At 45.3% G+C, this 72,089-nt stretch overlaps 2 protein-coding genes and 4 pseudogenes across 2 annotated transcripts; all 6 read right to left on the bottom strand.

Moving 5' to 3' along the window:
* Positions 1 to 6,618: 6,618 nt before the first annotated feature.
* On the bottom strand, positions 6,619 to 10,152 carry LOC136451584 (probable LRR receptor-like serine/threonine-protein kinase At3g47570). The gene is made up of 2 exons (XM_066452282.1): positions 7,377 to 10,152; positions 6,619 to 7,281 (listed from the first exon to the last, which is right to left on the bottom strand). The coding sequence occupies exons 1-2, from the start codon at positions 10,150 to 10,152 to the stop codon at positions 6,884 to 6,886; spliced, it is 3,174 nt and encodes a 1,057-aa protein (XP_066308379.1). The 3' UTR covers positions 6,619 to 6,883.
* A 20,917-nt stretch (positions 10,153 to 31,069) lies between these two features.
* Positions 31,070 to 34,957, bottom strand: LOC136454277 (probable LRR receptor-like serine/threonine-protein kinase At3g47570; annotated as a pseudogene).
* A 291-nt stretch (positions 34,958 to 35,248) lies between these two features.
* Positions 35,249 to 37,217, bottom strand: LOC136451583 (putrescine hydroxycinnamoyltransferase 1-like; annotated as a pseudogene).
* Positions 37,218 to 40,894: 3,677 nt separating this feature from the next.
* LOC136454276 (putrescine hydroxycinnamoyltransferase 1-like) lies at positions 40,895 to 43,702 on the bottom strand (annotated as a pseudogene).
* Positions 43,703 to 46,138: 2,436 nt separating this feature from the next.
* LOC136451582 (putative 4-hydroxy-4-methyl-2-oxoglutarate aldolase 2) lies at positions 46,139 to 50,619 on the bottom strand. The gene is made up of 2 exons (XM_066452281.1): positions 50,531 to 50,619; positions 46,139 to 46,765 (listed from the first exon to the last, which is right to left on the bottom strand). The coding sequence occupies exon 2, from the start codon at positions 46,750 to 46,752 to the stop codon at positions 46,246 to 46,248; it is 507 nt and encodes a 168-aa protein (XP_066308378.1). The 5' UTR covers positions 46,753 to 46,765; positions 50,531 to 50,619; the 3' UTR covers positions 46,139 to 46,245.
* Positions 50,620 to 55,661: 5,042 nt separating this feature from the next.
* Positions 55,662 to 71,870, bottom strand: LOC136454275 (probable LRR receptor-like serine/threonine-protein kinase At3g47570; annotated as a pseudogene).
* Between the last annotated feature and the right edge of the window lie 219 nt (positions 71,871 to 72,089).

The raw sequence follows: 72,089 nt of genomic DNA, 5'->3' as shown, positions 1-72,089 counted from the left end.
CATAGAAGAAAAATGATCTTACGAGAAAATATTCCTTAAGCTCGAAGCAAGTATAGTATCATGTACTAAATCAAACAATAGTTTGACTAATGCTCTTGTGAAGCATGAAGCAGAGCATATACCAGATATTTTTGAAAATAAGAGCTGTAACTTGAAGTTATAGACCAGAAGTTGTGTTTACTAGTGGTAAACTAAAATGTTGTATACTATCAAGCTAAAATCCACGGGGATGCTTGTGGGTTCTAGTTTAGTGTATACTTGTTGAATAGAAATAAAATAAGAACAAACTTCTTCATTCTCATGAAGAGAACACCTCATGAAGAAGGCCAAGCACCTCATAAAGAGGATCATCATGAAGATGAAATCCAACACACTAAGCTCACGCATCATAGTGTTGGGTACGCAGAACAATAAATTATCTCTTGTTTGGGAAATAACAAAAATACGAAATTATCTCATGTTATGAGAATATTGGGAGAAAATAATAGTTATCGACAACACTATCTTTTATAATTGTAAATGTTTCTCTTATGAGAACCCGGATCTAGAAAATAAAGTCCATGGCAAAGTCGCTTGTAGCAATTATATCGAGTCAATGAAGAAAGCAATTGAGGGTGAATCTCCTATGAAGAAGAAATTAAATATTCTGCTATATCTCTGGCAAATGAATTGAATGATTATGGAATATGCAGTTAATAAGTGGATTATGAAAATCCATATAACTCCTGGAGAATATAAATTGCAACATACGAAAATTAAATCTCATACAAGTACTAAGAAGTCTAAGGTAGAATATATCAATGAATAAATATTGAAGTCTCAAGAAGAACATATACCCTAGAAGGAATAGTCATTGAATGGCTTGGTAGTAAATAACACTACCTTATTGTGTATATCACATAATAATCTCTCATGTTATAGAGAATATATCTCATAGAAGAGAAATATTATTCACCGAATATGAGAGCATCCTTGAAGGAGTTAACCCATGAAGAATTTACCAGTCAATTCTTGAATAAACATCATTAATCCCAGAAGTGAATATAGACCCAAGAGAAAGAAAATGAGGAATCCTAAACACCATGAAGGTGTCATACAAATACTCAGAAAGTGTGTATTATAAAGCTAGCAACAAATTGTTGATATCCTCTAAAATACCATAGAAGGTATAAGAATAATGATGATTTTAGTGATTGAATTATCCCCTAAATGACAAATGCAAGACTGGATTTATTATTTAGTGGTACAATCAAAATTCCAAAGATTTGTAGAACATATAGTTTGAAAATCCACTAAGAAAGAATTATAAGTATTCAAACTCTAGTATAAGTTTGATGCACTATCTAGAAGATATTGAATATTCTTATTTACCCCCATGATCCACTGAAAGGATTTATTATCCTGAAGGATAAAATTTATTTGTTTTGCACAACTAATAAGTGGTCATTATGCATGAAGCATATTGCTCTTGTTTACACCCATATTATAATTCATAGAAAAATTATGAGCCAACTTTTGAAAGATATAGTATTGTGGTACCACGTACCATTAATTAAGCACACAATTATGAAAAGTGTAATTTGAATAATAAAGTTCAAAGTATGGCAATATAAGGGGGAGTAATTTGATTGAATCTACCGAAGGTAATTAAAATCACTAGAATTACAAAGATCAAGTAGATCGTATATACTGAAACATTAAAGTTTATGCATAGACCATGAAGATTAATATCTATTCATGAAGATTAGAATATCCTAAAGAATGAATGACCAAAAATATTAAATGTTGTACTCTTTTTTTCCTATGTGAGTTTTTACTTGAAGGTTTCTCACACAAGATTTTTAATGAGACAACATGTGCAATGTAATTAACGAATGTAATGTACTCTTTTCTCCAAGAACTATTTTCCCCACTGAATTTTCGGATGGATTTTTTAATGAGGCATGTGCATATCATGGTAATCGCCCAAGAGGAGTGTTGTAAAACATACGGACTTAATCATAGAAGGAAAAGAGAAGAAGGAATCCTAATCCTAGTCTATTTGTATGTGGGCTCTTACCAAAACTCTTAGACCTTGGCAGGATTATATATATATGCGGGAGCTTTATGTTGTAATGTCTAATATTCAAAGCAATAAAGAATAGTCTCCTTATTTGGTGTCTATTTGTTCTTCTACTTTCATCTATTATGTTAATCATGAGAGACGAAGAGGAAAAGGTCCTAACCGCTGACAACATGTTTTATAACAATGTCCAAATGAATTTTTCCCCCCGGTGGCTAATGCTAGCCGCAGCGTCCTGAAAACACTCTTTTTTAGAATTAGAACACTCGTGCGCTAAGGCAGCAATGACTATATCGACCAACGACCATGACCGAAACACTAGACGCCTGTCTTACACGGGCTGACCTGTGATCTCATCCAAAGGACCAAAGGAGCTCGGGGGCCAGTAGCTCGACACAAGGAGTTGTGAATGCTAAATTGGGCCGGTCTTCCTAATGACCTGGGCCTTTCATGCATAAGGCCCACACCCATCATCCGACGCCTTCTTCCTAACGGCTGGTGCTAAAAAAAAGAGAGAGTTGCCAGGCACCCTCAGATCAGATCCCTGCCGACTGGATTTTTTTTTAATTTTAACATTTTTTGGAAACTAATTTTAAATCTAATAATGCTTATTTTTTATTTCCAAATCTAACACTTTTGGCCGCGCTTATTGCCATGGCGCGGCGAAACGCCTGTGCCGCGCCATATATGGTGACGCGACGGGAGGATGACGTGGCGAAGACCGAGAACGTTGACCAGTGACATGGTAGGGTCTATCGTGCCACTGATCTTGACGCAGCGGTAACGCGCCACGAAGCATGGCGCGGCAAGACCCGGGCGGGCAAGTGAGTGGACTGCCCTGCCAGGCCACCAGCGCCACCCTGCTGTGCTGTGCGTAGCTTGGCTGCTTAGTCCAGTCACGTATCAATCATGGTGTGGCAGCCTAGCCTACGGTCAAATCCCGCACATTTTAAATCCCCTGCGAGCACGCGTCAGCGGCCAACGGCCAACCACCACTGGTACCGGGTGCACCACACCGCGCGCGTAGGTGCAGTGCACAGTTAGGCTACGGCTATGAGCCTACTATGAACCTGGGAGGTTGGAGCAGAGCTCTACTAGTACGCTACGCCCCCGGCCGCCCGGATCACCGGCGATTGGTTCACGGTGCACCAGTCTACTAGCTAGTACCGCCCTGGCCTACTCGGCTTCGGCTTCCACCAAGAAGTACGGAGACTGGAGACGGAGACGGTGTATGGCACGCAAGCAGAAGGTGCCAAGCCAGGCCGTGGAAGGCCATGGCCGCGCCAAGCCAGTACGGAGTACCAGCTGTGTCTCTGACACTCTCAAGGAAACCAAACGGATCCTCCGTACCAGAGGACTTGCTGACTTCTCCTGTTAAAAATCTGATTTTTTCTCATGAAATCGAGTTACCCTCAACAACGTCTCAACTTCCGAATCGCCCGGAATCTTGAAGGCCTTTCGTTGCCTATTTCCCCTAGGGGGTGTTTAGTTCTCCCAAACTTCTGAATTTGGCACTATATAAAAAGAAGATTTTCCGTCACATCAAACTTACGGTACATGCATGAAGTATTAAATTTAGATGAAATCAAAAACTAATTGCACAGTTTGATTGTACTTTGCGAGACGAACGTTTTGAGCATAATTAGTCAATGATTAGACAATTATTACCAAACACAAACGAAATACTACAGTGTGCTACAGTGTCACGCAGTGAATTTGGCGGCGCCAATTCCGGCCAACTAAACAAGGGCCTAATTTTTTATAATTTGGCTTTTTTTAAAGAAAATTTACGTTTAGCCCTCTGAGAGACTTAAACTCATCTTAAGACCCTGGGGTCGGCGTCAGGACTCATAGCGCCGAGGTAACACGTCTCGGCACCACAGACTTGGCACTGAGGTGCCTGGCCGTGCACAGCATGGCATCCTAGGTGACGTTTACGTGGCTGGTACCTCGACGCCAGAATACATGGCGTCGAGCTCGGCGCCACAGATCTTGGCGCCGACCTCGGATTTAAAGCGTGCGGCCAAGTGAAGAGAGAGAGAGGTTGGGCCCCGGACAAGGCGACATTCTCGGGCCGGAGACCAGGCACGTGCGGCGCGCGCAACATGCGCGCACAGCCTCGGGCTGCGTTAAACTGTTCTTCAAACTGTTGATCAGGCTTTCAAATACAACTGTGTAAGCTTTCAAGTTTCATCGTTCGTCGGACTCAAGGGAAGTCTGTTCAGTGCATTTTGTAAATAAATGTCAATGTTACGCCAATCAGTCTACTCAAATTAATACTTTGACACGTGCTCTCAGGGGATTTAAATGCGCGGGATTTGACCGGCCGCGGGCTAGGCTGCCACACCATGATTGATTTTTATCCTTGACATGATTGGGCTCAAGCAGCCAAGCTACGCACAGCACAGCAGGGTGGCGCCGGTGGCCTGGCAGGGCGGTCCACTCACTTGCCCGCCCAGGTCTTGCCCATGCTCGCGCGTCAGCGCCGCGCCAAGATCGGTGGCGCGGCGGACTCTACCACTCACCGGTCAGCGCTCCTGGTCTTCGCCACGTCATCCTCTCGCCGCGCCACCATGCATGGCGCGGCATAGGCGTTTCGCCGCGCCATGGCAATAGGCGCGACCAAAAGTGTTAGATTTGGAAATAAAAAACAAACAGTGTTATATTTAAAATTAGTTTCCAAAAAATGTTAAAATTAAAAAAAAATCCGCCGACTGCCACCGCCTTCCGCCTGCTGCCTGCCGCCGCCTCTCGAGCTCCGCAATACCACCACCGACGTCATCGAGACGATTGCGCAAGATGCCGCCGCCCGCCTTGCCTCCATCACCTCCAGACAGGCCTCAGCTCGTCTCGTCGTAATCAGGGAAGCTCGTCGCCTCTGAGGGTACCAGGGCTGCCGACTAATCCACCTCCCCTTGGGCTCGGGCTCATACTAGTACAGCAATTACTAGTGTCGGCAGTTGTGACTCAGTAGCAGTAGCAGCAGCGGTAGCAGAGAGATGGGAGGGAGGGGTACGCTGATGGTTTGTGTGCTGTTTTGGTTGGTTGCGACAGGGATCATCAGTGCCACTTCTGGTTTTGGTGCAATGTCGCTTCGTCGATCTGGAATCCTAGTGGTTTCTGTTTACATGATCTGTATGATTGGATTGAGCTTTGTTGTCAATTTATTTTATTATGCGATGACACATATGATCAATATCTGGAACAGAATGTTGTGGTTGCTATTTGCTAATTGCATTGTCTGGTTGGAACCCTGAATTTTCTTGATATTATACACTACTTTGGGAATGCGGTGCTGGTCCATGTCTCTTTGCATTTGTTGATTCTGCACTAATTATAGTTACTCTGCCAACCATTTGTTGATTCTGTAAATTGCAATGGGTTCTTTATTTATCTGTTGATGATTCTGGTGGTGATCTGCCTGGAGAGGACAATTACTTATTTGTTGCAGTCGCACTACTTTCGCAATGCGAGAAGTAAGTCTGGGCAGCATTTGAATTCTGAATCTTCAAAATGTGTATGAAGCTGTTTAATAGTGCCATCGAGTATTTTACAGTGCCACAAATTTTGACATCTGTGGTATAACTTGCTTTGCATTTTATAATTTCTGACATTGTCCTACTGCCATGTTTGTTTGTTGCTGATCTGAACATCTGCTGCATGGAGGTTTCCTGACAATGTGCATGGGGTGCCACTAGAGCATGGCTACCAATAATGAAGACAATGTTTTCTGAATTTCAAGATTTTGTGATGCTCTGATATGCGTGCAGCCTGATTGCCATATAAACATAGTCAGTTTGAGCTATGGCCTACTTCTTTATTGATTAAATTTCAGTGGAAATTTCATCGTTCTTTTGTTCTGTGCGATTATTCTGAACCTGCTTCCGGTTCTGTGTGTGCTTCAAATGATTCATTTGAAATGCATGTCTACTTTTTTAAGCCAAGCATTTTTCATATTTTCATCCTTGATTGATATGAGGATGTGCTTTAATACAGGCAAAGCACCAGCCATTTTCCTCAAAATAATGTGAGGATGTGGAGTAAGCATATATGGATGATATGCCCACTTCTGTAGATGTTCAAGCATTACATATCTTAAGAAGGTAAATTTACATGGCCTTTTACTTTCCCTTTTACACTGTTATGATAAACCTTCAATCCTGACTGCATATACAGCTTAGTTGTTTTAGTTGACAACATATCCAAAATTTTAATCTACCTTCAGCTGTGATCATTGCTCTAGCAAATGTCTGCAATTGGTGTTTTCTCACGCCACGGTTACATAAAACACGACGTATGAATCTTTGATGTCGTGCATCTCTACTGTCTACTGCTACATCTCTCTTTGAGCAGGATATGGCAAGCCTGAAAACAGAAATTCGTAGAAAGAAATAAAATCCTTGGTTCTACTCTTCACAACGATATCCTTTGATTCCACATGTAGCCAAAATATTGTTGAGACAACAATGTTAAAGGTTCTTTGACCAAGTGGACTCATTGGACTTCATGTAAACATATCAAACAATAGCACCAGAACACCCCCATACTCTATAAAATGTCCAGTGATAACTGATTTTAGAGTTCAACTATACCATTGAGCAAACTACAGGCGAAAAAGTTTCTATTATTTGATTTATGTAGCAATTGTTGTATTTCACATAATAATCCATTTGCATTAAATTTGATATTAAGAAATGCAGATTTGTAAGGACAACAGAATAGAATTGAAGCATCATAGACACATTCAATTAATTTATTTAATTATCACCTGCAAACATCTTGCCCATCTTCAGCTCTACTTTATTCACTGTTGTTTAAAAATTATAGAAAAATCGTTCCTACTCCCTGCACCACAAGAGTTCTGGCAAACTTGAGGTATGAATCTCTGATAGCATGCATCTCATTGACCGCATCTTGTATCAGTGTCCTCTCTCTAGGTTGTTTTCTTGAGCAGGATACCCCAAGAGAAATGACATGAATCAAACATTTCTCAATTATGTTTCTTGTATTGCTGTCATAGGTGCCGGTGTGCAGCCACATTGTTGTATCGGCTATCTCCCAGATTTTATCTGGAAGAGCATCCTCTGAAAACTTATGTAGATCCATTGAACCTCTAAACATATCATCTGTTGGGCTCCTCCCTGTGAAAATCTCGAGCAGCAATATGCCAAGGCTATAAACATCGCCAAAAGTTGTGATGGAAGAACCTTCACCATACTCTATTATTGTGCAAAAGAAAAAGGAAGTATTGATTAGCATGCCATATTTATAGATGGATTTAGAATCGAGAAAAAATAAAAAACATAGAATTTACCAGGAGCGACATAGCCAATGGAGCCTCTTATGCCAATTGTGCTATTGGAATTTTGCAGAATCATACTTTCACTTTCTGAAATGATTCTAGATATGCCAAAATCTCCAACTCGGGCACTCATGTCTTCTGCAAGAAGGATGTTGCTTGGTTTGAGATCACAGTGGATGATTGGTGACTGGCAGTGATTATGAAGATAGTCCAATGCATCCATGATATCGACAGCGATATCGAGCCTTTGTGCGAGGCTAAGAGTATTGTTCAAAGTGGGCATGCCAGATTCCATATGGAGCCAACGATTCAAGCTACCATTTGGCATGAACTCAAAAACCAATGCCTTGAAATCCTGACCTTGTTCATTGATGCTTGAGCAGCATGTGATGATCTTCATGAGGCAGCGGTGGCGCACCCTTCTTAGTGCCTCACATTCAGCTACAAAACTTCTAGTAGAACCAGATTGTTCAAGGTCAAAAACCTTTACAGCTACAACAGTTCCCTCAGCTTGAAAAACACATTTATACACTGTCCCAAAGCTTCCCTTACCAAGCAAATTGGCTTCTGAGAATCCATTGGTTCCGTTTGATAAAGCATGATAAGAAACTCTTTCGTACCGTTCCTCAACCATTGATGGTTCGAGTGCACCCTTCTGCTTTCTTCTTTGCTTCCTGTAGATCAAGAGTGCAATGACAATAGCTAATAATAAGAGTGCAAAGGTTGCTGGTAGTGCTATTTTAAGATACTTCAATTTCCCTCTTATGTTCTTTTTCACAGAATCTGTCTTGCATGGAACTAAATGAAGCTGGGGTACTCCCCCACAAAGCTTGTTATTTCCGATGATCAACAGGTTAACCAGATTTCTGAAAATCCCTTCCTCTGGTACTTCCCCTTGCAGATCATTGAAGGACAGATCGAACTTTGACAATGATGTCAAGTTCTGTAGAACTGCAGGAATTGGTCCTGAAAAATTGTTGTATGCCAAACACAATTGCTCCAAGGCACTAATACTTCCAATGGCATCTGGAATAGTACCAGACAACTTATTCACTGATAGGTTGAGTATAATTAGACCCTTGTTTAGATATTGAGGTATGCTTCCGTTAAATAAGTTACTATCCAACTTAAGTACTTGCAGCACGATGCACTCCCCAATACTTTCAGGTATCTTGCCAGATAATTGGTTCCCTGATAGAGCCAGTGTGTCAAGGTTCACTAAGCTACCAACTTGAGAGGGGAGAGGTCCTGATAGTGAATTGTATGACAAGTCTAAGTAAATGAAAGAAAGAAGCGGCGGTTTGAAAATCTCCATAGGAATCGAACCGGAGAGGCGGTTCCTTGACAAATCAAGGGCAATTAGACTCTTCGACTTCCCTATACTCGATGGAATTGGTCCCTCTAGATTTGCATGATATGCATAAAGGATAGCCAACTTTGTGAGGTTTCCAACAGACGAAGGTATTTGTCCTGACAAGTTAGTATTGAACAAACCAAGCTTAGTCAAGTTTGCTAGTTTGCCGATGCTATCTGGAATTTCTCCAGATATAGAAGTATCAAAAATAACAAGGATTTCAAGGCCCACCAGATTGCCGATCGCGGAGGGGATGCTTCCCCAAATCCCAGTGTTGTCCAACCAGAGGCTTTGCAGGGATGTTGAGAGATTCACTAGTGAGTATGGTAGGTGCCCAGCGAAATCGGTGTTGCCGTTGAGAGCTAATTGCTGGAGCTGGCTGCAGTTTGACAAAGCAGTGATAAATTCCCACCCCTCCCAATCGTTAGCTTGTAGCATGTTGTTGTACAAGTCTAGCATCTGCAGAGCTCGTAGTCTCCCAATCGTGCGAGGCACATATCCACTAAGCATATTCATCGCGAGGTGGAGTTCCTGGAGCGATGTGAGGTTGGAGAGTGAAGCAGGGATGGTCCCAGTGAACTGGTTTGTAGAAAGGCTAAGGATTCGCATGCTGGGGAACCTGCTGCCAATATCGGTGGGAATGCTACCACTGAGCATGTTCGACTGAATCTGCAACATTTCCAAGGAAGACAAATTGTAAAGGGATATCGGGGGCTCGCCAGAGAGGTTGTTGAAGGCGAGAGCAAGAAAACTGAGGTCCTTGAGGACGCCAAGGCTATTCGGGATAGTACCCTCGAGCAGGTTGAACGCGAGATTAAGAATTCTCAGTGATGTCAAGTTGGCCAGCGATGCCGGAATCCTTCCAGTGAAGCTGTTGTTCGCAAGGCAGAGCACCTTGAGCTGCTTCAGCTTGTCACCGAGCTCAGAGGGCATGTTCCCGCTGAGCTTGTTAAAATCAAGGACTATCTTCATTAGACTAGTGCAAGAGCTCAAGTTGGCCGGGAGCAGGCCAGAGAAGGCATTGCGAGTCAAGTTGAGCGTATGGAGGTGGCGCAGACGACCAAGGCTCGCGGGGATGTTCCCGCTGAACCCATTGGAGCTCAGGTCAAGAGTCCTCAAGGACGATAGGTTTCCAATGGCAGGTGAGAGGACGCCGGTGAGCCCATAGGACGGGAGGCTCAACGCCACCACTCGGCGGTGGCGTGTGCCCCGACATCTGACCCCCTCCCAGCTGCAGTACCCACCGGTGGCACTGCGGTTCCACGAAGCAAGCGGGTCGTTGTGCCCGTTGCTGATCGCCGTGGCCTTGAAGGCCAGCAGCGCGGCCTCCTCCTCGTCGCCTTCTGCAGTCACCAGTGTTGAGACCAACATGGAGGCGGAGAGCAGCAGCAAGCACACCGAGGGCATTATCGCGCATATTGCTTTGGTACACATTGGGGGAGATAGATACTGATGGGTGGCGCCTTTGGTGTATGTAAGCGTGTGCAAACACATGAAGCCTGCAGATGCCACATTTATAGTCAAATAGTAACAACGAAGTCATCATTGCCGCGCGCCATGACTACACATGTGTGGTTGCACGCTACGTCAGCGTTCGTCGTTGACTCGAAGTCAATACTGAGTTGGTCAAGAACTGCCAAACCCCAACTGCCAAACGCAAAAGCCATGGATCTGTGCCCTCCGTGCCATAAGTGTCAAAACTTCCAGGGCCCAGATCTGTGATTTTTATATATATTCCGGTCTCGTGCTAGTCGCAGCGACGAGTCACTATACGCAGACCGCAGCCGGCAGCCGTCCTCAGCCGGCAGCCGGCCTCGATGGCAGCTTGTATATGGAAATTAATTTCTTAGCCTGATACTGATTGGTGACCGCAGCCGACCTCGATGGCACCTTGCACTACTGGAAACAGAGACTTTACTGAGTGCAAAATTTTTTGTCGAGTGTTAAAAATCGACCACTCGACAAAGATCTTCTTGGCCGAGTGCTGCACTCGGCAAAGAATTTCACTCGGCAAACAAGGGCACTCGGCAAAGGAAACTCGGCATAGGCTGCACGTGAAACGGCGTTCGGTCACGGCCTTCTTTGCCGAGTGCCTGCTGTTAGGCACGCGGCAAAGATTTGATTTTTTTAAAAAAATAATTTCTTTGCCGAGTGCTCCAGATCTGGCACTCGGCAAAGATTTATTTATTTTTTTAAAAAAATTCTTTGCCGAGTGTCTCAGATCTGGCACTCGGCAAAGATTTTTTTTTAAAAAAAATACTTTGCCGAGTGCCCCTGCAGGCACTCGGCAAAGATTTAATTTTTTTTATAATTTTATAATTTTTTTTATATCAGATCTCACATGTAGAGATGTCCTGGTTTGTAAGCATCGTACGTGACAACGTACAGGAAATCTTCTAAAATTTTTATCATAGCCTCCACATATGATATCACGACATCTCAACAAGTTTTATGATTTTCAGACTTCGTTTGCTTTTTATAGAATTTAAAAACACTTCACACGTAATTTCGCGGACATGTTTCGCGAACAAGATGTCTGAAATTTCGGATCCATTCGTGGATACGGCCTCTCACAATACTCACTAACATGACTATCAATTTTTGAATCATTAAACTCTATTATTCGTACTACGTGCAGTTCAAATTTCTATTTTTCGGAAAAATTCAAGTAAACGAAATAAAGTAACTAAATATATCAAAAAGCCAAAAAAAAAATCCCCAAATTGTAACTAGGAGTTCCTGGTGCTTTAAAAGGGCTGCACAAAAAAATTGGAGGAAAAAAAACAAAAAAAACTTTGCCGAGTGCCGGTGCATGGCACTCGGCAAAGGGTGTCTTTGCCGAGTGCCAGGCATAAGGCACTCGGCAAAGAGTGTTTTAATTTTTTTAAAAAACATTCCACTTTGCCGAGTGCATCCACAGGAGCACTCGGCAAAGAAATTATAAAAAAAATTAAATCTTTGCCGAGTGCCGTGCCAGGGGCACTCGGCAAAGTATTTTTTTTTAAAAAAAATTGTTTGCCGAGTGCCAGATCTGAGACACTCGGGAAAGAATTTTTTTAAAAAAAATAAATATTTGCCGAGTGCCAGATCTGAGGCACTCGGCAAAGAAATTTAAAAAAAATCAAATCTTTGCCGAGTGCCTAACTGATCCGGCACTCGGCAAAGCCGCGGGGACTTAGGCATTTTGGGCCGGCCGGGCAATCAGAGCCAGCCAGCCCCGCGCCCACGCCTGCCCGCCCCCGCCTCCACGCCGCGCGCCGCGCCCACGCAGTCCCGCTCGCCCGCGCAGCCACCGGCCACGCGCCCGCGTGCGCGTTGACTGCCGCGCGCGCCGTGCCCCCGGCCGGCCCTTGCCCCCGGCCGGCGCTTCCCCTCGCCCGCGCTGCCCGCGCGCCCTGCCGCCGGCCAGCCCCTTCCCCTGGCCGCGCCGCCCGCTGCCTGCTGCGCCCGGCCGCCAACGCCTGCCCGCGCGCCCTGCCGTCGGCCGCGCCGTGTCCTCGGCCAGCCCTTTCCCCGGCGTGTCGCCCGCTGCCCGCGCACCCTACCGTCGGCCGCGCCGTGCCCCCGACTGGCCCTTCCCCCGATCGCGCCGCCCTGACCCCGGCTGGCCCTACGCCCCGACCGTGCCCTTTTCCCGGCCGGCGCCCTTGCCCCCGGCCGCACCCGTGGACCGCCCGCCCCGACGCCGTCCGTGCCCGACCCTGTCCCCGACTCCGGCGACCCCGACTCCGCCCGATCCCGACGCCGCCCGCCCCTACCCCGGCGCCCGTCTGGTATGCCTTCTCTCTTATTGTTGTCGAGGTAGTGGTAGTTGTAGTACTATTAGTTGTACTAGTGGTAGTAGTAGTACAACTAGTGGTAGTATTAGTAGTAGAATTAGTGGTAGTAGTAGTAGTAGAAGTAGTGGTAGTAGTAGTAGTACAACTAATGGTAGTAGTTGTAGCAATAGTGGTAGTAGTAGCAATAGTGGAAGTAGTAGTACAAGTAGTGGTACTACTTGGATATATTCTTCTGCATGGATTGATATCCAAACTACATGGCTTTTCTTGAGACATATGTGCTTGTCGGCCATCGTGCCGTTGTTTTTTGCAGGTTTTGGAAACCTCACCGTGTAGGGGAGGTTCTGCCGAAATTTTTTGTAAATGACAGTATTTTGTTCCATTTTTGTAGAGAAGAGTCCGTCATAGTTGAGTCGGAGTTCTCGCCACCGTGCCGGTCTGCCTGCACCACGTCGTCTCGCCACTGCACCGACCCGCCATGGCCCCGCTAGCCTGACTCCGTCGCCACCCTAGGTATAACCCCTCTTTTCGTATCATGGTCGTAGATCACGTAACCCAGTTAGGCGTCTCCTGTTCGAAAGAGATACGGTTGGAGGTATGCAGATCTTTGCATATCTATGACCGTATCTATTTTGAATTGTCCACGCTTTTTGGACAGCCCGCGGATGCGTAGATGGGTTAGTCCCCATGTTCTGCTCTGGTCCAAGACAGAGTTTCGGCATCACCTCTCTGTTGTTCTCCGGATACGCACTCTTCTTTGGCAGGATGTGTATCTAGAGAATAGCGGGGAGGTGCTGCCAAAATTCTGTCTCGGATAGAAGTAGAGCATGGAAACTAACTTCATCTACGCATCTACGGGTGGGATTAGGACCTATCCTCACCTATTAGACAGTAGGAACACCATGTAGATGCAATTGATGGTTACATTACTCGCTGATACATATTTTAGAGGATGGATGACCGTCAGTGGATGTACACGGGCTGGAGAAGTCAGAGTGATTACACCACAGAATGGATGAACAAAACCGATGCTTTCTTGAATAGTGCATTTGGCAACGCTGCTAAAGGACATTGCCTAGTTTTGTGTCCCTGCAGCAAATGTGGAAACAGGAGAAGGGTAAACAAGGTGGAAATGGGTAAACATCTTGTGAAGAATGGATTTACGCCGGACTACACCCGGTGGGTCCACCGTGGTGAAGCCCATCGTATGAGAGAGGAGGTGGTGAGACCATGGGTGGAGGCTTTTGATGCTGATGCCAGGGGTAGCAGACATGTTAGATGACTTTCACCAAGGACAGTTCGATGAGGGACGTGAGAAGGAGGAGATGGAGGCAGCCGCACAAGCATTCTACGACATGATGGACTCGGCATAGAAACCCCTTCACGATCGGTCAACGGTGTCTGAACTGGATGCCATTGGACGCTTAATGGGGTTGAAGTCCTAGTTAAACTTGAGTCAACCTGGCTTCGATAAGATGTTGGCCATGATTGGCACCCTGCTTCCGGAGGGCCACATTCTGCCAAAGAGCATGTACGAGTCACAGAAACTCCTTCGAGCACTTAAGATGTCGTATGAGCACATACATACTTGTCCGAAAGGGTGCGTCCTATTTAGGAAAGAACACGAGCATGCAAAGTTCTGTCCAAAGTGTAAATCCTCCAGGTACCTAGAGGTAGACTCTGATGATGGCCAGAAGAGGCAACTTACGATCCCCATGAAAATCCTACGGTACCTTCCATTCCTACCGAGGATCCAACGGCTATACATGACCGAGGAATCCACGAAACAGATGACATGGCATAAAAATGGCAAACGGTACAATTCTGACAAGATGGTACATTCGTCCGATGGTGAAGCTTGGATCTGCTTTAATGACAAACATCGTGACAAAGCAGATGAGGCTCGTAATGTACATGTCGCGTTGGCAATAGATGGGTTCAATCCTTATGGAATGATGGCTGCCCCATACACATGTTGGCCCATCTTCGTTATCCCCCTTAATCTCCCCCCCGGTGTCTCCTTTCAACGACATAACGTATTCTTGTCGTTGATAATTCCTGGACACCCAAGGAGTAATATGGGTGTGTTTATGGAGCCCGTGTTTGATGAATTGGTCCGTGCTTGGGACGAAAGGGTATGGACATATGATCGAGCTACAAAGACAACCTTTAAAATGCACGTTTGGTACCACTACTCCCTGCATGACTTCCTGGCGTATGGGATATTCTGCGCCTGGTGTGTTCACAGGAAGTTCCCATGCCCAATATGCAAGGAAGGTGTGAGGTTTATTTGGTTGCAGAAGGGTGGTAAGTATTTGTCATTCGACAAACATCATCAATTCCTACCTCTTGACCATCCATTCAGGTAAGACATCAAGAACTTTACGAAAGGTGTCAAAGTGACAAACCCTGCACCGTGGATGATGTCTGATGCCGAGGTTCATGCTCAAATAGGTGCTCTCATGGCCAATGAAGAAGGTGGTTTTGTGGGATATGGTGAGCAGCATATGTGGACTCATATCTTGGGCATGACGAGGCTCCCCTATTTCGATGACCTTCTTCTACCACATAACATTGATGTAATGCACACTGAAAAGAATGTCGCCGAGGCACTTTGGGCAACACTCATGGACACTGAAAAGTCTAAGGACAACCCAAAGGCTAGAGTAGACCTGGCAATGTTGTGCGATAGACCAAATCAAGAGATGCAACCTCCTAGTCGTGGCAAGACCTGGAGAAGGCCTAAGGCCGATTTCGTCTTGAAAAAGGACCAAAGGAGGGAAGTACTTGAATGGATCAAGAAGCTAATGTTCCCTGATGGGTATGCAGTGAATCTAAAGAGGGGAGTTAACTAGGCACTCTGCGAGTCAACGGGATGAAGAGTCATGACTACCACATATGGATTGAGCGGCTTCTTCCGGTGATGGTTCGTGGCTATGTCTCGGAGCATGTCTGGCAAGTGCTGGCAGAGTTGAGCTACTTATTCTGCCAGCTTTGTGCTAAGGAGCTCTCTCAGACCGTCATTGATGACTTGGAAAAAGCGGCACTCATGTTGCTTTGCAAGTTGGAGAAGATCTTTCCACCCGCCTGCTTCTTATCGATGCAACATTTGATTGTGCACCTCTCGTATGAGGCACGGATGAGATGTCTGAAGACTCTTCACAAAAAATGTAGAAATAAAGCCAGAATTGAGGCTTCCATTGCAGAGGCATACATTCTAGAGGAGGTGTCGAACTTCATAGAGAAATACTACACTAAGAAACTTCCTAACGTTTATAATCCACCCCCTCGTTACAATGCTGGCAAAAATGAATCGAACCTCAGCCTTTTCCAAGGACAACTCGGAAGCACAAGTGCATCGACCACTAAGCAATTGAGAAATTAAGAGTGGTGCAGTATCATGCTATATGTGTTGACCAACCTTGTCGAGGTGCAACCGTTCATTGGGTAAGTTCTGAACGAACTTGTTTCATTTAGCCTTATGTCCTTGTTTCTTCGTCCAACCCCCTTGTTTCTCGTTGGTACAGGGAATTTCTTCATCAATCCTAGCATGGATCAAGGCAACCTACCCCGCAAGAAAATGATACCCTTCTTTCATGGGGTGCGGGACCAGGGAGCCCCGATTTCATTTGTTGGTTCAAACAGAAAGCCCAAACTGATGCGCCTATAAGTGATGAGTTGAGACAGGTTGCAAACGGCTGTGCTGTTAGGGTCAAGTCATTTACCGGTTATGACGTGAATGGATATCATTTTCACACAGCAAGCTACGAGCAGAGTCGGCCCAATCAACAAACCACAAACAACAGAGTTGTTACGCCCGGCACTGATGGACTCGACTATTATGGAAGAATTGAAGAAATCTATGAACTATCATTTTATGGTTCCAAACCTCTTACTCCTGTCATATTCAAATGCCACTAGTTTTATCCTGGTGTAACAAGACGGACCCCTAAGCTTGGGCTAGTCGAGATTCGACAGGATTCCGTCTATCTAGGAAAAGATGTCTACATTGTGGCTCAACAGGCCGTCTAGGTTTATTATACGTCATACGCGTGCAAAGACGCCGAGCATCTTAAGGGTTGGTCTATTGTGCACAAGGTATCACGACACGGTAAACTACCTGTCCCAAACGATAAAGATTACAACTTCAACCCAAACACATATGATGGAGAGTTCTATCAAGAAGAGGAGCTACAAGGGAGGTTTGACATAGAATTAACCGAAAAGATAGGAATGGAAGTAGAAAATGAAAGGGATGATGACGAGGACGCTGGAGACGAGGTATGAAATCTGAAGGACATACAAATGCTTGAGCGATTACATTTAGGCAATGACAATGAAGACAACATTCCTCCTTCGGATAGTGTTGATGAGTTGGACAATGTTGATAGTGATGACGAGACCTATGATCCAGCTAATCTCAATCATGAAGATTATTTCTAATACATGTAATACTATGTTTTTTGTAATTATGTTTTGTTCATTTTTGCATATATTTCTAATACATGTATTACTATGTTTATTGTAATTATGTTTTGTTCATTTTTGCACCTATTTCTAATTACGTCTTGTTTTTCTTTTTTATTACAGGTGATTGAACAAAGATGGCGGGCGCCCGTCATAGGTTCGTGAACTCAATTTACCAAAGACCACATCGGTCGTAGGAGGGGGCGGAGGGGGTGGCAGAGGGATCGGACAGGAGGAGGAGGAGGACCGCTAGCCGCAAGAGGGGGCCGTCTCCTCCCACACCACATGAGGAGGACCGCTAGCCACAGGAGGAGGTGGCGCCCGTGGACGAGTCAGACGAGGAGCTGGTTCGGTAGACGGAGGAGGAGGAGGAGGAGGAGGAGGAGGAGGAGGAGGGGAGGAGGCGGTAGGCACAGGTTCTGCTTCCTCCAACTCCTCTTCGAGTGTCTACTTGCGAGGTCCCGCGAGCCTCCCACAGGTTCCGCTTCCTCACCAATGCCCAGTGATTCACCCCGAAGGACAAAAGTAAGTAACTGTATATGTTATCACCACTACTTCATATGATATGATGAAAAAAACTAATAATTTTTCTTAATCACTTATGCAGGAACTGGGTGGTTGTGTTGGGTGGTAGCGCACGGCTAGTCAACGGCATCCTGGGTCTTCTGTGCAGGCAACACTTCCTTGGCATTGTCACGTACGCATCGAAGACGGAGCCGGCCTACTCGTTTGACCACTACGTCGTCGCCTCCGATGCGGAGTACCCCAACAAGGTGGCACGGGTGAAGGCAGAGTTTTGGGTAAGTCTCCCTCGCACAACATTGCTCAATACGTCGCATTCATTGGACTTTTCTTGAAATAATGAATGGATACATCGCTTTTGTATGCAGACTTATTACAGATGCGAGGAGGGATTTGAGGCCAGGGCGGAGCAGGCGACTACCAAAGCCTGTAAAAAAACTCGTCACCGACATGCATCACGAGGTATGCATCCAGGCCATCATAACCTACTATGGGTCGAAGCTTGGAGAGAGGAAAACCAAGAAAGACGCAAGATAAATGCAGCTAACCCGGGAGCAGTACCTTGAGGTAAATGAAGAACATCAATATTGATTCGTTTTGAGATTAAGTTGGTTTAATTTGATCTTCTTATATGTCCAATACTTGATGACGTGTAGATGATTCCCTGGTGGTGCCAAGCGTATCCTGAGTGCTGGGCGATGATGGTGGAGAGGTGGTTCACGGAGGAGTACCTCAAGATGCATAGGGATGCCCGGGACCGTCGTTTGCTGATGCAAGGTCCGGCACACCATCAAGGCAGCCGCAACCTCGCCGGATACAAACAAGCATGGGTACGCGAATTGATTTATCTATTGTGACGCTTAGTTCTGCCTGATTTCTAATCATCGTGTTGTCTTTCTCACAGTCGGCGTCACATAGTGGCCAGGCTTGCTCGGACTTCTAGGCATGGTGTATGGCCCACAAGGGCAAGGTGACGTCCGACGTCTCCTTCAACCTAGAGGACCCGCCCGAGGCATACACGAACCCGAGCGTCCACTCCCGCATCAGTGAGTACACTGAGGTGGCGAGGTCGCTCCATGGGTCAGACCACGATCCGAGCACCCAGGACTTCGATGGAGAGGCCATCATGAGGGCGGGGCAAGGCAAGAAGCATGGGCGGTTCTAGCTTGGCGACGGCGTCATCGACACGGCCTGTACTCCCTCTCTCTCCCAGATCCGAGCATGGAGCACGAGCGAGAGCCCGGCCATTCGCACACGGTCAACCGCTGCACAGCATCGGGTCGACGCACTCGAGGTTATTCCTGTTTTACTCGTCATACATTGATCTTTACACATCTTAATTAGCTTTGCATTACTGAAACATTGGAGTGAAATATTGCAGGCCCGGCTGGAACAAGAAATGAAGGAACGTCAGGAGCTAGGGGCCCAGCTGGAGGCTGAGCGGGCCGAGCTGCAGGCCCAGGCGCAGAGGCTGACGGACATTACGGAGTTCCTATAAAGACTTGGGCAACGTGTGGGCTTCTCTTTTCCACCTGGGTTGCTGGTTCCACCTCCGCCTCCGCGTCCTGCAGCTGCAGCTACTCCTGTGAGTATCAAAGTTTTTTACTTTCGTTTGTGCTTTGCTTGTATGGCCTCTATCGTCCTAGATTATATATCAAAATAATCTTGTCTCACATGCAATCTTTTCTCCTTTGTGCAGTCTCCATCTAACGGTGGTTCGAATAATCCACCTCATTCACCTCCGAATGTTGCATCTGGGCCTTCACCACAGTCGCAGTGGCCGAGATGAGTGCATGTTGTATTTTTTACATTTGTTGTTCACTTGGTGATGGACCTGTGATATACTTGTGATGCACTTGTGGACTTTGATGGACTTGTGGACTTATTTGGATGGACTTGAGCACTTATTATTATATATGTGATATATATTGTGATGGATGTGATATGGGCGGATGGATGTGTGGATGGATGAGATATATATGTGATGGATGAGATATATATGTGATATATGTTTGTATGAATGTATTTGTCATGATGGAATATAAAAAAAAATAAAATTTACCGTTTTGGGTCACTTTGCCGAGTGCAATGGTCATAGCACTCGACAAAGCTGAAAAATCTGTTTTTCCAGCTTTGCCGAGTGTTGTGACTATAACACTCGGCAAAGAATTTTTTTTAAAAAAAATTCAAACTTTGCCGAGTGCCGGCCATAGGGCACTCGGCAAAGAATTTTTTTTAAAAAAAATAAAAAATCTTTGCCGAGTGCCTTTCTGGTTGACACTCGGCAAAGAATTTTTTTTTAAAAAAATGAAAAACATTTGCCGAGTGCCCTATGGCTGGCACTCGGCAAAGAATTTTTTTTAAAAAAATAAAAACACTTTGCCGAGTGTCTGTAAGGTTGGCACTCGGCAAAGAATTTTTTTTAAAAAAATAAAAGCTCTTTGCCGAGTGCCTTCCGGGTTGGCACTCGGCAAAGAAATTTTTTAAAAAAAATAAAAAATCTTTGCCGAGTGCCTGACGGGTTGGCACTCGGCAAAGAAACTTTTTAAAAAAAAATAAAAAAATCTTTGCCGAGTGCCTGCAGAGTTGGCACTCGGCAAAGTGATCGTCAACGGGACCGGCGCCGTGATGGTCGCTTTTCTTTGCCGAGTGTCCCCGGGGCACTCGGCAAAGCCTTTGCCGAGTGCCCGATAAAAGACATTCGGCAAAGAGGGCTTTGCCATTCAAATTTTTACCGTGTGTTCTTTGCCGAGTGCCGCACTCGGCAAAGGCTTTGCCGAGTGCAATTTGACCTTTGCCGAGTGCCTGCCTTTGCCGAGTGCAATTTGACCTTTGCCGAGTGCCTTAGGCACTCGGCAAAGAATCCGAATCCAGTTGTGTTGTGTCGAAATTTCTTAGCCTGATAATGATTGGTGACCATACAACTTTCTTTTATTAATTTATTATACTGACATCTTTTACGGTGTTTGCTGAAAGATGGTCACGTGTTCATAATCTAGTGCTCCACAATCAGAACCACCGTGTAGACAAAGCTACTTTTGTAGAATTATTAGAAAAGATAAAAACTACTACCCCTCTGTTTTAAATTGGAGGTCGTTATAAATTTTTAGATATAATTTTTTATATGCATTTAGATATGTTCTATATCTAGATATAAAATAAAAGGTTATGGTATCTAGAAAATCTAAAATGACTTAAGATCCAAAAACTTGATTCTAGAATCCAAATATCAACCAAAAACCTACTATTTGGAGATTTTTACTATGCAAAAGGCAATAATCACTTTGAGAATGAGTGTCAGGATCATCTCCCTTTTAAATGAACTAGGTGAATACCCCGTGCGTTGCCGTGGAAATTGCTGATGATTTGGAATAAAATTACTTATACAAAGGGATCAATAATTTTAAGTTAATGTTAGTGGATGACGTGGCACGCTGATGTGAACAACTAAATGTATGTTAGTAGATGATGTGTCTTGCTGACATGTAGATCATAACTGTAAATGCTAGTTGGTCATAAATACATCCGATAGTGGACTGATTAGGTAGACAGCTTGCATGTTTAGAGAAATAGTTAGTGGGGGTTTAGCTTTATAGAGTTTATAGTTACCCAACTCAATAGTCTTTCATTGACTACTAGGCTGGATAATTCATTTTATTGGTCATCCCGGTACATCTCCCATACTATGTACTAATCAATGCTCGACCTTCATCCAGGACCAAGCTAGAGAAAGGAGTATCATCACAACCGTAGATAGAACATATTACAAATTCAGGCACGTAAGTTTACATTACCAAGTTGTTTCACAAACTTAGTTCATCAAATCACATAGTGCCATCACAACATAACTGACATCAGAGTCTAGGGGAAGTCTTTGGAAACATAGCTTTTTTAAAGATAACAATGAGGGGTGTGCCACGTCCACACATTTACGAGGCTTGGCCTCTTCACCACTCTTGGTCCTCCTGGGACTCGGGAGCATAAAAGAAGCCATGCACGGGAGCGGTATTACCTGCAAAACTCAAGATTATCACAGGTGAGTACTCGATTGTACTTCACAGGACTTACCCAATATAGTAAACAAGGATTATGCAATTTTGATAGTAGCAAGGAGTACAGTTGACTTTGCATAAACACATTTTATTCAGGAAACATAAAAGTGAACACTGTACTAAGCATCGACAAGCATAGCATGGTTAATTGAAATGAGCATTTTTTGCATTTGGATCTCGATCTTCCACGAGTCCTTGTTTCAATTCAACTCTAGTCCGTATCTAGAAGTACATAATTTATAGCTTTCTAATAAAGACACTGCAGAGGGGTACACGTTAACCCCACCAAAGACAAGGGATATCGCCCATAGGACCCATCGGCACAAAATGGATATCTCGATGTCTCAACCTTTCACCAATCCGGCCAATAGTTCCCATGAATGGTTAGATTGAGAGGTACCCGGGTAACAACATGTCGTCTGCCCAGCGTCACCTTCATGCCGAATCCACGGGTAGACCGGTCGTAATTAGATATTTGGCTTGTCACCCCCATTCATGACAAGTGGTTTGTACAATCATGTTCATGACTTGCTACCATGGATACACGGTCCTTAATCGGTTAGCGAGCTATGTCATCCAAGACCATCACCCATCTTGCCATGACCCAACCCCTTGCCGACCATTCATCATCATTTATCTCATCATTGGCCAAGTTTTAGATCATAACCCATTTATGTTGCTTTAGTGGACAAACATGCCCTATAACGCGTGAGTGATGGGAAACCCATCATCAACTCGTCTTCTACCAGCTAAGCAAACTAAGCATGAGTTAGCGATAAATGAACATAAACAATCAACATTTGAGTGGGCCAGTATCGACAAGGTATGAAAGCTCAATTAGGAATTCATGGGTAAACTAATCATATAGTACCATAGCGATGCAATAAATAACCATAATTCATTAATGCATTTGCAAAGCATAGGGATGCATAGGGGCCTGCCTTGAACAACTTCGGGTGGCGGCTCGTCGACGACTTCGACCTCTTGGGCCTCCTCTACCACAACTCCTTCGAAGATCTCGTCACCTATGAATATATGATGCTTGATGAGTACAGTGCATAAAGTAAATGACATGGTATATTATGCATTAAAATGTTGTTTGATTTGGGTTTGACTTCATATAACATGTGTAGGTGGCATAGTGTAAGTGTGCTGTCGACTGGCATTGAAGGGCACTCGGACGCTCTATCATATGACGGTCTGTCAACACAAGTGTGAAACTTTCTAAGTGTTTATCTTTACGGACGCCCCATCCTTGGCTACAGATGATCCGTCAACTTAATTGACAGAACCCGAAGCTAAATAGTTCTGAGTTACTGTTCTTTATAATTAGACAGACGCTCTGTGGTGATTCACTGACACTCCATTGATTTTAGGACTTAAGTTTTCTAGGTGACTAAGTCTATGTGGTATTAACAGACGCTCCGTCAATTATGGTGGACGCTCCGTCAACTAAGTCTGTAGCCTCTAGGTGATTCTGGCCTATGTGTGCTGTGACGGGACATTCGGTCAAATGTGACGGACGATCCGTCCTCAACTGCTGCTCTCGGGTTTTAAAATATAGCCGCTATAATTCCACTGGACACTTCATTCTGTAGCCTCTAACTTTTCTGTCTCTGTGGATGAATTCACGGATTCTTCAATAGTGGTGACGGACACTCCGTGAACTCATTCAATGTTCTGCCTAAGTGTTTTGGCTATGCAATGGCATTGACGAGACCTTCCGTCAAGATGGACGGACGATCCGTGAAATGCAGTTCAGTTCTGAAGATTGCATCTCGAAATGCAAATCCTATCCTAGGGTTTTTGCATGTCTAATTCATCTTCATAGTAGTGTCCTAGCATCCTATAGAGCATATCTAGCTAGTCATTGGAAGCTACATTGTGTGCATTCAAATCCTAGGTCATGGTGAAGATTTCTAGATGTTAGTGACAATGTGAAGCAAGAAATGGTGCTTGTGCTCGAAATGATCTTACCAAGGGTAGCAAAAGGATGATGCCAAGCTCCTGTATGTGATGGAGAAGTTGGATCCCCCCTTGGTGACTCGAGCTCCCCTTCTTCTTGCCTTTCTCCTCCTAGCTCCAATATTGTGAGGATGAGAGGGCTCCTTCCTCTTCCAACCCCCACCTCTTGTTGAGCTCGACCCCTAGATGATGTCCATGGTGATGAGCAGCTGCAGCAGCCTCCAATCCCTTCTCCTTCCCCTTCCCTTCCTCCTCTTTGCTTTGCTTGAGAGTGTGAGTGTAGAGAGAGAGTGTGTGAACCAGAGAGAGAGTGAGAGTGAGATGGAGAGCTGGCTGATGCGATCCATCGGATTCAGCGACCAGCGGCGGCGCGAGGTGGCAGGCAGGCTGACACTTGCTTCTAGTACCTGCGTGCACTGGAGCGGAGGGTACGACCGGCGCGGGCGCTGCATCCCATCCTTGCTCCGTTCCCTCGTTCGGTGTCGGTGATATACAAAGCGCCAGTGTAGTGTAGTGGTCACCAAACCAAATGTGACCGTACTGAAAGAGTAAACAATGGAGCCAACAAGCTTTGCTGTATTGATCTTAGTAAGGTTACAAGCAGTCGAACTGCTGGGCGCGAGGTGCGCGGCAACCGAGCGCACGACGCGGGCAGCGCGATGTGGACGACGTCGTGGCTGACCAGCGCGTGACCGCGGGCAGAGCAGCGCGGGAAAAACCTCTGTGAGCCTATTTTGAAATAAACACCGATTTCAACAGTGTACACTTTATCAACCCCCTTTAGTCTGAAGGGTCATCAGCGTGACGCAAAGACCGTCCCGAAATGCCTCGAAGGTCTTCGTCTTGAGCCCTTTCGGCATGATGTTGGAGTACTGATCTCCGGTCGGCACGTGGAGAACGCGAAGCTCGCCGGCCTGCACCCGTTCGCGCACGAAGTGGATGTCAAGTTCGACGTGCTTCGTTCTGTTGTGATGAACCGGATTCGCGGACGTGTAAACGGCAGAGACATTGTCGCAGAACGCCACGGTTGCCTTCGAACTAAACACCAATTACAACAGATTACACTTTATCACATACCATCATTTTGCACGGAAAAGTGCAACTAATTCTACAGCAAAATACGAGTACGTACTAGAGTATCACCCCTCTATATATGTACTCCCTCTGTCCCAAAATAAACGACGTTTTGGGTTTTCATGCCACAAGTTTGACTCGATTTGTAGAAAATACGTGCAATATTTACATCTTTAAATAAATTTGTTAAAAAACTAGACAAAAAGATCTTTTCGATGATACTAATTACTTAGCATAAATATTTATATATTTTAATATATAATTGCTGACAGTCATTTCTCGGGAAACGAGAACGTCACTTATTTTGGGACGGAGGAGTACTCCACTACAGCGTACCCTGTCAACCTACCTCTGGCTCTGGTCTCGTGGGTGGTAGGAGCTGACCTTTGGCAGCTCTCAGTGTGCAGCTACAAACCACCACTGTCCAAAAGGCAGATCCGAAAGTTCGATTTCTCTAAAGATACTAGTATACGTTATTAGTTAGGGGGTGTTGGGTTTCATGGACTAAATTTTAGTCTATGTCACATCTGACGTTTGAATGCTATTTAGTAGAATTAAATATGAGTTAATTATAAAACTAATTACATAGATGAAGACTAATTTACGAGATGAATTTATTAAGCCTAATTAATCCGTCATTAGCACATATTTATTGTAGCACCACATTGTCAAATCATGAACTAATTAGGCTTAAAAAATCCGTCTCGCAAATTAGCCACAATCTGTGCAATTAGTTATTTTTTTCGTCTATATTTAATACTTCATGCATGTGTCCAAACATTCGATGAGACAGGGACTAAAATTTTCCTATAGAAACCAAACACCCCCTTAGGATACAGGTCTACCAGCCCGCTAGACTCTGACGACTGTCTGACACTCACTGTCCATGACCATGAGAGCTCTGCTTTTGACAAACACAATTAGGCCTGGTTTAGATTGCAAGTTTTTTCACTCTCTCTCCATCACATCAAATCTTTAGATACATGTATGGAGTATTAAATATAGATAAAAAAAATAACTAATTACACAGTTTGATTGTAAATTACGAGACGAATCTTTTGAGTCTAGTTAGGCTATGATTGGACAATAATTGTCAAATACAAACGAAAGTGTTACAGTGCCAAATACTGATTCCTAACCCCAATCTAAACAAGGCCTTAATCCAAAATCACAAGTCAACGAGCAGAGGAATGCAGAGCCGGAGTGGGCATCAAGTGCATGCAGCTGTTGTAATCTACGCCAAGCCAAAAACTTGCAGACTTTTGGAATAAAAAAAAACTTGCAGATTTTTGAGAATCGGAAAACACAGCCACGCAATTCATCTGAAATGGCACCATTATTAATTGTTTGTGCGGATAGTAGTTAGCTACAAATTGGGCGTTCGCCGTTTTCTACGCGCGAGGCTCGGCGTTCACCGTTCGAATTTGATTGGAAAGAATTCCCCCCCAAAAAAGAATTTGATCGGAAAGGATTAATATAAGGCAACGATGCAACCGTCAGAAAGTCTGCAGGTAGGATAATAATTAAGATATTTATTTGTATGACCCTGAAAAAAATACATCTTTCTTTTATAGTCCTATTTTTTTAACTTACTTGGTCCCAAAACTAAATTCTATTACTTCTGTGACCTTCCGTCCAGTACCGTGAGTGTCCCCACTGTCAGATACGGGAAATGATCAAATTGCCCTTGTTGCTTACTGTGTCCCCTTCTGTTTTTTTTTTTGCGACTCATGTCCCCTTCCCTCTTTTTTTGCGACTCGTGGGAGCCCCTCATCCAGTTGAGCACGACGCCCGCACCGGCTTCGCCCGTCGCCGTCGTGGGCGCCCCCGTCCCCGCCGCCACCGCCCCACGCCGCCGCGCTGGCCCCGTGCCGCCGCGCCGGCCTCGCCCGTCGCCGTCGTGGGCGCCTCCGTCCCCGCCGACACCGCTCCACGCAGCCGTGTCGGCTCCGCGCGAGCTCCAGCCGCGCCGGCGGCCGCTGGGAGCTCCCCGCCCGAGCTCCGGCCACGGAGCCATAGCCCCACCGGCCACGGGAGCCGCCGGCCCCGCGCCACCCCGCCCAGCACACGAGAGCAGAGGAAGAAGAAAGGCCCGTGGATTTTTTTTTTCATTTTGTCTCCTGACGTGTGGGCCCAGTTCATCAGTGACATAGAGGGTAAGGTGGAGCTGAATTCTGCACTTTATTTTTTTGCCAGGTACCCCACACTTAACACCATCAATAGCTTGAATTGGATGGAAGGTCAGGAAGAATTTTTCGTTTTAGAGCAATACAGTTAAGTTAAAAAACAAGAAAACATAAAAAGGAATATGTATTTGTTTTTAGACTATGCCCCATAATAATTAAGCTGCGGTGCGGTGATAGTAGCTGGTAGGTAGGTAATGCCGACACTTACAACAGTACAACACAGAGTCACAAAGTTCAGGCTAGACATGATCACGATCGTTACTTGCGTATGTAAAATATTGAGGAGCCAAAAAAGAACAGGTTTCTCGACGGGGGAGACGAATTGAACATTGGCGAAATAGGAGATGTCAAAAAAAGAGAACGACAGTTGTGAATGCCAAATGGGCCGGTCTTCCTGGGCCTTTCATCCATGAGGCCCACAGACGTCATCCGGCGTCTTCTTTATAAGGATTAAATCCACTTTTGGCCCCTCAACTATTATGTTGGTCTAATTTTGACGCACAACTACAAAACCGTCTGGTCCAGGCACTGAAACTTTCAAAATCGTTCAGTTTTAACACCTTGGCGCGATTGAGACGGTTTGCGCTGATGTGTGCCTGGTTTTGACCCGCCACGTAGGACGGCCACACGGGTCAAAACAGGAGCCGGCCCACTCAGCTCTCTCTCTCCCTCTCAGTTCCTCTCACCACTTCCCCGAGGCCAGGTGAGGGAGCTTGCAAGCGGAGGCGGTAGATGCATCCGGCACCACGGTAGAGGCACATAGCAATGGAGGCACGAGTGCCGCGCCGTGGCAGCACAAGGCCGAGCTCAGCACGGGAACCAGCCAAGTTGCAAAGGGGTCACCTCCCCATGGTGTATCCCACCCGCAGCAAGTCCGAGGTGGGTGGAGCAGAGCTGGCCGCGGCGGCATGCCCAGTGGCGATGGAAACCGGCGGCAAGGGCCCCGTTCCCGGCGCGACGGCGAAGCTCCCTAGAACCTGTGCGAGGCCAAGATGGAGGGCATTGGGGTGGACCTAGAACGGGCGAAGTGGTGTTGACTTAGTGAGGCAGAGAGCGGGGCCGCGCGTGGAGCTCGAGCCACGGCAATGGCGACCGGCGGTGCAAAATTCGTAAAATTGAGCGATTACCTTGGTCGGTCTTGCGAGCAGCTGGCTCAGGGGCGTTACTAGGGAGGTGAGGGAGCCATGGCTATGAGGAATCGAAGAAGGATGCAGTTAGGCCAATGAATTTTTGGATGGGACAGCGGCTGCGATAGCAGCTGCGATGGTGTCGTGCGAACGGTTGGAGTTGCCGCTGCGAGCACGAGAGCAGGCGCCGCCGCCGTCGCTGCGGCCACGTGGCCGCGTGAGTGCGATGCGGCCCACCGCCGGGGAGCGGCGCATGTCGCCGCGCCTATGTCGGGGCCACTATCACCGCCGCCCTAGCCACGTAGCCTTGCCGCGAGCGCACCTCGCACCCCTGTGTGCGCATGGAGGACAGTAACCGGCGTCTGGGTCGCCCGTGCCTGGCCGTCGCTGTTGCCGTCGCCATCGCGCTCACGCCACCAATGCCCACGCAGTCGCGTCCGTGCAAGCCACCTCAGGACGAACCAAGGATGCCTCCATCCTTCCCCATGGCTACACGCACTTGACACACCCCCTCCCACATCCAGGAGAAACACCGGAGCGCCGCCAGCATCGGGCCATGGCCTCGCTCATCACCTGCACCCGCTGGTGGACCATCGCAACCTCTCACTCGTGGAGCCTAGGCAGGCGCTAGGTCCTCGCAGGTCTTGTACACCCTTCTGGTCGGACAGTCGCCGCCGCTGAGCCCTCTGTGGCTGGAATCGGGCACCAGCTGACGCTATCCTGCTCTGTGCGTTCAAGAGAGGAAAGAGCCAGGAGTGAGAAAAGAGCAAGGACGGCCGAGAGAGCTGAGCGGGCCGGCTTCTGTTTTGAACCACGTGGTCGTCCTACGTGGTAGTCAATGCCAGCATGGCGGGTCAAAACCAGGCACACGTTAGCACAAACTGCCTCAATCGCACCGAGGTGCTAAAACTAAACGGTTTTGAAAGTTCTATTGGCTGGACCAGACAGTTTTGTAGTTAAGGGTCAAAATTAGACCAACATGATAGTTGAGGGGCCAAAACTAGACTTAATCCTCTTCCTAATGGCTACAAGTTGCCAGGCGCCCTAAGATCCCTGCCGAGTCCCGACTGCCACCTTCCCCCCGCCACTGCCTGCCGCCTCTCGAGCTCCACAGGACCACCACCTACGTCATCGAGATGATTGCGCAGGATGCCGCCCGCCTCGCCTCCATCACCTCATGCGAGAGCGAGATCCAGACCACAGGGAAACTCGTCGCCTTCGAGGGGCGAGGGCACCAGGGCTGCCGACTAAGGCCTCGTTTGATGCACATTAATTCACATGCGTTGAAGTGGATTGGAGTAGAATTAAACTAAATTCCATTCCAATCCAATCCAACACACATGGATCGAAGTGGATACACGTGCATCCAAACATGCCCTAATGCACCTCCCCTTGGGCTCGTACGAGTACAACAATTGCTAGGGTCGGTAGTTGTGAAGCGGTAGCGATAGTAGCAGCGGCAGTAGAGAAATGGGAGGGAGGGGTACGCTGATAGTTTGTGTGTTGTTTTGGTTGCGACAGGGATCGTCAGTGCCGCTTCTGGTTTTGGAGCAATGTCTCTTCGTCGATATAGGATACTAGTGGTTTCTGTTTACATGATCTGTATGATTGGATTGGGCTTTGTTGTCAATTGATTATTACTACACGATGATACATATGATCAATTTCTGAAACAGAATGTTGTGATTGCTATTTGCTAATTGCATTGCTTGGTTGGAACTCTGAATCTTCTTGCAGTTATACACTACTTTGGGAATGCGAAGCTCGTCCATGTCTCTTTGCATTTGTTGATTCTGCACTAATTATAGTTACTCTGCCAACCTGGTCCATGTCTCTTTGCATTTGTTGATTCTGCAAATTGCAATGGGTTCTTTATTTTTCTATTGATTCTTGCGCTGATCTGCTTGGAGAGGGCAATTACTTATTTGTTGCAGTTGCCTTGCTTTGGCAATGCGAAAAGTAAGTCTTGGCACCATTTGCGTTCTGAATCTTCAGAATGTGTATGAAGCTGTTTTACGGTGCCATTGAGTATTTATTGTGCCACAAATTCTGACTTCTGTGGTTTAACTTGCTTGGCATTTTATAATTTATGACATTGTCCTACTGCCATGTTTGTTCGTTGCTGATCTGAACGTATGCTGCATGGAGGTTTCCCTGACAATGTGCATGGGGTGCCACTAGAGCTTGGCTACCAATAATGAAGACAATATGATATTTTCTGAATTTCTAGATTTTGTGATGCTCTCATCTGCATGCACCCTGATTGCCATATAAACATAGTCAGTTTGAGCTGTGGCCTGTTTCTTTATTGATTAAATTTCAGTGGAAACTTCATCATTTTTTTTGTTCTGGGTGATTATTATGAACCTGTATTCGTTTGAAATGCATGTCTAACTTTTCAAGCCAAGTATTTTTCATATTTTGATCCATGACTAATATGAGGATGCGCTTTAATGAACAGGCAGAGCACCCAGCCATTTTCCTCAAAATAATGTGAGGATGTGGAGTAAGTGTATATGGATGATATGCCCACTTCTGTAGAAGTTCAAGCATTTCGTATCTTAAGAAGGTAAATTTGCATGGCATTTTACTTTTCCATTTACACTATTATAGATCCAAAAGGGAGAGACTTCAAACCTGACTGCATGTACAGCTTTAGTTGTTTTAGTCGACAACATATCCTAAATTTCTAATCTGCCTTCGGTGATTATTGCTCTAGCAAATGTCTGCAATTGGTGTTTTCTCAAGATAACAGGAAACACAAGGTATGAATCTTTGATGTTGTGCATCTCTTTGAGCAGGATATGGCAAGCCTGAAAACAGAAATTCGTAGAAAGAAATAAAATTCTTGGTTCTACTCTTCACAATGATCCAGTTGATGAGATCTCAGAACAGCCATCCATACTCTACAAAATGTCCAAAGATAAAAGATAACCAATTTAGAGTTCAACTACACCGTTGAGCCAACTACAGGTGAAAAAGTTTCTATTATCTGATTTATGTAGCGATTGTTGTATATTCATATAACAACCAATTTGCATAAAATCTGATATAAAGAAAATGCAGATTTTTAAAGGCAGGATAATAGGATTGAAGCCACCTTTAATTATTTTATTTAAGTTATCACCTGCAAACATATTGTCCATTTTCAGCTCTACTTATCCACTGTTGTTTGAAAATTACTGCAAAAATGTTCCTGCTCCATCTTCCACCACAAGAGGTCTGGCAAACTTGAGGTATGAATCTCTAATAGCATGCATCTCATTGACCGCATCTTGTATCAGTGTTCTCTCTCTAGGTTGTTTTCTCGAGCAGGATACCCCAAGAGCAATGACATGAACCAAACATTTCTCAATTATGTTTCTTGTATTGCTGCCATAGGTGCTAGTGTGCAGCCACATTGTCGTGTCGGCTATCTCCTAGATAAAATCTAGGAGAGCATCCTCTGAAAACTTATGTAGATCCACTGAGTCTCTAAACATATCATCTGTTGGGCTCCTCCCTGTAAAAATTTCGAGCAGCAATATGCCAGGCTATAAACATCACCAGAAAGTCGTGATGGAAGAACCTTCACCATACTCTGTTATTATGCAAAAGAAATAGGAAGTATTGATCAGCATGCCATATTTATAGAAGGATTTGCAACAAAGACAAAATATTCAAAACATAGCATTTACCAGGAGCAACATAACCAATGGAGCCTCTTATGCCAACTGTGCTATTGGAATTTTGTAGAATTTTACTTTCACTTTCTGAAATGATTCTAGATATGCCAAAATCTCCAACTCGGACACTCATGTCTTCTTTGAGAAGGATGTTGCTTGGTTTGAGATCACAGTGGATGATTGGTGGCTGGCAGTGATTATGAAGATAGTCTAATGCATCCATGATATCAACAGCAACATCTAGCCTTTGTGCAAGGCTGAGAGTATTGTTTAAAGTGGGCATGGTAGATTCTTTATGGAGCCAACGATTCAAGCTACCATTTGGCATGAACTCAAAAACCAATGCCTTGAAATCCCGACCTTGTTTATTGATGCTTGAGCAACATGTGATGATCTTCATGAGGCAGCGGTGGTGCACCCTTCTCAGTGCCTCACATTCGGCTACAAAACTTTTAGTAGAACCTGATTGTTCAAGGTCAAAAACCTTTACAGCTACAACAGTTCCCTCAGGTTGAAAAGCACATTTATAGACTGTCCCAAAGCTCCCTTTGCCAAGCAAATTAGCTTCGGAGAATCCATTGGTTCCATTTGATAATGCATGATAAGAAACTTTTCATACTGTTCCTCAACCATTGGTGGTTCAAGTGTGCCCTTCTGCCTTTGTCTTTGATTCCTGTAGATAAAGTGAACAAGTGAAATACCAATAGCTAATAATAAGAGTGCAAAGGTTGTTGCTATTGCTATTTTAAGATACTTTAGCTTCCCCCTTCTGTTCTTTTTCACAGAATCTGTCTTGCATGGAACTAAATGAAGTTGGGGTATTCCTCCACAAAGCTTGCTATTTCCGTTGATCGACAGGTTAGCCAAATTTCTGAAAATCCCTTCTTTTGGCACTTCCCCTTGCAGATCGTTGAAGGACAAATCCAAGTTTGACAATGATGTCAAGTTCTGTAGAATTGCAGGGATTGGTCCTGACAAATTGTTGTGCGCCAGACACAATTGCTCCAGCCCACTGATACTTGCAATGGCATCTGGAATGCTACTGGAAAACTCATTCATTGACAGGTTGAGTGTAGTTAGATCCTTGTTTAGATATTTTGGTATGCTTCCTCTAAATAAGTTACTGTCCAACCAAAGTTCTTGCAGACCAAAGTTCCTGCAGCACTGTGCACTTGCCAATACTTTCAGGTATCTGGCCAGACAGCTGGTTTCCTGATAGATTTAGTAGATTAAGATTTTGTAAGCTACGGACCTGGGAGGGAAGAGGTCCTGATAGTGAATTGTATGACAAGTCTAAGTAATAACTGAAAGAAAGTTGAAAAATCTCTCTTGGAATAGAACCGTTCAGGTGGTTCCATGACAAAACAAGGGCAACTAAACTCTTCAACTTCCCAATGCTTGGTGGAACTGGCCCCTCTAGATTGTTATTAAAGGCATTAAGGATAGCTAACTTTGAGAGATTTCCAATAGATGAAGGTATTTGGCCAGACAAGTTATTATTGTACAGATAAATCTCAGTCAAGTTTCCTAGCTTGCCGATGCTATCTGGAATTACTCCGGATATGGAGGCATCATTAGCATTAAGGAATTGAAGGCCCACCAGATTGCCGATGGCCGAAGGGATGCTTCCCCAAATCCCAGTATAGCCAAAGTCGAGGACTTGCAGGGTTGTTGAGAGATTCACTAGTGAGCTTGGTAGGTGCCCAGTGAAACCGGTGTTGCTGTTGATATCTAATATTTTGAGCTGGCTGCAGTTTGACAAAGAAGTGATAAATTCGCACCCCTCCCCATTGTTAGCTTCTAGTTTGTTGCTGTACAGGTGTAGATGTTGCAGAGCTCGTAGCTTCCCCACCGTGCGAGGCACATATCCACTGAGCATATTCTGCGCGAGGTAGAGTGGTTGGAGCGACGTGAGGTTGGAGAGTGAAGCAGGGATGGTCCCGGTGAACTGGTTTTTAAAAAGACAGAATTCGCATTCTGGGGAACCTACTGCCAGTATCAGTAGGAATGCTACCACTGAGCATGTTCCACCGAATCTGCAACATTTCCAGGGAAGATAAATTGTAATGTAAAGGGATATCGGGGGCACGCCAGAGAGGTTGTTGAAGCCGATATCAAGATACCAAAGTTCCTTGAGGACGCCAAGGCTAGTCAGAATGGTACCCTCGAGCTGGTTCAATGAGAGGTCCAGATAACTCGACGATGTCAAATTAGCCAGCGACACCGGGATCCGTCCCGTAAGGTTGTTGCTGCGCAGGCTGAGCACCTTGAGCTGCTTCAGGTTGTGGCCGAGCTCATGGGGCATGTTGCCGCTGAGATTGTTAGAATCAAAGACCATCTCCATTAGACTAGTGCAAGAGCTCAAGTTGGCCTGGAGCGGGCCAGAGAAGGCATTGTGAGTCAAGTTGAGCCTATGGAGGCGGTGCAGACCGAGGCTCGCTGGGACGATCCCGGTGAACCCATTGGAGCTCAGGTCACGAGTCCTCAACGACGATAGGTTTCCAATGGCAGGCGAGAGGACGCCGGCGAGCCCATGGGACGGGAGGCTCAATGCCACAACTCGGCGTCGGCGGTGTGTGCCCCGACACCTCACCCCCTCCCAGCTGCAGTACCCACTGGTGGTGCTGCGGTTCCACAAAGCAAGCGGGTCGTTGTACCCGCCACTGATCGCCGCTGCCTTGAAGGCTAGCAGCACGGCCTCCTCCTCGTCGCCTTCTGCGGCGGCGGCGAGTGCCGAGATGGTGACCTAGTAGCAGGAGTAGCCTTGTTCGCTTGAGTTACTTTTCAGTCATGAAACAGTATTTTCTCTTACAATATTTTAATATAAGCATCAGAATAAGTCAAATTTCAGCATAACCGAACAGAGACACATCGTTGTTTTCTTTCTTTCTTCCCCCTCCATTCCTCAAGACTCAAAAGAACGTGCGCTCTGCGCCTTTCTATGAGCCCACAGCCGTGGCGTAATGTTGAGACGGCCCACGGACCACGATGTAGTTCTGTAGCTAGATCCATCGGTCTTACAGCTGCTGTTAAAGGTCAATCCCATACTACACGCTAACGAAATAAATTTTTTTGAAAAACGGTTTCCATTTTTTTCCCTTGTTGCCCATGAATCAGGCGCTCAGAATCTCAAAAGTCTCTGTCTATCGAACTTGGACAATTTTTGCCCCAAAATTTCTGTTCAAGAATCCAGGCATCCTGGGCTGTCTCAAGTACACACTCATTACAAGTTCAGATCATAACGTACTCCGTACGATGGCAGGAGCAACGCTTCTTTTTCACGGCTATATGCTTGGTACACCTTCGCTTGCAAGATCCATATACGATGCAGAATTGGTAGAATAAAAAAATTAAACATAAGCATTTAACCTAATTTAAATAATAAAAAGTCACCTGAGCCATGCCCGTCGCGTACTCTACTTCCTGGAAAGGTCATAGGACATCATGGGAAGCATGACATTTATCGTCGTGACAAACTGACAGTGCCTAACACCGTGTGTCCTGGTGTGGCAAAAGAGTTTGGTGCAAAAATAAATGAAGGGACAAAATATAATATAAATAATGGTTGGGCAATATTTCTTGTCTATACTTAAGATTTTTTCCACTCTAATTTAGAGTAATCAAGTAGGAATAGTCAAGCAGTTTACACAAATCAAGTAGTACTTAATTTACTTATAAGTATCTTCCTGCATACAACCATACAACCTTATATGGAATTATTACAAAACATTACTATTGTTACAAAACCTTATTATTAGTACTCAGTACTAGCGGCTTGCTAGAGCTTTGCATAAAGCAGCCGCCCTATCTCCTTTATATTTACAGCCTCCATGCACAGGAGCACGCGGACATCGCCGCTGCCACCACCGTCATCCGTTGTCCCCTCATCGTTCATCAAGTACACATAGCCGCCGCGGACGGACTCTGCCCGCGACATGAATTGCGGCTTTCCCCACCCAAAATCTGCATCGTACTGTGGCCTACCGAACCAGCTGGTAATATGCAGGTCCGTCAGTGGCAAGGTCCCTCTCAAAGCCGGTCTCTTGTCCATCTCGGCCATCTCGAAGTAGTCAATCGCGGACCGCACCAGCTCGTCATCCATCCGCTCGACGGTGCCCTTGATGCGGGCAGCGATGGATCCCAATGCCGCCGTGCCAATTTCTCCCGCCGCGCCGGTGACGCATAGCCTGAACACCGCGTTGCCGAAGTAGTGGCTTGGGAGGGGTGGCCTCATCCGGCGCCGGAGGTCGGCCGGGAACACGATGCGCACTTCAGATTCCGGTGGAAGCTGGCGCGCAACGCACATGCGCGCACTGCCAGATGAGAGCGCTCAGGGCGCAAAAGGTGCTCGTGCCACCGCAGAGGTGCTTCAAGGAGGAGACCTGGTCCCTGGAAATGGTGAAGACTTCGAAGGCAAGAGGTCCCTCCGGGTCAGAGAAGATGAGTTTAGGGTGCAATGTCAAGAGTGCGTCGGGGTGGACTGTGGGCGGCGACCGTGCACGGAGTAGGGTGCGGTCGTGGCACGGGAGCTCCACGGCAGCATGGTCACCGTGCTTGGAGAAGGCCGACCATGTCTGAAAAAAGTGGAATGCACTTGAAGCATCTATGGCGACGTGATGGAGAGCTGTTCCTAACGCCACCCCTCCACACTTCAAGAAAGTCACCTGCCATCATAAGCACGCCGATTCATATATAATATGCATAGATGGTTTTCTATTTTCTAAAAATAAAAAATACGATAAAAATTATAATTAATTCATTTAAAATTCGAGAAATTTAAAACTAGTACCAATTTTCTTATAAAATGTTATGTATCTGTTAGTGTTTTATTTAGAGTTGTTTGGTTCTTATTTTTTTTGAAATAAATAATAAACACGACTACAGGCAATAAAACAATAGTAACATAAATAATTCAGTTCCTAATAATTATATATAGATCATAAATATTAATATAACATTTTCATACTAGTTTCATGTTTTTCTGATTTAAAATGTTTTTTGAATTTTAGATAGCAAAACAACTGCTTACTATATTTGTATAAAATAGAAAACCATCTGTGAAACCAACAAGAGGACCCAATTTATGTACTCCCTTTTATAGTTAAATGTTAAAAAGCAGACTACCGTGAGAGTCGAAAGTTGAAAAATATTAAAAACCATGGAAGCAGAGAAAAGTAGTGGACCTGTATGGCCATTATGATGGACGATGGCTCAATACGTGGAACAAACAGTCTCCTCAGCTCTGGCGATGGCTTGAATTGCTTGACGTCATCGACACTGAGATCATCAGCGTGAGCGACAACAAAGAGTGCACCTTCGCCGTTACAGCTGATCTCCATCCTATCGTCATCGTCGTTGACGCCAAGGCGGCCGGCGAGGGGGTAGAAGGCCACCAAGGCCTTGGCCATAGCCTCCTTGAGCCTGGCCACGTTGAAGAAATCAGCAGCAGCAATATCGTTGGAGCTGTACAGGTAGATCGTTGGGGTGTGGCCTTTGTTGGCCTGCACGAGGTCTAAAGAAGAGAGCCAAAGCTCCTTCCTCGGTGCCGGCTCGGTCGGCGTTACAAATGACGACTCTACCAACTGCACCTTGAAATCCATCGATTTCATTTTGTTCTTCTCACACTCACCGATTAAATAGGCCGCAACACAACCCGCGATGGACGTTAGTACTATCAGAGCAAGGGCAATAATAGAGCCAATTGTTTGGCTTTATAAGAGCCCAGTTATACAGTAGTTGTCTTCTATGTGTCTATAAAAAAAATTCTATTATTATGTGGTATCATGTCTTACTTTCTTTTTTTTTCTATCCTCCTCACATACACTTTTACTTAGACCCACATATGTCTATGCTTCTGCGCCCAACTTATTGCTTGCATGAGAGCCAAGTTCTCATATCTCCCCTCTCTCTTTTCTACATCAGCAAACTAGCTTGGCTATAAATCGATTATTGTAGTTACTCTGTATGTTTGAGATCAGAACATCAACACCGTCATTTTCTGAAAATAGTGTGGCTCCCCGTGAAAGAGGCCGCAGATATTATTTGCTAGGAACGAGTCCTGATCAGAGACATGAGTGCGATTCTGAGAATGGAACCCACACCGACAGCGTGCACATTATTCTATTCTAGAGCATCTGAGAATGGAACCACACCGACAGCGTGCACATTATTCTTTTAGAGACACGGAGATATCATTGCCTTTATTCTAGAGCAGGTGACGCATGACAGCTGGTAATTAGCATCGTCGCCTTTATTCTAGAGCATGTATAAAAAGTACTTCATTATAGAAAAATGTATCTCCGTTTTTTACTCAATTAATCACATGTTCATCTAAATGTATAGAAAGATGCTAATATTTATGATGCGTAATATGAGTTCTGAAACATATTTTTTATAATGTAGTAACTTATTTAAAGATACAAATATTGATACTCCTTTCTATAAAAATAATTAAATTTGAGATATATTGACTAATGCGAGATTTGAGTTAGTTTGGTACTGTTCTGCCTTGCTTCGCTTTGTTTTTTTTATAGAGCAGCCTCTCTAGTGAAGGCAAAGCATTTTGTAAAAAAAGATCAACAAAACGATCTCAAAAAGTATTTTTGAGAAGATCTAGTAAAAACTAAAATTTTAGCTTTAGCTCCTAGTTCAATAAACGGTTCCGACTCTTGGTAGCTTTAGGGTATGTACAACCTATAGACGGGACCGTCGCCTTGAATCTATCATACAACATATAGTGTATCTCATTGTCTACAAGTTGTTTAATGCTCTGCATGTAGCTAAGATTAACTATAAATAAATTTTTGTATATCATTGTGTTGCTATTTGATAGAAAATGCATCAAGCATAAATAAGAGCAACATGATTATTACAATATTTTTTAGAACCACCACTATAATAATTATATTATATATAGTTGCAACGCATTTTGTCTATTTCCCTTTATTTCCATATATAGCATTGCCAGATGCGCTCGATTAGAGCCCTTCTTGAGTTTCTATGTGTTGGCCGAGCTTTAATAGCGGACTTTCTATGAAGTACCTCTACGAAGCATGGATTAGGGTTGTCGCTTGTATGCACTTCAAGTGGGAGCACTATCGTCGCACTTGGATTCTCATTCAAATCCAAAACTTCTCTAATTGATTCCTTCTCATCTTCCACTATCATATTGTCAAGGATAACGCAAGCTTGCATTATGTTGATAACGTCCCCCCTTGCTTCCATAACCTTGCTAGTTGACGAACAATATCAAAGCGTGATTGCAGTACACCAAATGCACAATCGACATCTTTCCTGGCCCTTCTTGCATCAATGCAAATAATTTGTCTTCGACGATTGAGGGGTCGTTACTATCTTCACAAATACTACCCATTCTGGATATATTTTATCGTCAAGATAGTAACCCATGTCATATTGTTTTCCATTTACGTTATAGTGTACCGTAGGAGCTTTCCCTTTTATTGCTTGAATGAACAATGGTGACTTGTTTAGAACGTTTATGTCGTTCTGAGACCCGGCGGCGGTACCAAAGAAAGCATGCCATATATGTTTTTAGACTTTATTATGCAATCCTTCCTAACATCCTTTTGAAATCTACATCTACTATAGAGAATTGAGCCCATCAAATGGCTCTAAGATTAACTATGGTTCCTCTGAGTTGATACAATAATCAATGATGTGACAAACATATCCCTTAATTAATGGACAATTTCGATGGTGTCATATCAATTTTTGGAATCAGTGTTGTACAAATTTATGTTACATGGAAGCACACTGAATCATATGAGAGAAATGTTGTGAAAACTTGTTTAATGGCGCTTGTGGACAATGGATACTTATTTGCCCTACTTCTCATCCTTCCGATACAAGCTTTACACGAGGGCAGTCCAGATGTGGCAACATTAAGTAAAAGGATTGCTCGGCACAATGAAAATGAGGCAATAAAACCAAAGTGGTGCTAAAAGTGTATACTTATTATTATGTCATGGTTCTCATATTCTTTTTTTTTTGAGAGGATGGTTCTCATATTCTATTTGTTGATACTATTTACATATTCCGCATCATGATTTCAACTATGCTGCTTGTAGCTTTCAATCAATTCTACATCAAGCCATGAAGCATCTCGGCCACTAATACTTCCACGCCTTCAATAAACAACATTGCATGTGGGTGCATACTCATTTATCGATCAGTTTGAGTAATGTTTATTATGTACTCATTTTAAGATACTTCGAAACTTACTACATGATTTTTTCAAAAGAGCCCCTATGTTCTAATATATTATTATAATACCACTATATAGTAGTATATAAAATACGTATAACAATATACTATGTATACTTGCATATTTGACATACATACTACCATATATGGTCTATTATGATCATATACTCCAGCTACATACACTCTGTTGGGCTATATACACCATAAATTTGGAGATATATACATGGGAGTAACTACAACTTGAGAGTAGAAAATAATTAATTATAACTTTATGGACTTTGGTTTGTGCTTTATGACACTTGGTTTGCACTGATTTGATCTATAAGTATTATGCATGGTTTTCTAATTATGATATATATTTATTATCGATTCATGCGAAGGAAAAACAAACTCGCTGTAGTTCTGGTATAATCTCGATGGCAATGCGATATACTTTCTCCGTCCACGAAAGAATACAATTCTTATTTTTTTAGGAGCCAAACAGTTTAAATTTTGAGTAATTTATATAAAAAAGCACTAACATTCATGATACAAAATAAGTACCATTAGATTAGTTATAGAATATATTTTTATAATAAATTTATTTGGAGACATATATTATTGTAAACTTGATCACGGTTTCCATAATTGCATTCTTTCGTGGATGGAGAGAGTATATGTGATGCATTACTAATATCAAACGTAACACAGAATTGCCTTACTTTAGCACTGTATTAGGCATAGAATCATACTAATAATAGTCTAATCCTACTAATATTGGGCCTTAATTCTGAGATTCTAAAGTGCTTATTGCGAATTGATCCCTGAATCATTTACATATACACACTTTTTGGACACATAATGATATGCCAGACCATACAACCTTTTTTTTTATTCCGTTAAATTACAGAATCATACCTCCACGGATGGTAGAGGCTGGAGCTTTATTTCCTTGTTAAAAAATGACAGAATCATACACAATTACAGGTCTTGCATAGTGTCATAATATGATATGATATGCAACCAAACCAGCAGACCGTCCAGGTCGTCCTTCTTTGTCTCCGGCCTTTTATTATTACAAAACCTCACAAGTCAGGATGTACCGTACCTAGGCCGGTAATCATCGCATGAAGTACCTTACCTAGCAGGAGCTAGCTTTGCATAATGCAGCCGCTCTATCTCCATTATATTTACAGCCTCCATGCAAATATGAGCAAACGGACGCCGCCGCTGCCAGCACCATCGTCATTGTTCATCACGAACACAACCCCCCGCGGTGGTTCTCTGCCAGCGACATCAACTCTGGCTAGCTTCCCCCACCCAAAATCTGCATCGTACTGTGACCTGCCCAACCAGCTGGTAATATGCAGGTCCGTCTGCGGCAAGGTGCCCCTCGGAGGCCGGCTGTCCATCTCGGCCATCTCAAAGTAGTCGATCGCAGAGCGCACTAGCTCGTCATCCATGCGATCGACGGCGCCTCTGATGCGGCCAGCGACGGATCCCAACGCCTCCGTGGCAATATCTCGCGCCACGCTCTGGTGACGCCTATCCAAAACATCGCATTGCCGAAGTAGCAGCTCGGGAGGGGTGGCCTCATCCTATGCCGGAGGTCGGCCGGGAACGCCAGGCACGCTTCAGAATCAGGTGGGAGCCGACGCGCAAGGCATGTGCACTGCCACACGAGAGCGCTCACGGCGCAGAAGGTGCTCGTGCCACCACCGCAGAGGTGCTTCAAGGAGGCGATCCGGTCCTTGGAAATGGTGAGAAGACTTGGATTGCAAGAGGTCCTGACGGGTTGAACAAGACGTGCTTATGGTAGAACGTCGAGAGTGCATCGGGGTGGACTGCAGGCGGGGACCGTGCGCGGAGTAGGGTGCGGTCATGGCAAGGGAGCTCCACGGTAGCGCGGTCGCCATGCTTGCTGAAGGCCAACCATGTCTGGAAGAAGTGGAACGCGCTTAAGGCATCAACGGCGACGTGGTGGAGAGCTGTCCCTAACGCCACCCCTCCACACGTCAAGAAAGTCACCTGCCATCATAAGCACCACAATTGATTTGTATATATAATATAATAATTGTTTTCTATTTTCTAAAGATAATAATAAATATTTATTATGGTTTGATCTCTAAAATTTCATAATTAATATATTTTATTTAAACTGGGGAAATCTCAAAATAGGTAGTACCAGTTTTCTTCTTTATGTATCTGATAGTACTGCTTTATTTAGAGTCATTTGACTCTTATTTATTTTCAATAACTAATAATAATTAAACATGACTGCAAGCAATAAACAATAGGAACATAATTAATTATTAGTTCCAAATAATTATATATAGATCATAAATAAGTATATGACATTTTTAGAAAAAAGAAGATACATACTAGTTTCATATTTTTTGATTCAAAATAATTTATTCTTTATGAATTTTTCATAGCAAACCAACTGCTTATTATTTTTTAAGTACAAAGTAGAAAATCATCTTTGAAACCAGCAGTGCAGGACCCAGTTTATCTACTCCGATCCATTTCGTTGTTAAATGTTGAAAAATAGACTTAATATTGAACAACATGGAAGAAGAGAAATTAAGTAGTGGACCTGTACGGCCAACATGATGGACGATGGCTCAATGCGTGGAACAAACAGCCTCCTCAGCTCTGGCGATGGCTTGAATTTCTTGACGTCATCGACAGCAAGATCATCAGCCTGAGCAACAACACAGTACTTCAGTTTCGGTGAATAGTTTTATAGCGTTATATCGAAGACTACCATATCATAGAAAATAAAATAAAACTTGGATGGAACACTCACTCTCAATATAATAATTTCATACCTCATAGAAAGTTGACAGTCGTGTGAAACTTATTTCTCTCCTCTGTCTTTTTAAATACACTGTCACGTCATAAAAATGCCTATATAGCAGACTATTTAATGCGCATCAAACTCGACTGATCTTATCACGGTGCACCCCGCGACAGATCCATCGATCTGCTTGAGTACTGTACTGTTCCTGATTGATCATGTCTGGTGGCGTCGTCCAATCCGTGCACGTGTACCTACAGCCTTAGCGGATGCTCCAACACACTCTCTCCTTATCCGTGGATCGCAGCTCTGTCGTCGTCGTCCCTCCCTCCCTCCCGGCCTCCCGGCCCGGGCCGCCTCCTCTTTGGCTCTTGCAGGGGATGCATGTGGCGTCTCTGTACGTCTGGTTCGCCCTGTTCCGCCGCCACGGGCGCCTTCATTTCGCTGCAGCTCACTTACTTAAGTGGTTGTTACTAATCGATCGGCCTGCAATTGGTCTGCTTTTGCTACTACTAGTATCTGTAAAAGATTTGATAATAACAACAAAACTTTGCTTGATACAGATAACGGATAATACAAAGCACTTCAGTGCTGGTTCTCTGATGATGCATCTCTGTAAGTGCTTCGTCCAATGGACAGATAAGATAACCATGCATGTCACAGTAATTTCAGTCAATTTTTCAGTCAGCATAGAGCGTTATTCGGCGGATGGATAAGATGTCTGGATAAGAGTAGCGGCACAGCCTAGGAAGAGGCTTGCACTTCTGCTGATGCCAGCGCGACTCATTCCCGACGCCGTGGAAGAGCGCTTCCAGCGCTGCGATGTTCGAAGCGTTGGGCTCGGCCTCGTAGAGTGCCTCATAGGAATTCTTCACCGATGTGCTTGGCGTTGACAGACCCGTGACCAAACACACTCACTGCATGATTAGAATCTCACCTCGCTTGGAAACAGGCAACCGAGAGAGGCTTTGAGCACCTAGACGCTTGCTTCGCAGCGGCAACACCACCGTTACTGGTGACAGCTTGGGCGACTCACGAATCATCGGAGAGGCCCTCTTACTCGTCACTTTCTTAATGAAGTTCTTGAGGCTGCAGTTGACGGAGGCTTTATGGTCCACGATCTGGTGGTTATCCACTGGCGGCATACCAAGAGGGCCGGCATCCGCCGTGAGATCGACCGGACCGAAGCCTGGCGGGTAGCCCTCTTCATGCCTCGTGGATGCATTGACCTGTGTGCCTAGGGCGACACCAGTGGCGAGTTCGCTACCCACTGAGTGGGGCGCGGCGCGGTGGTGGTGTCTGTAGCACCAAGTCGACGTGCTAGGATGGCGTCCGTGTTGCGCCTTCCTGGAAGGCTGCTGGTGTAGACACAGGAGACCACCACCGTGGCCTCATCCTCCAGCTGGGCGGCCACCGGAGCTGCAGCTGAAAGCCGTAGTTTGGTTTTAGCTAATTGATAAAAACTATTGGACTAACCCTATGATCTAAGTGTATAGATGAGATAGGTTGGTCCAAGTCCAAGTGATGGAGCTAGATGACACTCATGGTGATGGAGATGGCCAAATGATGGTGATCAAGTGCTCCAACTTGAAAAAGAAGAAAGAGAAAAACAAAATGGTGGTCAAGACAAAGGTATATGAGATAGGACCATTTTGTTTTGCCAATCAAGACGCAATAGAGTATGTGATTGGATTTAGGATAGATAGCCGTATTATGAAGAGGTGAGAATTCATGGTTGATGCGGTTATCAAGTGTCACTAGGTGATCTAACTCGTTGCATGTGCATTTGGAACCTAGTGAGCTAACATGCCCTTGAAAATGCTTTTGTAAAAATGCTAACACACGTGCACAAGTGTTTGGGACACTTTGGTGTTGGCACATGAGAGCAAGGGTGGAGAATTCACGCTTAAGAGTGAAGTTACTGGGGTGGTGGGGACGTAGCGACCGGCTTCGCTGGGTGACTAGCGGCATCCAGGTAGGTTGTGGGGTGGTCGTCATTAGAGTCCTCGGCGGCGGCCGCCGCCCTCCGATGGCGCTTCGTGCGCCGTCCTGAGGAGCAACATGGGTAGAATTTAGCTGCGTCACCGTGGCGGCCTGTGGCCGACAGGGCGATGCACTCGGAGGTGGGCTCACGCCCCCTAGTCCCCAGCAGGGTCAACGGGTCGTTGTCCAACGCAGGCGGCGGTGGGAAGCTAGATCTAGCCCCAACGTACGGCAGCAAGGTGAGTGTGGCTGACCCCGGCGGCAGAGCGGGCGGTGGGGTGCTGATAGAGGAGGTGGCTGTGGCGACGACATCTGCTCCCAGCGGCTGAGGGATGCTAGTGGAGGGGTACGACGCGGGCGGCGGCAACGACCGCGCCACGCGCTCGTGCACTCCTGCGCGCGGGTGTGGAGAGGAGGGGGGCGTGGACGCAAGGAGGGGAGGGGAGGGGGCAGGGTGAGGGCGGCGGCGACGGCGAGGAAGGAGCCAGGGGCTCCTAGAGTTGGGTGGGGAATGGAGTGTCATGTCTCTTTTCTTAAACAGTGTAGTGGCCACACTAGTCTCTTGTAATTTTCTTATTTTTCCCTAGCTGTACGTACCACCGAAACAAATTAAGTAGGCTGCAAAAGGACTAGGTACAAAATGATTTACGAAGCAGGGATTGCTGCCACAGGCACAACTAACAACCCTAGGGAAAGAACCCATCATGGGCTTGGTGCATGTTAGTTTTGCCTGTTCGCTTGGTTGCGGCTGCAACTTCTGAAGTGCTAAACACTGTTACAACTGCAACTTTCTAACTAAAACAATCGCAGCCGCAACCGCTTTCTCCATCCGGTACCAGCAGCCAGGATGTTCAAAACAGTTTGCTACAAACTGCCTAAGGTGCACAATTGTTTTGACACCCCTACGCTACTACATAAACTGTTTTTGGAGGGCGCACATGTCACACAGAGTGTATATACTCTTGAAGTTACTCCCAAGTCCCATGTCACACAGAGTTCATATACAGTATACTGTATGTTACAATATCCCAGTCTCCCAGATACACAGGAAGAATCTCTCGAAGTTACTCCCATGTCATCACACATTGAAACACGCACCCTCGAGGCTGTTCTTGTTTCTCCCCTCATAAATGGCCAGCATGTCCTTTCCTTCGTCACCCTTACAGCAAATATGTCACATTCTATCATTAAAATTGGTAGAAATGCAAATTTTGTGGCTGACAATCTCGCAAAGAAAGCAAAGCGGACTGTAGTTCCTAGTTCTTGCTTGTTCTCTTGCGAGTCTTGGACTCATTCTACAAATTGTACTATCCACATGGCTCTGGAAAACTTCAATGGGGCAATTTTTGCCCCATATCTATATCTTGTATTTAAGCTTTGAATGAAATTACCATTTCCAAAAAAAAAAAAATCAGCCATTCAGAGTTTCACGAGTCAAGACCATTGTGAAAGAAATACGGAGATACCCAGTTTAGTCACAATTCACATGTCTGATGCAATGATTTTCAGAGGTATATATATATATATATATATATATATATATATATATATATATATATATATATATATATATATATATATATATATATATATATATATATATATATCCCAAAAGATACTGTCGAAGCATCCAAAGTATTCCCACTAGTCATGTAATTCGGCTATGATACATTCTTACAAGTTCACACATAACATAAGAACAGGCCTACACAGTCAATTCTGATCTTGAGATAAGAATGCCATCAGAATCGGCATAGAGCCATTCTCCATCGCAAATTCTAGTCCCTGCAAAGGTCACAGGAGCATGCTTCTCACCGACGCCCTTCTTGTTTGACTTGATAGGGTGTGAGTTCAGAGCCCGGACGCCAATGTCACAACCATTTATCTCATCGACGTCCCTGATGCAGCCATTGACCACGACACCAGCCCACCCGTTGTTCTGCGCCAGCTGCGCAAGGTTGCCACCCAAAACTGCACAGCGCATGCTCCCACCGGCATCAACCACCAGGACCCTGCCGTGACCTTTCTCCTCAAGGAACTCACGGAGCAGAACGTTATCCTCGAAGATCTTCAGTGTCACAACAGGGCCAGCAAAAATCTGCCGCCTTCCATAGATTTGGAAGATAGGTTGGAGAGCACGAAGATCACCATTCATAATTAGAGCAGCATTAGCATCACATGCTTCAGCAGTGGCCAATGGCAAGGCAGCCATCTTATCTTCAGTCCTGCTTGTCATCAGAAGAAGAAAAGAGAAAAATCAAGGAACAGTACAGATAAGTAGTAGATGATTCCTTACACAGAGTAACACAGCAAGTTGCCCAGTCCAATGATATGCACATCTATACTAAGAAAACTTGAATTATTAACGGTTTCCATGTATACATCTGGTTTTCCCATTGTTTAAAGTACCAAACTGCCACAGACCAAATCTTGCCAAAGAGGAGTTCAGTCTTCCATGAAGAAACAACATGAACCAGCAAACATGCCTCAACTACCACAGAGCACAACTAGTAAAAAATCATGCCAAGGAGAGTTCAGTCTCCATGAAGAACATGAACCAGCAAACAAGCCTCAAACTCAGGAACACAATAATATCTGCTTCTATAGCAGAAGAGAAGACAACTGAAAAAACAATCATGTTATCTGATACAAAATTTCGCTCTAATTCTATACACAACATGGACACTGTTTGCCTCTGCTGAGGTTCTGTAACAACATCCAGCCCAGATTGTCACGCAGAGCTATATTTGCTCAAAACACAAAATGAAATGTTCGCCTGAGCTCAAAACCAGAAGCTAATAGCACTCTAGGAGAGTCATAGTGCGAATGCGATGCAACGTCTCAGTGGTGTTTGATTTGGACCAGAACTAAGTTTTTGTGCAAGGCAAAAACCCCTCGTCCTGCAGTGGAAACTGCAAGGAAAAGAACTAAGTATGTAATGAACTATTGGTCGCAACAATATAAAAAGCCTTCCGCTGCAAATAAATATTGAATAGACTGAGCTATGTGCTTTTTTTACCAATACTAGTAATGTCAACATATCAGAGGCTGTTGACCATGTAACAATACATATATGGTTGCAGTGGAGATTTTGTCAAGCAGACTAAGCAGCATAACAGGATTAACATTTAACAATACGTATTGTGCGCATTCACATTGTCATATAGTACAGCATGACTTACAAAAAGGGGGATGATTACAAGTTATCAACCCATGTGAAATCATTGTTTCGAGTGTGTGTTGATTCCAGAAGATGTAACAATGTAATTTAAGAATCGAACCTATGTCAGTTGTCACCTAGGGTGAGAAAAGGCCACAGGGTATATGAAATGGACTGATGTCAATGAATATAAAAGGCAGTTTTCTCAATGTTCAGGAAAAAAAAAGTTTTTTTGGTTGGATTGGTGGAGTAGAGGGGAGGTTGGCCTGGGACCGGAAGCGATGTTGGTGGGCATAATACATAGTACATGTACATGTAATTGGGTCAGATCCGGATACAAGTAGCTTAAATTTGGGTGGTCGTTTTGAAAAGCATGGAGCGGCCTGAGTGAAGAACGCGTCGTCATCCTCCTCTGTCTGTAAGCCCGTTTCTGCTAGAGCGATGAACTCGTTCAGTCTGCCAGTGTCGTCGTCAGCCTCCTGCGCCTAAATGCCCGCCTCTGCTAGAGCGATGAGCTCGCCCAGTCTGCCAGTGTCGTCCTCAGCCTCCTGCGCCTGTATGCCCGCCTCTGCTAGAGCAATGAGCTCACTCAGTCTGCCTGTGTCGTCCTCATCCTCGTCTCCGTCATCACACAACACAATCGGTGATTGAACGGTGCGACCAGCTCGTGATCTATGGCCATCTAACTTCTTCTCCTCATACCTTGCACGAGCCACCTCTGCAGCATGTTCCCCGCTGCAACTAATCCCTTCATGTATAAAATGCAATCAGTTAGCAACGCGATTATATTACATTTAAAACCAGGCAACGAAAAAAAGGTTTTCAAGCACTCACTGGCACATAATGTAGCAACATGCTCGTTCAAGACCTACATCTGTACTCTTGTCTCCTCCCTTGCCTCATTCCTTGCCCTCTCCTCCTCTAACGTCATCCGCCTCTCTAATTCCCATTTGTTAAGATCAACATCGATCGGGTTACAAATACCGCGCTGTCTAGCAAACTCACGCATCTTTTCTTTGTGATGTTTAACGAATAGGTTGACGTAGTCAGGTCCATATCCCCTCTTCCGTGCAATTAGTTGCCTCTTCTTCGGTTCATTCAAGAACTTAGCTTGACCATCATAACATTCCCAACTGCATTTCCTTGTGCTCTGTTCAAAAGAAATATTATATCATATATGTTTTAACAAAACAAACAAAATACGATTTCATGTTTACCAGAAAAATAACGAACCTCATCATACTCAATCATATGGCCTCAATAATGGCCTATTCCAAACTCTGAAGGGACTAGGCCATAGTTGGATTTTACACCACATTCGCACATGACAGGAGGTGCTTTGTAGATTACCCGTTCTTTCTTCTTTTCCTTAACCCTCCGCGGTTCTTCCGAACATTGGTTCTTAGGACCATACAACCACTCCTCGAAATGACACTTCGCCATTGAATACACCTAAATAATGAGACATTAGTACATGAACACATATAGCTCAAGATTTTAACACATACACTTTGTACTTACTTCATGCTTGTTTGGACACACAAACTCCAACGTATTCTCAGGGTTTATCACAGCTCGATCTCCGCAATCGCACAGAGGAGGTTCCTCGAGTCGTCTAACTGCGGCTAGGTGCTTCTCCTTAGCCGTCATTGCCGGAGGGTTAGGAGGGGGTGGAACCCACCGCTTGAAGTGCTCACGTGGATGTCTCCCTCTAAACCAATCGTCGAAAAAGAGGTACCTAGGATCAAACTTGTCTGCACCATCGATCCACTGAAAGAAAAGACACCTCTCATGGTCCTACACAACGAGATTCTAATAAAATATTAGTACCATACTTAAACAAATAAAGAAAAAGGATAGTACAAACAATTTCTTACATTAAACTGACTACATGTGTAGAAGCAACGCGCGGCTGTGTCCAGATGTTTCGATTGAAAAACATGGGCCGGGAAACCACAGTCACAGTTAGGGACAGGAAGGTCAGGAGGGACGGGGCATCTTTGCTAGACGCGTCGGGGTATAATTCTCGAGGACGACCCCGTTTTCGCCAAAACTCCTCCCGAAACATTTCTTGCATCTAACAAAACGGATGTAATTTAACAAACATAAATAAAAACATCACAAAAAAATATCAATGATAGTCATAACTACAATACAACCAATTTCGTTCTAAGAACCAAAAGTAGTTAACATTATACCCTAAACTTAGGGTTTCTCATTTCATCCACAATAATGAACCCATAACATAACTACATGCGGCTTGGTTTGCTAGCTTTTTCCACGCCTTGGAATCAACATACGGTTGTATAATACATATATTGAGGGATACAATGAAACCCTAAGTGATGACGATTCTTAGGTTCAAAAATCCGACTAATATGTACCGAATCGATGCGAAAAAAACAAGGAGGTGAGTGAATATACCTTGCTCTCGAAGATCTACGGATCAAATAAAGGTTTTCAAGGTCCAATATATCGATTCGTGAGGTGTGGTGAAGTGGTGAGAGAAAAACCCGAGAGGGAGGAGAAAAAAGAGGAAGAACGCTCGGGGAAGAAGGATGGGCTGGGTTAAATGAAGGTGGCTCGGCGCCATTCACTCTGGCGCCGAGCCCCCTGGCAGGCCATTTCCCCGTGCCCAGGAGCTCGGCGCCAGTGACCGTGGCATCACTGGCGCCGAGCTCAGCGTCAGTCACTCTGGCGTCGAGCCAATGGTCCATTTCCGGAATTCTTTCCACCAGAGGTCTATTTGTGAAATACTTTCATAAAAAGGGCTAAATAGTAAAAAATTCGGTTTTGAAAAGCATGGAGGAAAGAGAAACGGCGAGCATACCTGGTGCCGGGGAAGGGGCAGACAAAGAGCTGGCAAAGGGCGGTGCCGGTCGCTAGCGGAGGGGCCGACGAAGACCTGCAAAGGGCGTTGCCAGTCGCCGGCGAAGGGGCCAACGAAAACCTAGCGAAGGCTGTCGACGCTCGCCCGCCCGCCACTGCCGGTCTGCCGTCACTCGTCGGCGCCAAGGAAGGTAGAGAGAGAGAGAGGGGTGAACGGGAGTACGGAACGAAGGATAAAAGAGTCGTGGACGCAACAGAACAGTCAGCCACGCGTATTGCTGTTTTTTTTTAAAAAAAAACATGAGTTCTTTTTTTTTCTCGAACACCGCGAATAGGTGCGGAAGCTGGGAGTTGGCTCCACAGAACCATCGAAAAAAAACAACGTACCTGGAAAATCGTCAAGCCGGCGCAGCTCCTGATCGCCAACGACGTTGGAGGCATCCAGGTGTGGTTGTCCTCGGGTCTACACTTTGCTCGTCCCCATCGTTGCTACACTTTGCTCGTCCGCGGGGCTATGGGCCGCCTCGCGCCTGCGTCTGGAGCTCTCCGCTTGTCGCCGCTGCGTGTAGTCTAGGTGTTTGATGAAATGCCCATGCAAGCTGACTGTTGTCTGCAATTGGCTGTTACAGTTTTGCATCTGTTCCTGATTGAATATTATCTAGACTAGATGGATGACTACAATGAAGTTCTGTTACCAAAATTAGAACTCTATAATTTCAGCCAAATTAGAACTCTATAATTTGAATGCCAATAGAATATAGTACATCAATAAGATATAGATAGTGAGATTTAGCTGCTCTGCTCGAGTGCTGAGTTATATGGACAGAGAATCTTCTGAAGTGAACTGCCAACTGCCAAAAACAGAAATATAGAGGGTGAATTTTTCAGTGTCTCCTGGTCTCCCCCACCCATGTGCGCTCACCAGCGCGAGTCTAAACTAGAAAGTTGACAGCGACACCGAATAGGCCACAAATGGCAAATAGCCGGTTCGTCGGACTGTTCACTGCATAAGTATCGGTAATAGTTTGCTAATTAGCTGCGTCGCCACTGGCTGGGTGCGGAGCTTAACCAGCGTACGATGGTAACAAGCCAACAAGTAACATTTCTGTTGATTTTTTTTTTGACAAAACGGCAGGGGAGCCCCTACCTCTATTTTTTCTTTATATATATATATATATATATAGGGAGAGGCTATTCAATAGCCGGCTATAAAATAAGTTATTCTGTAGCCACCTCCATTTACTATAATTTTATATACTAATTTACCATAATGTCAATACATATTTACGATAGTTGGGTTACTATAACACATGGGGATATTTACCATAACATTATATTAAACAACTTAGTAAGGAGTTACTATAATCTCGTAAATTAACATAGTAATTATCGTAACTCAAAGTGGCTACAGAATAAGTTATTCTGCAGCCAGCTATAGAATAGTAGTTCTATATATATATATATATATATATATATATAAGAAACAAATATATACAGACTGTACACGTTACAAGGCTCTTACGATTTCATCTTTGTTGTAGCTATGAGTGAAGTTTCTAAACCGTACAAGGATTAGTTCAGAACTGGGCCTCCCGCTTTGCTGCTTCTGTGATTTTGGACAATCAGAATAAGAGGCCTCGGCGGCTTGTTTGCTGCCTTCGCTTGCTTCCATACGTCCAGCCTTTCATCAACAAAAATATGGCTGCGTTTTCCATGTATATATACTGATAGGAAAAAGTCTACGTAACCCCAACATATTGAGGTTGGTCTACATAACCTCTGGACTATAAAACCAGATATTTAATCCCCCTTACCTTTGCAAAACCGTTCAAATAACACCCTACGGTGGTTTTGTATAGTGGTTTTGCCACGCTGGGGTGGACTTGGATGATGACATGTACGATTGACAAGTGGGCCCCGCTTGTAAGTGGGCAGGTTTCCTTCCCTTAAGCTCGCCGCATCCCGTGCCCATCCTGTGTCCACGCCGGCCGGCCGCTCGCCACGCCGCCCTCTGCGCTAGCAGTGCACGCACACAGTGCTGGCCGTGAGCTCGCCGCCGGCCGCGTACGTTCGCCGCACCGCCCTCTGCGATGGCTACGCACTCTCACCGCATCCCGTGTCCGGCCGCGCATGCTCGCAGCGCTGCTCCGCACACCGCCAACGAGACGCAGCAGGGAGGAGGCCTGGACGAGCAGCATGAAAAGCAGGAGGTCCGCGTCCGCCTGAGCCTCCGCAACGCGCTGCTCGAGCTGCTGGGATGCCCTGCTCGATGCAGCGAGATCCGCGTCCGCCTGAGCCTCTCCCTCTCGTCCACGTCCGCGGCCGGGCGAGGCTGTGCCGCGGCGATGGAGGCGAAGCTCCGTTCCGGCGTGCCGGCAGCGAGGCGCGGGCAACAAAGGGTCGGGGAAGGACGGGCAACTGGGATCTAGGACGGCGTCCGACGGGTGCCGCGAGCCGGCCGCGGGAGGGCCTTGGCGGCGTCGAACCAGCCCAGGCTCCCGGAGACCCGGACCCGAAGCAGAGGAACACCACCGACGCCCGCGGCTGCACGTCGAACCACGGACGCACGCCGGCGCAGTCCACGAGGGGCTCCAAGGCTGTGAGGTGGTTGAACCGGACGCCAATGCCGGACGCCGCACGCGCCGGACGTGCGTGCCCACCTCGGATGCCGACTCTGGCATTGGCGGCTACACGACTAGGACGGTCACCGTGAACTCTCGGCCGAGGTCGTCGTCTCCGCCGCCGGCGCCGTGGCCGACCAGGCGCTTCCCGGCTTCGATGAGCGACCTGAGGTGGCTGGAGCCGAGAGCAGGGAGGAGCAGCAAGTTGAGGCTCATCATTCCACCCTCCTGTCCTGAGAAAAAGCTTGTGTTGCTGTGCTAGCTAGCTAGCTGTACGAGCTCCAACTCCAGGGGCGGCGGCGGCGGCAGGGGCAGCGCGGACGAGGCCCAGAAGCATCGGCTGCCTGCCTAATCTCCCGTACGTTTCCTCCAGCTGCTTCTTGCTCGCCTGGTTCGTTCTCAAACCAAGCGCCGTCGTCGTCGCTGGCTCTTGTGCCGCGCGCTCGCGCGACCCAGGTGGCGGCCGCCGGGTCAAGGCGGTCAAGGCGTCCGTATCTGGGGGCAAGGGGACTGACAGCTATGCCCTGCTGCCAGCTTGTCTTCCGTTGCCAGGTTGGAGTGCCACGCAAAACAGGTGCCAAAACCACTCGAGGGTTTTAATTAAACGGTTTGGGAAATTTTAATGTGCTCGTTAGATTGTTTTAAAGTTTAGGGGTGGAGTAGCCACGGTGCCTAAGGTGAGGGGGTCACGCATAGTTCGGGCTACCGTTTGCTCAAAAAATATCGGTACCCAGCGAGAGAAACGAAATTCACGATTTTCGGTGATTTTCGGGATTTATCGCTACAAAAAGTTTTGAATTTGTTCAAACAGAAATTTGAATTTGACTGTAATTTGTCTAAAAATTTGAACTAGTTCAAACACGAATTTAAACAAGAATCAGTCGAAATTTGAGAACTAATAGATTATGCATAATCTCACCTTTTTTATTACCAATTCATAGTCAACTAGAACACCTTTCACATTACAGAGGAGCAAATGAACAAGACGATAGAAGGCCAATCGAATACTCCAATCATACGAAGACTCGGAAGAAAAGTGTAGGCTCTGCATTGCAGCGCCATCCACGCGGGGGTGTCTCCAGCTGCGACGGCGCATCGGCTCGTCTCATGGCCGGAGTCAGAAAGGCAAGCGGAAGGGAACTGGAGCAGAGAGATCACAGGTGGCGGCAGAGGAGCCGTGCTGCCTTGCTCGTGCGTGGTGGTCCGGCGCGTACGCCTCCGCCAGCTCCATCACTGCTAGTTCCGGAGCAAGCGAGCAGCAGATCCAGAGAAGAGGTGAAGAGAGAAGGCTAGCGGCGCGGCGGCGGAGTGTCTGACGAGGAGAGAAATAAAATTCCCGTCGGATAGGGTTTCAAGTTGGACTTTATGTGATCGGAGATGGATAGATGGGCTGTATGGACTCTGCTGGGCCAAAAAAAAATTTAAATCAGGCCGAAATTTATACACTGGTATGGGCTGTTACCGGGCCTGGGCGATAGAACCGATTTTCGCCGAAATTCGGCCGAAATTCTAAACTATGGGGTCACGTAGACTTTTTCCTATACTGATACGAATAGGTTCAGAGGAAAAATACCTCCACATTCCTGTACATGTACTATATATGATTCAAATTGTTGCCTCACAGCACGGCGAGTGGTGTCTTCCTTTTCTCTTGAAGATCCCCATCCAGCGAGCTGGCAACCATGAGGTACGCCATACGCATCTCTGATCGCACGCATCTGGACAGCAGCATCTTGCATCGCCATTGGCACTCTTGGCTGCTGCTTTGAGCAGGAGACGCCGAGCCAGATCACTGAAACCAAGCACACCTCGCTCCGGCTTCTCATGGCAGCATCAGCAGGATTTTTTTTCCTCCGCTTCTTTTTTTTTTAGATCAAAGGCATTCACCCAGCTTTATTGAAAGTGTAACGAACGCCAACGATCCGGTACTGGGGTTACCAGTTTTACAGAATAGGACCAAAAGAAACTACGGGAGTTTTACATCCATCGACTCCGCCTTCACCACTAACTCAACCATTCAGATAACAACTAGAAACTCGTGACAACTCTACTGAGACAAATCATAAAGCATTCAACTACAACGAAAAAGATAACGCGAATAGCCGTAATCAGTATGCGCTCGTCGCCATCACATGTATCATCTCGTCCGCCATGGGGCTAAGCTTGGCTTTCACCAGAGGGCGCCAGGTCTTGATTAGCATCAGAGTCTTGCGTATGATCGCCGTCGGGGATGACATCACTTTCTTGTTGAACACTACGTCATTGCTGGTCTTCCAAATAGTCCATAATGCACCTGCACATATGATTCCTTCGCTTCTTGATGCAGCCAGATTGCTGGGTTGGTTAGCTCCAAGGCTCCGTTGGGGAGAGCGGCCTCGGCGAACTTTTGAAAGTCCAATGAGTCTTCGAACATGTGTTATGAAGAATTCTAGAACTGAAGCTTCATATACATCTTCAGTTATTTCAGGTAAGTGATCACCTGCAGGCATCATTTCTTGTCCTACGTATTCACTATTGTGGAAAATCATTGTGAACTATTGCTACTCCTCCATGCTCCACCAAATGAGATCTGGCAAATTTAAGATACAAACCTCTAATAGCATGCATTTCAATAGCTGCATCCTGTATTGGGATCCGTTCTCTAGGCTGCTTCTTGGAGCAGGATATTCCAAGAGCAACAACAGAAACCAAGCAATTCTGAATTCTGCTTCTTGTAGTTCTGTTGTTAGCATCTATGTGCATCCAGATTGTCGGATCAACAATCTCCCATATTCTCTCTGGAAGAGCATTCTCTGAAAACTTGTGCAAATCCAATGAATCACTGAACATCTGATCTGTTGGGCTCCTTCCTGTGAACATCTCAAGCAGTAATATACCGAAGCTATAAACATCACCTTGTGTTGAGACAAAAGAACCTTCACCATACTCTATGAATGTGTAAAGGACAAAAGTCAGCGTGTTATGTTCATAAAAGAACCGGGGATAATGCATAAATGCCAAAAATAACTATATCAATTACCTGGAGCAATATAACCAATGGTGCCTCTTATTCCAGTTGTGCTAGTTGAATTTTGTTGGGTTCTATTAGCACTTTGTGGAAGTATTCTTGATATGCCAAAGTCTCCAACTCAGGCACTTATGACTTCTGCAAGAAGGATGTCGCTTGGCTTGAGATCACAATGAATGATTGATGGCTGGCAGTGATTGTGAAGATAGTCCAAAGCATCCAAGATATTGACAACAATGTGTAGCCTTTGTTCAAGGCTAAGAGTATTTTTCTGAGCAAGTGTGCCAGATTCTGGGTGAAGCCAACCCTTCAGGTTACCATTTGGCATGAACTCAAAAACTAGTGCCTTGAACTCTTCGCCCTGGTGAGTGATGCTTGAGCAGCAAGTGATGATCTTTATAAGACAACGGTGACACACCCTTTGCAGTGCCTCACATTCAGCCACAAAACTTCTAGCAGTCCTAGACTGTTTTGTGTTAAACACCTTTACAGCTAGTGTGGTGCCTGTCGATGCGGGACCCACGGGATACCCCTCAAGGAAGGGAGAAGATCTAGTCTAACTAGGATTCTTTCTATGTAATCTTAATAGTAGTATTATTCTGTAATCCTACTAGAAACTCTCATTGTAAACCGACTAGGACTCTGACCTCCTGACTATATAAAGGAGGACGGAGTTCCTGGAGAAGGGAGTTAGAGACAACACTTGACAATCAATCCAACGCAAAGGCTAACGCCAACTGGACGTAGGGCTATTACTCGATCACGGTCAAGGGCCTGAACCAGGATAAATCGACTGTCTCTTGCGTTTGCCGTCGAGTTCTGCATACGCTGAAGCCTAAATAAACTGCCCTGGGTACCCCCGTGGCAGGCTATCGGTGGCAGTGTTCGCCTAAACGGATTAAACGTCCAGTAAACGGTAAACGGTGGTAAACTGTTTTGTTTAGGGGGTAAACGGAAATTAAACGGTTGACCATTTAAACGGTCAAAAAACGGGAAAAACGGCCTAAACGGCCTAAACAGAACGGAGATAAACAGCATTAAACGGGCTAAACAGCTGTTTAAACGGCCGTTTAGGCGAACATGAGGTAAATCTAGTTCAGTTTTGTATGAATAAATTTGTATACTTAAGTTTATTATATTTATAAATGTGTACACTTGATATGTTACATGCATAAATATCTATTTGGTTCTTTTCACATGCATAAATATATATATATATACCAAAATAATTGATTTTTACTCGGATAAATATGTATAAATGCTAGAATACTTGATTTTTTACATGCACATATATAATTATTTGTATTTTTTTTAAAGTACAAAACCGTTTAGACCATTTAACTTCGTTTAAACACCGTGTAAACAGCCTAAACGCTAAATGAAGGGCGACCGTGTAAAGACCGTTTACCGTTTAGTAAAACATTGATCGGTGGTGAAACATCGACAGCTGGTGCGCCATGTAGGGGCTTTCGGCGAATATGCATCTGAGAGCTCGATGGACCTCGACAACATGATCTTCTCGACGGGATCAACCTTCATCTTCAGTTCATGGATCTGCGAGGCAGGCGACGATGGCAAGCTCCAAAGCCGTCTCCTCGAAGATTCGGATCACCATGAAGACCTTTCTATTTCGGCGACTACGACAGATCAACTCATCGGAAGATTCGCTCAGCTCGTGATGTCCGATCCAACTCAGATTTCGTGGCTTTGCGCATCCGACTCAAACTCGGGCTCTGCATCCAAGATGGAGTCTTACCCGAGTTCTTTCGAGAAACCAAGTTCTTTTCCGGCAAGGTTCTAGAACGCGGCCTCGGCCTATCAAGAATACAACTCGGAGTACACTCAGAGTCCTTTCAAGAAGTCAGGTCCTTTTCCGTTCGGACTTCACAACATGGCAAAATCTTATCAGGCACGGCCTGAAGGATCCCTCAATACGGTGCCTAGAATGCCACTGAAAGAAGCTCAGGAAGGTCTCATACTAACTATAACATCTCAAGACTACATCGTCCACTTGCCAAGTTCTGTTCCTGAGGATAGCGGTACCCGACTAGTCGGCACGACGACAACAACAATTCTACCCTACCAAGAAGGAGACTCGATCTACGACCTTGAAGCCTCTACTAAAGTTATCAACAACTCCGATAGTGTGGAAACCAACGTCGATAACAGAACAATCCACGCACGAGAAGTATTCATGGTTCGCCGTCCTCGATCACCATTAGTCCCCGTAGAAGCACCTGACATCAGGTCATCGGATGAATCTGAATCCAACATATCACCCTTTATCCAGGGGCACGATGGTGAGACCGAGAATCAGAAGCAAGCCAGAGAAAGAAGAAACAAATTGAAACAAGGACGCCAACGCCGTGCTAGGCAGCGCAAGGAAGCTTGGATCAAATATGAGTCAGATCTGGCCGAGTAAAATAGAAGAAAATCAGAACAAGAAGTCAAAGAAAGACACGCGGCGAATACACCCTACAATAGGATCCGAGAAGCACTAGAAGAACTCGGAGCGACATCACATCCCAGTGAAAAACAGGAACAGCTTTGGGACCTTCTCCGGTCAACAGCCCTAAGGACACACGACGGAAGGACCCGCTCAAGACTACCTGCCAGGTCAACATCTCATGGGCAGGAAGATCAAAATCAAAGGAAGTCCACTTTCGAGACTCGGACCAAGTGGAAGTCACAACAGAGAAAGTAGAAGAGACCATAGTCAAAACTACCGAGTCGAACAACCAAGAAAGATCAGAAGCAAAGTACCTGTTCAGACAGCCCCGCAGAACTACTCTCACCAAAACAACAGTTGGCTAGAAGGAGGTGCTGAATCAGAATACACAGAAGCTGGAACGCATGATAGATTCCCCTGTTTTGCAAACAGACTTGCTTCAATACGACTACCTCACAAGTTCAAGCCGTCTAACCACTCTAAATATGATGGCAAGACCGAACCAAGGCAGTGGCTTAGGATTTACTCGCAGTCGATTGAACTAGCCGGAGGAGACGACGATATCAAGACCTTATTATTTCCCATGGCCCTAGAAACCATGCCCCTCCAATGGTTCGACAAATTAAATCCAGGGTCAATCAGAAATTGGGAGGACTTGCAAAGAGTTTTCTATGATAATTTCGTAGGTATCATTACGCACCCCATCACCCACGCAAAATTAAAAGGACTCAAGCAGAAAGGAGGCGAAAGTCTTAGAAATTACTATCGACGATTTGGCAAACTACGTGCTCAAGTACATGACATCACCGAACGAGAAGTAATCGAAGCTTTCTCTCACGGAATCATGGCTAGGTGGCAATTTCAGGACTTCTGCAAAGAAAACCTGAGAAACAATGAAGAATTCAGACGCACAGTAGAAAAGATGATTACTGCAGAGGAGAAGACACGAGAAAGGTTCCCGGATAGAAACAACCAAGACAACCCGGACAAGCAAAATCATCGAAACATCAGACATCAGGAAAGAAAACATGGACCAGACAACACCGTAGCGGTGGCTGACAAATCAAGGAAGTTTTCCAAACCCAGAAGGTATGACGACATTGAAAACATGCATTGCATCTGGCACCCTAAAGGAAATCACACTATCGAAAATTGCTACACCTTCAACAATCGATACACAAGAAAAGACAATAAGGTAAACACTAAAGAAGACAATCAAAAAAAAGATAAAGACAACCACAAAGATAAGGGATTCCAAAAATCCAGGGGGATAGTAGCAGTGATCTTCGCTGGGGCCCCAGATTCTAGAAGCAAACATCAAGAAAAGCTAGCTCTACGAACCATCATGGCAGCAGAACTGGCTACTCCAAGATATCTCAATTGGTCACAGTATCCAATCCAGTTTTCAAGAGAAGACCAATGGACTAGCGTAGGAAACGCAGGCCATTACCCACTGGTTCTAGATCCAACTATCGCCGGTATGACTGCCACAAAAGTACTAATCGATGGGGGAGCCGGACTCAACATCATTTTTTCAGAAACGCTAAGGAAGATGGGACTACAACTCGCCGGGATGATTACACCAACGAGCACCCCTTTTTATGGGATAGTACCTGGCAAGGCAGTCATGCCACTTGGACAAATCACTCTACCGGTTACTTTTGGAACTCCCTCAAACTACCGAACAGAGTTCATCAAGTTTGAAGTTGCAGACTTCGATTCATCATATCACGCAATCCTCGGGCGCCCAGCACTAGCAAAATTCATGGCGATACCGCATTACCCGTACCTATTGCTTAAGATGCCAGGGCCTAACGGTGTCCTTTCCCTTCGAAGTGATTTGAAGCGCGCTTTTGACTGCGATGTTCAGGCAATTCAAATTGCAGCCAAAGCACAAGCCGCCAATGGTAGAAAAGAAATAGCCACTATTGCCGTAGAAATAAGCTCAGAAGAACTAGAGATACCGGCTAAAAAGCCCAGCATCCTCGGACCACCAAAAGAAGCCGACGTCAAGCAAATCGACCTGGGCACCGGTGATCTCTCCAAAACGACAACCATCAGCGCCCACCTCTCGGCAAAATAGGAATCCGTGCTCACCAACTTTCTTCGGGACAACAAAGATATCTTTGCTTGGAAGCCAGCCGACATGCCAGGTGTTCCAAGAGAGTTGGCTAAGCATAGAATCGATATCAATGAAGGCTCCAAGCCTGTGAAGCAATGGCTACAAAGATTCTCACCCAACAAGAAGGCAGCAATTAAAAAAGAAATCACAAAGCTAATGGCAACCAGATTCATCAGAGAAATCCTTCATCCAGATTGGCTAGCAAACCCAGTTCTAGTACAAAAAAAGAATATGGACGAGTGGTGCATGTGCGTCGACTACACAGATCTCAACAAACACTGCCCGAAAGATCCATTCAGGCTACCACGCATTGATCAGATAGTTGATTCAACAGCAGGATCTGCCCTATTATCCTTTCTTGATTGCTATTCAGGATATCACCAGATCGTATTAAATGAACAAGACCAGAGCAAGACATCTTTCATCACTCCGTTCGGTGCCTACTGCTACAAGACCATGTTGTTTGGACTCAAGAATGCTGGAGCCACTTACCAAAGAGCTATCCAAACGTGCCTTGGTGAACAGATCGGTGAAAATGTAGAGGCATACGTGGATGACGTAGTAGTAAAAACAAAGAACCCGGACACACTAATTGAAGACTTAAAGCAAACCTTCGAAAACCTGAAAAGGTGGAGGTGGAAATTAAACCCAAACAAGTGTGTATTCGGAGTTCCTTTAGGACTACTACTCGGATTCTTGGTCAATCATCGTGGAATCGAAGCCAGCGCCAAGCAAATTCGAGCCATAACAGAGATGGGCCCTCCTCGAAGTGTCAAAGATGTGCAGAAACTAACAGGCTGCGTGGCGGCCCTCAATCGTTTCATATCAAGACTCGGTGAAAAAGGGTTACCTTTCTTTAAACTACTAAAGAAGGACAGAAGAAACCAACGAAGCTTTCAAAAGACTTAAGGCATACCTCACCTCCTCGCCCATTCTCACACCTCCAAAGAAATATGAAGATATGATGCTGTACATTGCGGTAACTTCGACTGTGATCAGCACAACAATAGTCGTAGAAAGAGAAGAAGAAGGGCGCGTATATAAAGTACAACGCCCAGTATACTACATCAGCGAAGTACTATCAGAATAAAAAAATCCAGTACCTGCATGTGCAAAAACTACTCTATGCCCTCCTGATCACTTCACGCAAGCTTGGCCACTATTTTGAAAGCCACAAGATTACCGTGGTGACAGATTTCCCACTCGGAGATATCCTACACAATAGAGACGCAACAGAGGACATATCTAAGTGGACAGTTAAACTTGGTGCTCTCAATATCGAATTCACCCCACGGAAAACAATTAAATCTCAAGCCCTTGCCGATTTTGTTGCCGAGTGGACAGAAATTCAACAACCTATGTCAAATACCATCCTTGACCATTGGAAGATGTACTTTGATGGATCACTCAAGCTAGGCGGAGCCGGTGCAGGCGTTCTCTTCATCTCTCCAGACAGAAAACAACTCAAGTATGTCCTTCAGATATTATGGCAAGCTACAAATAATGAAGTAGAATACGAAGCCCTCATCCACGGGCTCCGAGTAGCAATTACCCTCAGAATCAAGCGATTACTCGTACACGGTGATTCGGCAGTAGTCATCAACAAAGATTGGGACTGCACCAAAGAAAACATGGGCGCTTAGTGTGCTGAAATACGAAAACTCAAAAAACATTTTCAAGGATTGGAAATTCTACATGTCCTGCGCGATTCTAATATTGCAGCAGACGTCCTCGCCAAGCTCGGATCGGACAGGGCGAAGGTCCCACCCGGTGTATTCATAGAGGAGTTATCAGCTCCCTCTATCAAACAACCCGATGAGATAACCCCTGAACTCCCAGCTAAAGGCACCTAGATTTTGGTAATCGCCACCTCATAGACCTAGGTTTTTATTGATTATATCAAAGAGAATAAGTTGCCAGCAGATAAAGAGGAGGCTACCCGAGTTGTTCGCAGAAGCAAGAACTACGTCCTAGTAGGGGACAAGCTGTACAGAAGAGCCACATCATCAGGAGTACTCCTAAAATGTGTCTCATTTGAAAAAGGCAAAGAGATCTTAGACGAAATACACTCAGGTTGCTGTGGAAATCATGTCGTTTCAAGAATACTAGTCGGCAAAGCATTCCGCATCGGATTCTACTGGCCAACCGCTTTGAAAGATGCAGAAGAACTCATCAGAAAATACAAAGGTTACCAAATATTCGCAAGACAAGCTCATGTACCAGCTCACAATCTCATTTGCATCCCACCCGCTTGGCCTTTCTCCTGCTGGGGGCTGGATCAAGTAGGACCTCTCAAGAAAGCAAAGGGCGGTTTCGAGTACATCTTTGTAGCAATTGACAAGTTCACCAAGTGGATTGAATACAAACCACTCGCAAAATACAGCGCAGCCAAAGCAGTCGAGTTCATCCAAGACATTATGCACCGCTTTGGCATGCCCAATCGAATCATCATAGATTTGGGTTCTCCCTTTACAGCTACAAAATTCCAAAGTTGGGCACAGGATTGCGGCTTCGGCATAGATTACACATCAGTCGCACATCCAGAAGTCAACGGACAGGTAGAAAGGGCTAATGGACTCATACTAGCTGGATTAAAACCAAGATTGTATGAAGAACTATTGGACTATGGATCCAAATGGATTGAAGAATTACCCAAAGTAGTATGGGGGCTACGAACTCAAATAAGCAGAGCCACCGGATACTCACCTTTCTTCCTAGTTTATGGATCAGAAGCCGTACTACCTGCCGACTTGATCTGGACGTCACCAAGGATAGAACAATATGACGAAGGAGAAGCAGAACACACTCGAAGATTAGAACTCGATAGTACAGAAGAAGTCAGAGTAAACACTACCCTTCAATCAGCCAGATACCTCCAAGGTTTAAGACGCCACTACAACAAGAATACCCAGCCTTGATCACTCCAAATCGGAGACCTAGTACTAAGAAGAATACAAAAAACTAACGGATGCCATAAACTACTCAGTCCATGGGAAGGTCCTTTTATTGTCACAAAAGTCACCGGACTAGGCACGTACAAGTTGATAACTGAAGATGGAAAAGGAGTCAACAATACATGGCACATCAGCCAACTAAGAAGATTCTACGCATGAAAACAACTCAAGGAAGAATATATATACAAGCCACAAGAGATCAACGTTCAAGATCAATAAAGATGGTGTTCCTCGACAACATATGTCTTATTATGGCTTTCCCCCAGTTGTTTTCACTAAGCATATCAACGTTCATGATCAATAAAGATGGTGTTCCTCGACAACATATGTCTTATTATGGCTTTCCCCCAGTTGTTTTCACTAAGCATATCAACGTTCATGATCAATAAAGATGGTGCTCCTCGACAACATATGTCTTATTATGGCTTTCCCCCAGTTGTTTTCACTAAGCATACCGGCCGAGAGCAAAAGAGCTAAAAAGATGCTTGAGCCCACCGATGAGGGTAGCTAATAAGCTAACACCCGAACCAAAAAGCAAAATGGCTGAAATTATGCCTGAGCATACCGACCGAGAGAAAAAGAGCTAAAAAGATGCTTGAGCCCACCAATGAGGGTAGCTAATAAACCAAAAAGCAAAATGGCTGAAATTATGCCTGAGCATACCAGCCGAGAGCAAAAGAGCTGAGAAAGATGCTTGAGCCCGCCGATGAGGGTAGCTAATAAGCTAACACCCGAACCAAAAAGAAAAATGGCTGAAATTATGCCTGAGCATACCGGCCGAGAGCAAAAGAGTTGAAAAGATGCTTGAGCCCGCCGATAAGGGTAGCTAATAAGCTAACACCCGAACCAAAAAGCAAAATGGCTGAAATTATGCCTGAGCATACCGGCCGAGAGCAAAAGAGCTGAAAAGATGCTTGAGCCCGTCGATGAGGGTATCTAATAAGCTAACACCCGAACCAAAAAGCAAAATGGCTAAAATTATGCCTGAGCATACCGGCTGAGAGCAAAAGAACTGAAAAGATGCTTGAGCCCGCCGATGAGGGTAGCTAATAAGCTAACACCCAAACCAAAAAGCAAAATGGCTATGCCTGAGCATACCGGCCGTGAACAAAAAAAAAGCTGAAAATATGCTTCAGCCTACCAGTGAGGGTAGTTGATAAGCCAACACCCGAACTGATCCTAAGATGTTTTTTACAACCAGGGAAAGAGCCAGATGCTGGCCACATCTCGAGTTAAGCAAAAAAGCTAAAAAGAAGAAGCTGAAGATACTTGAGATCGCTGGTCCTAAGTCTCTTCAGTACCAACAAGAACAAAAAGGTTGTCAGGACAAAGATCTACTTACCCCGAGTTGTTTACACGGCGCAGACGAAAGCCTGACAAGCACTTGACAAAACAAGAAGATTTGTCAAGACAACGATCTACATATATCGAGTTGATTACACGGCGCAGATAAAAGCCATACAAACGCTTGACCTATCAAGGAGCGATCCTACAATGGATGAAACAACACGACCACCATAAACTGTGGATGCGCACCACGACCAACAAACGACTACTCGGAAAAAATTCCGATCACTTGGACAACTCATTTAAAGAATAAACAAGGCGAAGACATCAAGGCAAAGAAGACATCAACAAAAAATAAAGAATCTTCATTCAAAAAGAAGTATAATATCCTATTATAGAGGCTGGAGTACAAATGTCAATTACATCAAGCATCATCATCAGGAGAAGAAATATCAATATTAAGATTATCCACAATCCTCCTGGCTAAATCTTCGACCTCAGGCTCCACCTTTTCAACGGCATCCAGATATTCTTGACTCTTGGCTTCCTCTGCAATCTTGGACAAAGGCACTTCTAGAGCAAGAACCCGGACCTGGGCAAGAACATTTCTGGTACATAGTTGGGTGCACCTCTTCACGAACTCCTAGAAACGGGTCAGAACTTGGGGAATAAACTGAGCCCAAGATTGACCATCATCTGTTGGAGTTCGGAGAAGATCGGCTACTGACCAAAATGATTTCCACAAAGCATTCCAGTTCTCAATAGCCATCGCCAACTTGCCAGTCAAGACTTCAATAGTTTTTTGGACCTGCACAAGATCCCTGTCAGCTCCACGCCTAATCAACTTGGCAAGCGCGAGTTCTTCTTCACCATGAGTAATTACCTCCTCAGCCCTGTTGCGACTATTGCGAACAAGTATCTTCATTTCCTTAATACCGTCTGAGAGCTTCTACTTTTCAACTCAGAGAGCTAGACCAGGCACCAAAAAACAAGTCAGCAAAAAGGAAAATTTGAATACAAAAGGAAACAAAAAGAACCCGCAATACCATTGCACTCATTCTTCATGGCCTCCACATTCTTCAAGGCCTCCTGGACAGCAGCATCCCTCCGCTTTTCTGCCTCAACTACCCAGGCATGGAGAGCATGTTCCTCCCTTTGGTGCATTTGACGCTCGGTCTCCATCTCAGCCTGACAGAGGTCAAGCTCTATTTTTAGGGCACTAACCTCAGAAGACAACTTTTTCTCGGTTTCAGACAAGAAAAAGAAGCCGGTATGATCCCGAGAAAAAGACTGAACAAAAAGAGAGAGAGAAAAACAAGACATAAGAACAGAAGAAAGACGAACATCCAAAGAAAGAACTTCAAAAAAACTTACCTAGAGTTTTTCCCCAAAAGAAGTCGCAAAGGTTCCCTAGGCAGCGGTCAGCTCTGACAACCGATAAGTGGCATCGAATTGTTGCAACACATTATCATCCAAACGCTGACCACCAGTAGCAAGAGAAGTAGAGGGAGAAGCCAGCCGATGCAAAAAAGGCAAGACCAGGGCCGCATCCTGGGAAGCCCCAGCTACCTCCTCAGATGGATCTACCACCACGGCCACGGTCACCCCCGGAGTCAGCAAATCTACAGCAGCATGATCATCAGGGAACCCTATCTCCCTCATAGCCACCTCGCCGATCGTACGTTCCGAGTCCTTAGACTCAGTACATAGGGGCGCACCAGAGGACTGACAAGAGGTCGACTGAGGGTTAAGGGAAGGCGAGGGTCTGCAAGATGATAAGGAAACTCGACGATAAGTATATGAATAAAAAAAATGAAAACAGAAGCTAAGAAACATAACTAGGATTCACTCACTTAGCTATCTTCTTCTTCATAAAATCCCCAAGACGAACTGAAGACCTTAGAGGGGGAACTATGGCAGCAAAAATATCACCACCACTCTGCGACAGGAGTGGCGTGGTCGGTACTGGAGGCCCAGAAGAACTCGAGCTCGACGACCGCTTACTACAAGAGAACAAGGCTAAAGTCAGAACAAAAAGAGGTGTTCAACAATAGAAAAACAAGAAAACAACTCACCGATGCATGACAAGGGCCGCATCATCATCCTCATCTTCCTCACTCTCAAACAAGGCAACCACAGCGCCATCTGAAAACGGAGAAAAGTACTCTGTTAAAGGCAAAAACAAAAAACAAAAAGACAAAACATATTAATATGCTCACCTAGGAGCACGCTACCTACAACTTGAGTACCTGGACGAGTACTCGACTGGCGAGACTTCTTGGTAGCAGACAAACCAGAAGAAGAACAATCCGCTCGCCCCTTTTTTCCGACACTACGAGGAGCTCGAGGAACTGGACGAGGAACATACTCTACATATATGTCAAGAATTGCAGAAGAAACACCAGGAAACATCATGGTGGTTTGAAACTTACTGGTTAAAGATGCCCTAGCAAGACTATCCCCAGTCTCCACCATGGTAGGGCGGTCATCAAGGGGGATCGGATCAACGAAGTTACGCCCCAATTCCTATAAAAGAGTAAAACAACCAGACGAGAAAGATTAAGCAAAAAGTGGAGACAGCAAAGGAAATACAAAAAGTACCCGCATAAGAAAAAAAACAACTCACAGCAGGAGGCGGGTTGTTAGCACAATACTCAGGGACATCATGTGGGACGACGCTTACTCCTTTCAACATCTTCTGAAGATGCTCGAGCACCTCCTCATCAGTCAACTCAAGGGCGGGGACCATACGAGAAGGGTCCTCCGCCCTAGAGTACTCAAAACCATAATTCTCTCGCTCCTTCAGAGGCTGAACACGGCGAAGAAGAAAACTGGAAACGATACCGAAACCGGTCAAGCCCTGCTGTTTTAGAGTACATATCCTCTCAAGAAACGGCTTGATCGCCTAGAGCTCATCCATCGTCAGGAGATTCTTGTCCCATCGGTCATTAACCATGGGACCAGAACCAGAATGAACAGCAAGAGGAGGAATCATATTGGCGGCATAAAACCAGTCGGCACGCCAATCCCTCATAGAATCAACCAAGTCATAATCAAATAATTTACTCTTACGACCCTGACGAAACTGAATCCTGCAGCCACCAAGAACATGGGTATCATCGCTGCGGGGTTGGGGCTTCAGACGAAAGAAGTAACGAAAGAGAGAAAGAGAAGGAGGAATTCCAAGAAAAGTTTCATAAAGATGAACAAAAATAGAAAGATGAAGGACAGCATTGGGAGCAAGATGGTTCAAGCTAATCCCAAAATAACTGAGAAATCGATGAAGAAAAGCAGAGATAGGAAGGCAGAGTCCAGCACGGATAAAGGAGACAAAAAGAACAATCTCACTAGGACATGGAGTTGGGACCCGATGCTGGCCTGGAGCTTTCCAATCAGCAAACTCCTTGCCCTGGATTAGACCATCACTGACAAGCTCGCGCAACTGATCCTCAGTCGTAGCCGGAGCCGGCCAGATCTTCTGAGCAGCCCTCATAGCCATGAATTCTTGATTTTCAATCACAGAAAGCGGTGCCTCCTCGTCTACAAAGGTTGCCTGGGACTTGCTCGCTGATTTCTTCCTACCCATATACTAGCGAAAGCAATAAAAAACTAAGAAACGATGATGCTCAGACGGCGACGCTCAGACGACGACGACAATGGCGACGACAGAGTTTTGAAGACTAGGGTTTCAAGGCAAAAGCAGGGCAGCAAAGAAAAAAAGAAGAAAGGCCTTTAAATAGATTTTACAACAATAAAAACGCGGCCCACCAGGCCCGTTTAAACACGGCATGAGAACGCAACGATCCATTTCTCACCACAACTGACACAGCTAAAATGACGGACGGCACACTTCTACACAAAGGTACAGTTCAACGGGCAGATTTCAGACTTATCCATCTAGCACCAATGCAGAGTTATCATATTGCTACAAAAAGAACTCATCAACCATGAAGCAACGAAGAGTTATCTCACAAGGAACACAAGAACTCAGTTCTTATAGAAAGAACTCGGGAATCTCATAAACAACCAGGACATCAGCAGAAAAAAGAATGACAACTCAGAAGACAAGATGACTCAGGCGTGAAGGAACAGTACTCAAGAACAAGCATATTCAGAAGAATATACCAACACTGTACAACTCGTGAACAAACAGCATTTAGACTCAACCACCACCATACAACTACATCCGACAACAGCAGACTACTACAGAATATGCCAAGATCCAGTTCTTTTTTAATAAAAGAACCCAGATATATGCTCGGGGGCTGCAACAGGAGAGGTTTTCAGTTCTTTGAACAACTCAGATTCAAGAACCTCCAACTCTTTGTTCCAAATAGCAAGAGGCTCGGGGGCTACACTCAGTGAGTGCACTTTTTCTTCAAAAAAGCGCACATCACTCAGAAGAATTCTTCAAGACAGGAGTTTTCAAAAAACATAAGATTCAAGACCCTCCAACTTTTTGTTCCAAAATAGCAAGAGGCTCGGAGGCTACACTCAGTGAGTGCACTTTTTTCTTCGAAAAAGCGCACATCACCAAGAAGACTTCTTCAAGACAGACCACTTCAAGGCCTCAAGACAAAAAGAACCCGGACCGAGCTATATCCGAGTTCTTTTTGATAAAGAACCCGGGTATATGCTCGGGAGCCTTTCGATGAAGAATTAGAGCAATTTCAAGACAAGACCCTCCAGCTTCTTGTTCCAAATAGCAAGAGGCTCGGGGGCTACTCCCAGATGGGAGTACTTTTTCTTCAAAAAAAGGTACACACCACCCGAAGATCTCACGAAGCGCTACACGGTTTTGCTCAAGAAAGCACTCGGACGACGCTTGTTCCTACTCGGCAAGACCTGAAGGAACAAGACGAGGCTTCCAGAGCTCAACCATGAAGTGCTCGGGGGCTTGTCGATGTGGGACCCATGGGATACCCCTCAAGGAAGGGAGAAGATCTAGTCTAACTAGGATTCTTTCCATTTAATCTTAGTAGTAGTATTATTCTGTAATCCTACTAGAAACTCTCATTGTAAACCGACTAGGACTCTGGCCTCCTGACTATATAAAGGGGGGCGGAGTTCCTGGAGAAGGGAGTTAGAGACAACACTTGACAATCAATCCAACGCAAAGGCTAACGCCAACTGGACATAGGGCTATTACTCGATCACGGTCGAAGGCCTGAACCAGGATAAATCGACTGTCTCTTGTGTTTACCGTCAAGTTCTGCATACGCTGAAGCCCGAACAAACTGTCCCGGGTACCCCCGTGGCAGGCTATCGGTGGTGAAACATCGACAGTGCCCTGATCACATAAAGTACATTTATAAACCATGCCATAGCTTCCTTGTCCAACCAAATTGGCCTTGGAAAATCCATTAGTCCCATTTGACAATGCATGGTAAGAAACTCTTTCATACTGTTCATCGGCTGTGAATATGATTTGGCTTTTTTGCCTTTCTCTGAGCTTCTTAGTGATCAACTGAATAAGAGAAACTACTGAAACTGAGAATACAAGTGCACTGAATGATATTAGGGTAATTGTTAGGGATTTTGACAAATGCCTTTTCTTCTTTTCAGAAGCAAACATGTAGCATGGAGGTAAATGAAGCTGAGGTGTTCCACCACAAAGCTTATCGTTCCCATCAATGGATAGGTTCATTTCATTTCCAAAAACACCCCCTTTTGGTACTTCACCTTGCAAATTATTGAAGGACACATAGAATTTTGACAATGATGTCAAATTCTGAAGACATGTAGGGATCAAATCTGAAGTTGTTGTGTGCTAGATACAATTCTTGTAGGCCGCCAATACTACAAAGGGCATCAGGAATACTCCCGGAGATCTTGTTCATGGTCACGTTGAGTACACCAAGGCCTTTTAAATTCTCCAAAGATTGAGGTAGAGTGCCCTCAAATGAATTCTGGTCTAGCAATAACCATTCCAATGATTTGCAGTTTCCAATACTATGAGGTATGTTGCCAGACAACTGGTTTCCTGACAGATAGAGGCCGTTAAGGTTTGCCAGGCTACCAACTTTAGTAGGAAGTTGCCCAGATAATGAATTGTATGATAAATCTAAGTAGACAGAGAGTGCAGGAAGTTCAAAGACCTCTCTGGGGATTGAACCATTGAGTCGGTTCATTGTGAGATCAAGGCGAAACAGGTTCTTTAAGTTTCCCAAGCATGACGGAATTGGCCCTTCCAAGTAGCTATTGTATAGAAGAAGCTCAGTCAGCCGTGTAAGATTTCCTAGTGATGAAGGTATGAGGCCTGACAACCTAGTGTTGTGAAGGCGTAACTAACTCATGTTCTGTAGCTGACCAATGCTCTCTGGAATCACTCCGGATGTGGGAGTATTCGTCACCACAAGAATTTCCAGACCAACCAGATTACCTATGTTGGATGGAATAAACCCCGAAATGCTATTGCCTCCTAAACCAAGAATTTGGAGAGTCGCTGATAGATTTGCAATTGAACTAGGAAGTTTTCCACTGAAGGAGTTATCATGAATATCCAGCAGTTGAAGCTGGCTACAGTTTGCCAGTGCAGTGATGAATTCCCACCGCTCACAATCATTCGTTTCTAGTTTATTGTGAGACAAGTCGAGACGAACGAGACCTTTCAATATCCCCAGGGATTGTGGAAGCACACCTGAGAGGCTGTTGGCGTGGAGAGAAAGGATGCGTAGGCCTCCAATGCTGCCGATTTCATGTGGTATGGTCCCCTCGAGCTGGTTTTCACCTAGATCAAGAAAGTACAGAGATGACATGTTGGCTAGTGATACTGGGATATCGCCTGTCAAGCTGTTGTTTGCCAATGAGAGCCACTGAAGGTCTGTGAGTTCGTGGACAAGCTCAACAGGGACACGACCATGGAGTTGGTTGTGGCCGAGTCTCAAGGACAGTAATCTCACACAAAAAGTTAGGTTGGCAGGTAGTTCTCCGTTGAACTCGTTGTAGCTCAGATCAAGCGTCTGCAAGCGTACGAGGTGGCCGATGCTTGCAGGGATGTTCCCCTGAAACCAATTGGAGCTCAGGTTCAGCACTCGCAGGAAAGTGAGGTTCCCAATGGCCGGGGACAGGGTGCTAGTGAGCCAATATGAGGGCTGGCTTAGCGCCACCACTCGCCGAT

This window comes from Miscanthus floridulus, chromosome 5 (assembly GCF_019320115.1).
Source record: "Miscanthus floridulus cultivar M001 chromosome 5, ASM1932011v1, whole genome shotgun sequence".
Taxonomy (NCBI): Eukaryota; Viridiplantae; Streptophyta; class Magnoliopsida; order Poales; family Poaceae; genus Miscanthus; species Miscanthus floridulus.
The sequence above is the reverse complement of the archived record's forward strand: the minus strand, read 5'-3'. Positions and strand labels throughout refer to the sequence as shown.

Excerpts from the sequence above, each read along its gene's own strand:
- LOC136451584 (XM_066452282.1), bottom strand. The coding sequence starts at position 10,152 with ATGTGTACCAAAGCAATATGCGCGATAATGCCCTCGGTGTGCTTGCTG. Across the intron at positions 7,282-7,376 it reads CATTGGCTATGTCGCTCCTG|AGTATGGTGAAGGTTCTTCC; the intron begins GTAAATTCTATG and ends GCACAATAATAG.
- LOC136451582 (XM_066452281.1), bottom strand. The coding sequence starts at position 46,752 with ATGGCTGCCTTGCCATTGGCCACTGCTGAAGCATGTGATGCTAATGCT.